The sequence below is a fragment of the Physcomitrium patens genome, chromosome 5 (assembly GCF_059467195.1).
Source record: "Physcomitrium patens ecotype Gransden chromosome 5, ASM5946719v1, whole genome shotgun sequence".
NCBI classification, from domain to species: domain Eukaryota; kingdom Viridiplantae; phylum Streptophyta; class Bryopsida; order Funariales; family Funariaceae; genus Physcomitrium; species Physcomitrium patens.
The window spans coordinates 16,416,234-16,488,322 of NC_143414.1; the positions used below are offsets into that span (position 1 = coordinate 16,416,234).

At 34.4% G+C, this 72,089-nt stretch overlaps 5 protein-coding genes and 1 long non-coding RNA gene across 8 annotated transcripts; 2 read left to right on the top strand and 4 right to left on the bottom strand.

The window, feature by feature from the left end:
• Positions 1–5,300: 5,300 nt before the first annotated feature.
• LOC112282376 (ATP-dependent Clp protease ATP-binding subunit ClpA homolog CD4B, chloroplastic) lies at positions 5,301–9,714 on the bottom strand. The gene is made up of 7 exons (XM_024519900.3): positions 8,768–9,714; positions 8,538–8,653; positions 8,299–8,421; positions 7,687–8,088; positions 7,251–7,468; positions 6,877–7,042; positions 5,301–6,738 (listed from the first exon to the last, which is right to left on the bottom strand). The coding sequence occupies exons 1-7, from the start codon at positions 9,360–9,362 to the stop codon at positions 5,548–5,550; spliced, it is 2,811 nt and encodes a 936-aa protein (XP_024375668.1). The 5' UTR covers positions 9,363–9,714; the 3' UTR covers positions 5,301–5,547.
• Positions 9,715–15,820: 6,106 nt separating this feature from the next.
• Positions 15,821–17,338, top strand: LOC141045451 (uncharacterized). Its single transcript, XR_012217598.1, has 2 exons — positions 15,821–16,151; positions 16,311–17,338. It is a non-coding gene; the product is annotated as an uncharacterized LOC141045451 (long non-coding RNA).
• Positions 17,339–19,006: 1,668 nt separating this feature from the next.
• On the top strand, positions 19,007–22,414 carry LOC112282732 (putative glucose-6-phosphate 1-epimerase). Of its 2 annotated transcripts, XM_024520750.3 has the most exons (3): positions 19,007–19,315; positions 20,092–21,380; positions 22,282–22,414. In XM_024520750.3, the coding sequence occupies exons 2-3, from the start codon at positions 20,471–20,473 to the stop codon at positions 22,284–22,286; spliced, it is 915 nt and encodes a 304-aa protein (XP_024376518.1). In that variant the 5' UTR covers positions 19,007–19,315; positions 20,092–20,470; the 3' UTR covers positions 22,287–22,414. The 2 variants fall into 2 exon arrangements, with proteins under 2 accessions (XP_024376518.1, XP_024376517.1); XM_024520749.3 differs by lacking the exon at positions 22,282–22,414 and having other exon boundaries at positions 19,017–19,315; positions 20,092–22,235.
• Positions 22,415–30,061: 7,647 nt separating this feature from the next.
• Positions 30,062–32,045, bottom strand: LOC112282701 (uncharacterized). Of its 2 annotated transcripts, none has more exons than XM_024520678.3 (2): positions 31,701–32,045; positions 30,062–30,694 (listed from the first exon to the last, which is right to left on the bottom strand). In XM_024520678.3, exons 1-2 carry the CDS (start codon positions 31,942–31,944, stop codon positions 30,372–30,374), a joined length of 567 nt encoding a protein of 188 aa, XP_024376446.1. In that variant the 5' UTR covers positions 31,945–32,045; the 3' UTR covers positions 30,062–30,371. The 2 variants fall into 2 exon arrangements, with proteins under 2 accessions (XP_024376446.1, XP_024376445.1); XM_024520677.3 differs by having other exon boundaries at positions 31,698–32,045.
• A 2,705-nt stretch (positions 32,046–34,750) lies between these two features.
• On the bottom strand, positions 34,751–40,861 carry LOC112282634 (protein TOC75, chloroplastic). The gene is made up of 10 exons (XM_024520513.3): positions 40,298–40,861; positions 39,310–39,485; positions 38,388–39,121; positions 37,978–38,247; positions 37,536–37,757; positions 36,914–37,021; positions 36,570–36,761; positions 36,094–36,342; positions 35,662–35,916; positions 34,751–35,444 (listed from the first exon to the last, which is right to left on the bottom strand). The coding sequence occupies exons 1-10, from the start codon at positions 40,372–40,374 to the stop codon at positions 35,205–35,207; spliced, it is 2,523 nt and encodes an 840-aa protein (XP_024376281.1). The 5' UTR covers positions 40,375–40,861; the 3' UTR covers positions 34,751–35,204.
• A 603-nt stretch (positions 40,862–41,464) lies between these two features.
• Positions 41,465–42,343, bottom strand: LOC149989312 (protein STRICTOSIDINE SYNTHASE-LIKE 6-like). Its single transcript, XM_090250710.1, has 2 exons — positions 42,122–42,343; positions 41,465–42,013 (listed from the first exon to the last, which is right to left on the bottom strand). The coding sequence occupies exon 2, from the start codon at positions 41,990–41,992 to the stop codon at positions 41,591–41,593; it is 402 nt and encodes a 133-aa protein (XP_090106836.1). The 5' UTR covers positions 41,993–42,013; positions 42,122–42,343; the 3' UTR covers positions 41,465–41,590.
• Between the last annotated feature and the right edge of the window lie 29,746 nt (positions 42,344–72,089).

Sequence of the window (72,089 nt, forward strand, 5' to 3'; positions counted from 1 at the left end):
TTGTCCAACTCCAACACCCGCCCAGACCACGCCATCACACTTCCAAGCCACACTATAAGGACAAGGACAATCGGGAGCAATTTTTAGGCAACCTCATGTTTTTTTCATCGGAGGATCATCTTGAAATAGACAACCCCAAGGATTAAGTTCAAATTACAGTGCCAACACACTTGAAGTTACCAATACTTATTACATTTTTCTTTAATAGAACTCCTTGAGGGTGCACTTGATGTACTCAGTTTAAAATCCATTTCTAGAAGAAGGGATTGAATTTTTGATTCCGGTGCCTCAACACATTTTTCAAGGGATAACTCTGCTCCATCTCTTGCAGTTGTGGCACTACCAATTGGGACACACCAATTTTCCAAACCTTAGCTTATTAAATAGACCAAGTATATCTAGGAGTACTCCTAGATATACTTTATGTAAAGTAACAAAGCAAGGATGAGGCCCTGTACAAGTTCAACAGTTTTGAGTTATATTTGAAAAATAAACATGGCACAAGATTCTCACCCTTCATTCAAACAAGGAAGAAGAATTTCTCTCCTGAGAATTTGACCAGTACCTTCACAACCATTGCATAATTTGAAAATTACCTACTGCCTGGACCATCGAGTATAACGGTGTCTCTAAACAAAAAAATTAATTCATTCTAAACAATGGAAGAGCCATGCTAATTGGGGGTTGAATACCAAAAACACTTTCGACCAAGGCTGCACAAACCATTGTGCACCTCTTCAACTACATCCCTACCAAATCCAACATGGGAATCACTCCAGCCAAAACAATTTTGGAGTCATTAGCCCAATTTAACAATCATCTTGGTGTTTGGCTGCATAGCATCTCTTCACTTAGATAAATCCAAAAAAAACAAGCTCAACAAAAGTTCTATTTGAAGTATTCATCTCGGTCTTGATACTGAATCCAAGGCGTATCAGATATACATCCCTTCACAAAGAAAAATCCTCATCACCCAAGACGTTGTCTTTGACAAAAATAGCTTTTTCAATACATCACCTATTAACACAACCTTTACAATTGACACCTTATTCTTGCTCGCTCTAATTCTTCCGCATCACAATAATTACACAAAAATAAAAAAAATAAAAAAAACTACTTATTATAGAAACCAGCATGTCGCATTCAGTGCCAAATTCTTTAAAACTCAAGGAATGCATGGCTTTCTTTTACCAAAGCTGGTAGTATTGCTATATTTGAATCTTAATAATATACCATCAACAATATTGCCTATCCCTAATTAAGCCCCATATCACTCTATTTTTAATAATTTAGAAGCTTTGCTATCTAATAACAACCATAATGATATTGCTTTGTATTTAGAGATACCACCCAAGCCACAATAGGAGTCTTATATCAGCACAAACTTTGCCGTGACATTGGCGAAATTTCTTCCATCTGTTTGTGCAAATAAACAAACAAAAATTCAACCATGTTGATTCAACAATGACAATGTTGAACTTTCTGAGCTTCCTTTAGAATCTACTACCTTCCATAAAGTTGTTTGAGATCTTGCCTAGTGTGATACCATGAAAGAAGAAATCACGTCTATTCACAAAAAACGGCACTTGGACACTCACATCACTACTGCAAGGAAAAGTTCTTATCTCAACCAAATGGATTTATAAAGCAAAAATTAAGACAGATGGAACCTTATATAAATGCAAAGTGCAATTAGTAGTATGGAATTTTGAACAATGTATTGGAATTGATTATGAAGATATATATATATATATATATATATATGTTTTCATGATTAAATATGACACAATTTATCTATTATGAGCATTAGCTATAAAACAAAATTGATAGCTCTCTTTCACAAGGATCTCAAAACCTCGTTTTTGCATAAATTCTAGAGAAAGAATTTTAAATCTCACAAATACAAGGTTTCAAAGTATTACACAAAGAACATCTTGTTTGTAAAGTTCATAAAGCACCAAAGCTTGGTTATACGAACAATGATATTTTTTTACAAAAACAAGGATTTATCAAAAGAAAAGATGACTATGATCTATGAGATCTAGTTTGAAGATAAAACTTTATTGCTAGTTTTGTATGTTGATGATCTATGAATAACAAGTAACTACCTAAGATAGATTGCCTAAGTAAAATCACAATTCAAAATCTACTTTTAAATATTTGACTTTAGTAAAGATGACATGACATTTTTTTTGAAAGCCAAATGTATTTGAGTAAAACGAGGTATATGCATCATTATCAAGGACATAAATGTCCAAAAGAAATATCAATGTACTCTTATGTCACTTGAAAAGACTAGAAACTCACTCAAAGATGGTAATATATTGAATTAGAATGGCTATTGCCAAAGATAAGAAGTTTAGAAAGTCTTGAAAAAAGACTATGGACTAGAAAGGCATTGATAAGAGTGAAGAAGGTTTCACTCTTGCTTCCATATATATATTATCCAACTAGTAGCTATGTGGCGACATACTATATGACCTCTAACATGTGTCTTAACTTACAAGACAAGTTTCTTATATGTACCACAAGCTATCTACACATACAACACATGGCTAACTTGTTGGCTAAGTTTCTAACTTATCAGTCAACTATAAACATGTATAAAGTCAAATATGCATCTAGGAAGCTTCTAAAAAGCTTTGTCACATAAGGTTCTAAAAAGCTTTGCCAAGATAATATCAAATCTACCTACATTTACCTTCTACCTTCTTAAGGTATCTACTTTCCAACACAAATAATGCCTCACCAAATCTTCTAATCCTGAACCAATTTTCCACTGCTATTTGGCAATTTGTATCAATTTGGCAACATCATCTTTTAAACAAAAAGCTTTTCAAGAGTTTTTTCCTTCTTAATAGACCTAAAAATGGAGCTTTAATTAATCTTTGGTTTGATCAAAGAAGTCCACTTTGGTTACAATAACCAAAACCAGGACACTTACACACACAATCAGCAAAACAATTATAACCAATGGAGACCAAGTTAAGAGCCTGCAAAGTTCAATACCAATAGCAATCTAGGGCCAAATTAGGGTTCATTAAGTCTTCCATTCGTATTCTATTTTAAAAATATTACAGCAATCCATTCAGAGTTTTTAAGACAAAAGATTAACAATTAAGATTGCTCAACATTTCCAAAGTTAACTCATACAAATACTCATGTTTCCAAAGTTAACTCACTTCCAATGGGCCTATATTATCAAACAGGTGCACAACTTAAGCTACAACTCATGATGCTGTCAACAAACCTTGACTCATACACTGTAAAACAAGAGGTGGCAGGAACATCAAAAAACAGATATTCACTCAAATGTGGGATCACAAATTGTAGATAGAATGATAACCAAGCTGTTGGCTTATAAATTTTTATCAATAAAATATTTTTTTAAAAATCATTTGGATAATATATAAATTTCTTACAAAGCTCAAAAAAATGCCTTTTTTTTTTTTTTTTTTTTTTTTTTTATCTGCCATGTATGTCCTAGGATTAGGGCTGTACCAGTTTTCTTTTATCAAATTTACAATGTAATACAAACATAGATCCATACAAACAATTTCTATATTTTTTTTCAAAAACATTTAACAATCTTAAGGTACTACTACTTTTGATTCTTGTTATTTTTTTAAACAGTAATAATAAAATATAAATTAGACCACCTCAAAAATTAACTTTGGTGCACATAACATCTTCACAAACTTCTTTCAAATAACACAAGCTATATTATGTCATATACAAAACTTCTTATCATACTTTGATTTTCTATTTTTTTTATTTTTTTTATTTTTTTCAAACGATACAAATATTATAATATTAATTAATAAAATTAATTATTTATTCATTTATTTATTGTTCTTTTACTATTGAATCAGTTTTTTAAAAAACATTTCCACAATAAATCAACTTATCAACAAAGGAAGTACACCCAGAAAATTGGTATTTCTTATAATTGATAATAAAAAATGTACTAAAAAGACCTTACAAATCCAAATGTCTATGTTACATTTTTAGATCTAACAAAGAAACTTTTATTAAAAAATTAATTAAACTACGGAATAAAAACACATACTGGCTAGGAATAAATAAATAAATAAAAGCACATAAAAACATAGTTGCAATACTTTTGAATAAGTTGGAAAGAATGAAAATATGAGTAGTTTTCCTTTGATAAATAGTCTTAATTATAGTTGCCTTGTATAGCAAGGCCAATTTTTCTTTCTTACAAATACACCAAGATACACTGACCAACAAATAAACCTTAAATGGACAAAATTAAATATAAATTATGATACAATATTATAAGATCTGTATGGTGGAAATCTTTGAAATAATATATATATATATATATATATATAAATATATATTTTAACTAGATACTTTCATATGGAAATAGAATTTTCTTTTTTTAAAATCTAAAAACTTACCAGCTCAATTGAAATTCAAAAATATCATGATTAACCAACCCTTTGATTTATAAATTGGTTTTGCTTATTGAATAAGACAGGTGGTTTTCACACAACATTTGTCTTCTAATGAATTCTTATAGTAGAAGAATTGATCAAATAGCCTTTGAAGTAATAGAATACAGTTTTTCTTAACTTTGAGTAATTACTAAGATGCACAAGAAATTGATTGCTTTTTTTACTTGGTGGATTTGTGAAATATTATTACACCAATCACAATGTAGAAAACATCCATGGAAATATGAAATTCCTTAGTCACATCTACCACTGTTAGAATGGTTGCATCCAATTACTTCCAATTGATGATTCAAAATTTTCATATGAACTTGTATCCATAAAAAAAAAAATCTAAGTTAAAACTTTTTCTACTTCTTGAAACTAGAAGCTGCAAATACTTGTTGTGACCTACAAAAAATTCGTTCTGAACAACCCTAAAATACTAAAACATTGTCAATTGCCTAATCTAAAAGTGGAAATCAACATAGTATCATATGATTTTCTCATCCACCTTCACATTAGTAAACTTTAGCATTTTGTTAGCATTTAGATAGTATTGATTATTATTAAGCACAATTGTGATTTCTTATTGTGACTCATGATATTAAAGTAACACCAGATGATTTTACAATGAGTGATAACAAAAACCGAGTGCATTGGAGGACGTCGGAGTCCATTTTGGAGTAGGTTGCAACATTGATACAACACTAAATGAGGGCATCCAACCAACCATCACGCTACCAACCATAAAGCACATGCTTCAGACCAGTTGGTTAAGGTCGAATCTTTCAACAGAAAGGTCCAGGACCTTGAAAACAATTCGCAAGAATATACAAGATGTAGAAACTGTGGATGGCAAATGCAAAACCTCCTTAATAGATTCTAAATAGCGCCAAAAATGTGGACATTTAAGAACTAACGTTAATGGAGGTAGCAATTAGCGAAGGTGGACGTCGCTCTTTCGTCAATATTCAGAAACACTAATGGGTACAATTGAAGGGACTAGAACTAAGTTTCTGAATCCGCTAGGCCCACCAGACAACTACCTCCCTACCTGTGAAGAAAAAACCTCAATGTTTCGCGAGGTTTAGGCAATACCGGCAGGGGCCTGGTCTACAGCTGTGTTTGTGGAAGTACCTGTGGTACCATTCAAAACCGTGACATTACCATCACCATCCACATCAATAATAGCAGAGTCTCCCTCCTTAATTTCTCCAGAAAGCATGCGCTCAGCCATGCTATCTTCCAGAAGCCTCATAATCGCTCGCCTCAATGGCCGAGCACCATAGCTAGGACTGTAGCCTTCGTCAACAACACGATCCCTAAATCTCTCAGTGACCTGTAAGTCAATTTCCTTCTTCTTCAGGCGCTCGAAGACCTCCTTCAACATGATATCAGCAATTTCCTTCACTTCCAACTTGGTGAGTTGCCTGAAGACAATAATCTCATCAAGTCTATTCAAAAACTCGGGCCTGAAATATTGCTTTAACTCCTCATTAACAAGGCTCTTGATGCGGTTGTAACTTGAATCCTTCTCACCGTAATCCAACTGGAAACCAATGCCGCCTCCTCCTTTCTCAATGACACTGCTTCCTACATTTGAAGTCATGATGAGGAGAGTATTCTTAAAATCTACAGTTCGACCCTTGCTGTCGGTCAAGCGCCCATCTTCTAAAATCTGAAGCATCATGTTGAAAACGTCAGGATGAGCTTTCTCAATCTCATCAAAAAGAACCACAGTGTAAGGCCTCCTGCGCACAGCTTCGGTCAACTGGCCTCCTTCACTATAACCAACGTAACCGGGTGGAGAACCGATAAGCTTGGATACGGTGTGCCTCTCCATAAACTCGGACATGTCGAGCCTAACCATAGCTTCCTCAGAACCGAAGTAGTACGAAGCAAGAGCTTTAGCAAGCTCTGACTTTCCAACCCCAGTAGGACCAGAGAAAATGAAACTCGCAATAGGGCGGTTGGGATTCTTCAGTCCAACACGTGCCCTACGGATAGCACGACTGATGGCCTTCACAGCTTCGTCCTGACCAATGACTCGGGTGTGGAGAGTATCTTCCATCTTCAAAAGACGGTCAGACTCGTCACTCGAAACCTTCTCCATGGGAATACCAGTCCAGGCAGCCACTATCTGCTGGATATCAGACTCTTCTACGGTTGGACCAACGTCGCCAGTTTCACTTTCTGCCTTCATTTGCTCCTTACCCTTCTCAATGAAGGCCGAAATTTGGGCCTTCAACTCCATCTCCTTGTCCCTCAACTCTCCAGCCTACATAGAGTGAAAATCATGTTAAGGGAGAAACCACTTCTCAACAAAAACACAAACTCAAAAGACGAAGTCAAGGTTGTGAAATAAAAGCTTAGAACACGAAATTGTATGACTGGAGGTTTGGTATACAAAACAGACCTTCTCGAAATCTTGCCCACGAACAGCTTCATTTTTCTCTTTGGTAACAGCACGCAGTTGCTTATCAAGCTCCCTTGCCTCTTCGGGTAGCTGAGCGTGTTTCAGCCTCACTTTAGAACCCGCCTCGTCAATTAAGTCAATTGCCTTGTCAGGCAAGAAACGATCGCTGCATAGAGATATAAAAAGGATAAGAAAAACACATCATAAAGCAGCTGCATTCCAAACAAATATTAACCTGGACTCCATACCACCTGCCATGACACAGAAGGATATGGCATAACTCTCGCATACTTTAACTCCTGATGCCGACGTTCAAGGCTGTGCAGATTTAACGTTATCTAATGAAGCAAATCGTCGCAAGTATAAACATCAACCTGATGTATTGATAGGAAAGCTGCGCTGCTGCAACCAGGGCCTCGTCTGTGTATCGCAATTTGTGATGGATCTCATATCTCTCTCTCAATCCCTTAAGAATATCGATGGTTTCCTCAACGGTAGGCTCTGGAACCAGCACGGGCTGGAAGCGACGCTCCAATGCAGGATCCTTCTCAATATGCTTCCTGTACTCATCCAGAGTGGTTGCTCCAATGCACTGCAGACAGTGGCAGGTCAGGAAAACCAAGCAGACGATATGAATTTAAACACAAAAAAGGTGATTTCAACTACAGAGACAGTTACCATTATCTACAATAAAACCCTAATATTAATGGAACAATCTATTAGTAAAAAAAAATCAAGTGCACCAGAAATTAAGACTCTCGTTGAATTGTAAAATGGCAAAACCCCGCAACTGATGTAATCGAGAAATACCTGCAATTCACCACGGGCGAGAGCAGGCTTCAAGATGTTCGCAGCGTCGATAGCACCCTCGGCTGCACCAGCACCAATGAGCGTGTGAACCTCATCAATAACAAGGATAATATCATCTGCTTGTTTGATCTCCTCCATCAACTTCTTTAGCCTCTCCTCGAATTCTCCTCTGTACTTGGTTCCAGCAACCAACAATCCCATGTCGAGAGTAATAACCTTCTTGCCTTCGATAGTTTCCGGCACATCCCCGGATGCAATTCTCTGAGCCAACCCCTCGGCAACAGCAGTTTTCCCAACACCAGGTTCTCCGATCAGACATGGGTTGTTCTTAGTTCTACGTCCAAGGATCTGAGTCACTCGCTCGATTTGTGCAACTCTTCCTACGACTGGGTCGAGCTTTCCCTGTGCCAAGAAAAAAAATTATTAAACGAAGTCTCACACAAAGAAAGCTGGTCTACAGTGAATAACTTCCGAAACCAATCAATGTACTACTCCTACAACCTGAACATTGTAATAAACAGTTCACAAAAAAATTGAGCAGGCTATGGTTTTGAACCTAGCTCCATGAAAAGCTTTTAAGTCAAAAGCGGCAGCCCATGGATAAGAAAGTACCTCTTCAGCAAGTTTAGTCAAATTTGTTCCATATTCTTCTAAGGTGGGCATCTTGTTGCCACTGCTGCCGCTACCACCTCCCACACCAACAGCTTCAGTGTTCTCACCAACCATGCGAATGACCTGCCGCAAGCACACAATGTCTCAGTTGGCAAACAGACAAATGTAACGAGTACAGATTTATTGTCGTTCAATCACCAGAAAGGAGTGTCCCACTTCGTAAAAGGTGGAAGTTGTACTTGAGTACGAATGTTGCTAGGATCAGCCCCGAGATTCTCTAGAACTCGAGCAGCTACACCCTCGCCCTCTCGCAGCAACCCCAAAAGAAGATGCTCCGTACCGATGTAATTGTGACCTGAGTGCAAGAACCCAGTGTTATGGACACATAGCAAATTTTAAACTGTTTCAATGATACAGGGGTTATAATCCAACACGAAATTGGCAGATGCCAGAAATTCGAAACACTTACCAAGCTGCCGGGCTTCCTCCAATGACAGCTCGAGGACTCGCTTGGCCCTGGGCGTGAAAGGGATCTCGACAGCAACAAAACCACTTCCACGACCGATGATCTTCTCAACCTCCACACGAGCTTCCTTGAGGTTCACTCCCATGGATTTCAACACTTTGGCCGCAATACCAGTGCCCTCACCGATGAGCCCCAACAGAATTTGCTCAGTGCCAACAAAATTATGCCCAAGCCGCCTAGCTTCTTCCTGCGCCAACATGATAACCTTGATAGCCTTCTCAGTGAAACGCTCAAACATGGCAGTCGTGACACCTCTGGATGGGCGAGAATGGCCAGTCACAGCGGTAGAGTTCGCCACCACAGATTTGAAATCCTTCCCTTGCTTCACAACCAAGGCATCCACAACAGAACCCTTGCGCATTCCAGAAAACGATTGAAACCTAGCCACAGACATGCTTGCAGACTTATCCACATTCCGTCTCCCCATGGACGCCGCCCGCGCAGCACCCTGTTTCTTACTTTTCCTACTGCCATTAAACTGGCCAACAGGCGAGGCTCCCACCGAGGGTATCGTCAGAGAGTGCGCCATCGACGTCATTTCGCTACCCTCACAAACGACCAACAAGCAGCTCCCAATGCTCCAATCTCCACTTCCGACTGACCCCTAAGCCTCGTAAAAATCCTTAAACCCTACTTCCTATTCTAACCCCACACTCGGCCGAAAACGTTCCCGTAAGTGCCCAGCTATAACAAGCGGTGGAAGAAGAAGCCGCGAGAAATGAATTCACAAACCTCGCAAGAGCTTCTGCAAGAGCTTCTTCTTCTTCCTCCTCCTCCTCTCCCGTCTTGATCAGGAGGGAAAGCACCGAAGGTAAGCTATCCCGAAGCGCCTCGAGGAGGAGAAGAAGAGGGTTCAAGTCTGCAATTCGCTTGAGGAAGCAAGCAAAGCAAGCCCTCGATACAGCGGGCCTAGCAGGGAAAGAAAGGGATAAGGGCCTCTTGGCCACGAGCTTGGGACCCGGTCCACGGGATTCGAATCCCGCGTTCACGGTGGTTGGGGGAGACCGCGGATCCATCTGGGTCGGTGACCCGTCTCCGTTTGATTTTTTCACCTTTCTATTGCTAGTGAGCCTGACTTTTTGTTGAGGATATATCTATTCTTATTTTTTTATGAATGCTAAAATGGGTCACATGCTTAATTATTTAGTTGTTGTATGTTTTCTTCACATAACTTCCTACTTACATGTTTGTTTTGAAACATAATGTTAAAATGAAATATTTAACTCCCTTCTAGATTTCAATTAGAATCGGGCTCAGAGAAATATATATATATATATATATATATATATAAGCAATATTCTGGTTATTTCTAATTTTATTGAATAAATGTTGTATTATTGTTATGATTGTGAATTAGCGTTTATATGTACGTACATGCATGTGTACATGTAACTACTTTGTGGTCATAATATATTTGTTTTTTTTTTAATGCTTGTTACACTTTGTTTTCTCAAATTCTGCATGTGTTCTAACTATTATAGCTCACAGTCCCAAAAACCCGTCTTGGTAATGTCATTCTTTGGCATTGGATTCTAATATTTATATATATATATATATATATATATATTTATTTATTTATTTGTAAAAATTCAATATAAACAACCATTGCGAACAGAATATGTGCCTAGGTATCCATTTTTGCTTGTCATTTGCCCTTTATCAAGAGCACTCAAAGTGATATCTCTATCTTAACAATGTGGGATTGGCTTCAATCAACTTGTGGATAACGGCAGTCTTAGCACTTTAAAGTTCTCGTTACCAAAAAGAAAAAAGGAGTAGGATAGCATATGACATGTGTCACTAATTTTTTAAGAATTCCCTACAAAGTTTAAAGTTGAAATGTGTAACACTTGCCACCAATTCATTAGGCATCTTCAAAAAGTAAATAAATAAATGAATAAGTAAAGAAGAAGAAGAAGTCAGAGGTAAAATAGGAGTATGTGTGATGAGATAAAATTATTTCATGTTGCTTCAAAGCTTCATTCATAAAAATGAAAAAGTTATTGTCCAAAATTTTGTGTGGATGAGATTATATGGATGGATGTCGTTTGGAGGATGGAATTTGATGAATGTTGTTTGAAACGTCGAGTGGATGAATGGTGTTCAGAGGTTCGAGTTCATATGCAATGCTCCAATTATTAATTAATAGTATCAAAAATCTGGCTGAGTTCAATTTTGTTTATATTCTGATTTTAAATAAGTAATCTGACTAATTCGAATATGGAGAAATAGGCCGTTGATTGATCTAACAACATGGCTGGGAGCCTCAACAGGTTTTCTTTGTAAAAGCAAAATGAAGCAAAATGTAAATCTTAATTCCTGATATCAAATAGAATAAATCACCACATCTGCATGACTTTTTCAAGTTATTACAATCTTATTTTCTCAAAGAGAAATTTTAAAATATGTGTTGTCAAAGAAAAGTTCAAAGATGCTTGATAATAAACTTGGTTTTAGAATATGCTTTTACAAAGTAAGTTTTGTTTTTATGTTTTAAGAAGTAGCTGTGTAATTATTCTGGTACTATTAACATTTCAAATGCAATTACCATGAGTTTAGATTGCTTGATGCAAACATAGAATACAAAATTTATTTTTATCTATAATATAAAAGAAAAGAAAAGAAAAGAAAAGAAAAACATAAATTAAAAATGCACTGTACTCAAGTGTTTGGTTATCCAATATCCTTTAACATTCATCCTTGAATAGTTTGTCGGTGTTGCTCGTTTTGAACTTGATAAATCGATACTCAAATACAGATGACTAATTTAACATTAAACAGGTTTTTGGGTTTGTGTGTGTATACAGATTTCTTTCATGCATTGATTATAAAAAAACATACATACTCGTAATTATACATCGTAAAAAACATGAATTGTTATATATGTATAGATAGATAGATTATTATTATTAGTAGTAGTAGTAGTAGTTGTATTTTCTTATTTATCAAAACATGTTTGAATCTTGTACTCTACAAATGAAATTGGAGAATAAGTGTTCGTATCTAAGAAATAGGAGCTGAAGGGATAATGGAGGTCGAGTGCAAGAAGGCTAGAAGAAGTACAACAAATCAGTAAACAACGTCTCAACAACTTTGTTTTTATAAATATGTATACACAAAGCTGCATTTTTACAAAGACTATTTACACAGCAGCTTGAATCAAGCAAACTAACTTCCAACCATCAGGTTGAGGTTTGTACAAAAACAAGCAATCGGGAGTTCACGCACAATTCTTGAGTAATTAACATGATAATTTTCAAGGATCCCTCAAGTTTTTTCGTCGAGTGATGTTGCTGAGAACATCGCCTACTTGAACAGCTCCAGTTACAAAGCCACCAAAACTTCTGAGCGCATAGTAAAGACCCCATCTGATATCCCCGTGTTGCAGCATCATGAAACATCTCCTTGCATTTGGAACATGAAACAGGAGTGTAAGCAGTTAAATCCTAGCCGATATGACACGATGGGTTGGAGCATTGAAGACCATGAGAATCGTGAAGTGACTGAGCGCAGCATCTAATCCGATGCTACGTCCTCACAATGTCCACACAAGTTCTGAGTCCAGTACAATTCTACTAAGTTTCGGATTACAATGTAAATGTTTAGTATAATAAAACGAGAGTACTGCCTGGTCGGTGAAATTCCGTTCAGCACGGGCTTAATCAACACGGATTCAGTGAGTCGAATGCTTGCGTAAACAACAAGGAGGGATTGGCATTCGCAGCATGTTGACGATGCCTGGATCACCCTCGTGCACTGAAATCAGAGCAGTCTATCACTGTGAAATGCTCTTGTCGGTGACGCTTGTCGGTGCAGATATCCGCACAGCGCAAGTCACGACGTCGCTCTATTCGCGAACACCATAACACCGAAGAAAAATTCACGGAAAAAATCGCGCTCCTATCCGTTTCACAACGTTTCCGGCAATGTATCCTACGGGCAACCGCGATATCACAGCTCACCGCAAGTTCATCCTCCAACGTGGGTCCGTCAACTGATCCCAGCCACTGCACAAACACAAGATCCATCAACTTGGAGGTCCCTAACTGCAAGAGAAATACAGCACAGCACATCATCTGAATCAAGTAAGGAAACGCAACACTGCAGGCTTTGTTGTGAAATGACGCACCTCGTGGACTAGACCAATTTCCTCAACATAACTGTGGATTTGATCTCCTGAGACTTGCAACCTAGCTCGTGGAACAAGCCGAGTAGGATAATAATTTTGTCGGTATTGAAATCCATGCAACAGGTCTGGACTCCGATGGAAGCAATGCAGGATCTCACAAGCTAGGTAATTAGCTCAGATGCATAACAATCAGATCAAAATTCTCGTAATCTGAGTTCATTATCTCGTGACCTACACCATCGTGAAGAATCAAAGTGTTGAATGGTACAAAAGAGTGAAGTTTCCTCTCTATCTTTTCTTTTTTCTTTTCTCTTTTTGTCATTTAAAAATATTGATAAGTAGATAAAAATGAAAATGAAAATAAATAAAAATAAAAATAAAGTGTATAATGAAAGGAAGTAAGTGGCACAGTAGAAAACACAATGTTGGATTTGAATGATTTTATGATTCAATAAATCTCATAAATTTTCTGGTACTTGATGCATTGATGAAAACCTTACAATTTATTCTCTGTTATTTGAAACTAGAGAATACCTACTCAGAGATTTTAAATAGATTCTTATTCTTCGTGTTTGCATGGACATACATTGTTTTACTAGTTCATATTTCATTGCTTTAATAATTGGCAGGTGCATTAGAAGCTACAACATAAAACATGTACCAAACTTCATGTAACTACAGTGTAGAAATTTTGGTCAAGGTCAGGGGTGTAATATATGATGCAACATATATAATAAAATAGAATATGTAGCATATTTAAAATAATGAAGTTACTGAATAACAAGCTTTAAAAATAAAATAAAATAAAATAAAAACCAATGTGACAATTCAGAACTGTAAATCAGAATTATGTTACCCATCAAAATTTAAAATTACTAGCCATGTAATGCTTTCTCTAGGGTTGAAACACCATATAATTGTTATTGTAAAAAATTACCGTATTTTGTAACATTAACAAGGTATATATTATAACTAAAGAGTATTAGTTCTTTACATACCACTGCTTATACAAATCAATAATATATACATACTTGTAAAAAGTAAACGTGTCAATTGCTGTTGAGTGCCAACAAGGATCAACCACAACTCAAAAAAAACATACATATTTTCATAAATATGCCATCAAAAATCGTAAAATGCCTGTTTTTAATCATAAATCATACTGTAATTAACACTCAGAACCACTTAGTTATTCAGTTTTCTAAATATTTGTTTGTGACATGTAACAAAACATTTAAGGAACAACAAAAAATAAAGTTTTAAAAATAACTAAACCCTTGTTATGATCCTCAGATCTTCATGGTCATTAACTATTTAAGAGACATAACAACAATAATAATAATAATAATAATAATGATAAACCTACAACTTTTCTATTCAATGTAGTTTTATGAGTAACATGGAAAGAAATCCTTCTACACCAATGCTTTGATTGACTGATTCATTGAGTCTTCAAAATGAGAAAGGATTTTAATACAAATAATGGGGTTATTTAATACATCAAACACGATCCAGAAAGCTTTTTTTTGTGTAAAACCGTGTTACTGAATCTATATATATATATATATATAAATGTATGATTCTAAAAAGAGGTCCATCCATCCTTTTCTGATAAATTTTCGTTACCAGAAAATGCAACAAAATGGAAAACATGGAGATGATGACGTGTAAGGCTGTCATGTCCACGAACGCCACGTAGGATTCAAAGGAAGATGGCTGCTGACATGCCAAAAGCCACGCGTCATGTCCATGCAGCACACGTGGGCATCCCTGCTGCTGACCGGGTCTGCTATTATGCTGACGTGGTAGTCTACGTGGCAGGGTAAACACATGCCTAGTTGGACTTGTAAGCACAAACACACAACATACATATATATATATATATATATATACATACATTAGTAACCTTCAAATTCTCGTCCCTTTCTTGTATCTCGTTCCTTCCCAACTTTTTTTATTTCAAGTTTTCCTTAGTTTAATATGAATTGGTTTACTTAACTTTCTAAATCAGTAGCTTATTAATTGGTATAAAATAGATGATACATGAGACTTCATTGCTATTATTTATTAACTTAATAATTGATACACTCGATAAAATTTTGAAGCATGTAGCATGAAATGATTCTATAATCTTCTATTTCTTTATTGTGTTATCTTTTTTTTAATCATAGAATGTACTAAGCAAGTTTTTATTGATGTTTTAACTTGTATTCAGTAATTTTGAGCTCCATTCTTCTATTGTTTCAAGAAGTAGAATAAAATAGTGATTATTTTAAAAATAGGCTCCATAACATTATTTGTTATTGTTATATTTTCTATTTTATTTTAAAATAATAATAAGAATTAATTGAAGATAAAAATTAAAGATGTTGTAAAAGCATGGATATTGTAAAGATCATTCTACAAGCAAAAATATGTCAAATTATGATTTGGTAAAGCCAACTTCATTTGGAGCCATCATGGGTTTGGCTTGAATATACATTCTGATTTTCAGGTTAGTTTTTAAGACTCCCACGCTGCACTAATAATAGGGTGGCAATAATACCATGAATTATTCCTCAAACCATTGAGCATTTCAAGCCAAAGTGATATTTGAAACTGATACACTGAAACAATTAGTTCATAGGCTGTATACACTGCATCTAAATTAAGTGATTCAGCACGCTTTGTAACTGTTTTAAAATACATATATTTTACAATATTTTAAATGTATATATATATATATATATATATATATATTGTTACATAGATTTTGATTTTATTTTTAAAAGAATGAATATAATTATCTACCACTCTCATAATCATGCAATGTGTTGTTTTGGTTTGCTTGTTTCTTTTATTCTAAATTCTACTCTAAGATTTACACTTTATTTGCATGTTTTGTATATATATATATATATATATATATGACATCAAGTTATTAATTGATGATTTATGGTTATGCTGTCAGTGAATTTTTTAATTTTCTTAATTTTTAATTTTGTAAAGAGGTAAATAATGTTTTGACAAATTATTCTAGAATTTCATGTCCAAATTCAAGTTTACTGATTAGGTTAGTTTGGATTACTCACAACTAATGACTTCAAAAATCACCCTGATAGTGTAAACATCCATACTAATTCATCATGAGGTTTATAAGACTGCACACCCTGATATGTACCCTTAAGACACTACAACTTCAAAATGTCTGATAATGAGGTATGAAATTATTGTAAATTAAAATATTAAGCATTTAACACTCTATAAAAGACAACACAAAAAAATAAAAATTATTAATGAAACTAAGTTACATTTCTTCATTTCAATTCAAGCTTTCAAACTTACACTATGGTGCTTTGAAATATCTGTTTGATTCAGCATTCACAAATATCCAAAGTTTAGCAAAGTGCAGAAGATTTAAATATCTGCACAAGCACAGATGTAAACTCTTCAAATACACATTACCATACAATTTCAAATTATATATACATTTATTTATTTATATGTGTATATATATACACACATGTACACATGTTATTAAAGATATTAATCCACTATATATATATATATATATAATTTTCCAAAAAAAATCTAATTTTGATTAGATCTGAAGAGAGTGAAATTTTTATCAATTTTGAAAAATTCTTCCATTATTTTTTTTCTAATGTAAAACATTATGATAATAAGTGCAGAATGTATGTATATGTAAAAATTTAACTAGACTAATCACACGAGTATGTCGGAATTGAATTATAAAATGAACTTTTTAAATTTAATTATAAAGTAGTGTTAAGTATTTCATTATCTTAATAAATGTGACTTGTCAGAAAATTATTATATAAGATCTAAAGTAAAAACACCTTGCCAATTTCAAATTTATTGTTTAGTAAAAATTGAACTCTTTATTTATTTATTTATTTATTTTTTTGTGTAATCAAGAAAAAAATGCACAATCTTGTGAAATTGAAAATTTAATTGTCTTGTATTACTGTTGAGGTTTCACTGTAAAAAATTCGCATGACGTGGAACTGTTACCATTATTATGTATGAATTCATTAATATTGCGGTGAAGGTGTTTACATGGTCATTTAACAACGTCTCATTAATTTTCAACTTAAAGCCACCATACTTGTTAATGAAGTTTAATACAAAATCTTGGGTGGTAGTGGGTCAATTTTTTCTTGGATTTTAAATGTAATGCATTCATGTTATAAAATGATTTTGATAAGAAAACAATATAGGAAACCCATCATCTTTCATTTAGTTAGTAAATTAATTGAAGAAATCTGTGAACTAATCATAAAATATTTATTGTTCATACCACTTGAATTTAAATTGTAACTATGTGATTTGTTTTGAATTGAAACAAACACATTGAACTTATCAATACAACAAACTTACGAGCATTTATTCAGCTTCATTTCAGAGTTTGCAACTTATATTAATACATATGAAGTATATTATAAACTGATTTGTTAGAAAACACATAATTTAATAGAAACACATAATATTTATGGTAGAATATGTCATTCCTTATTATAATTTTGGTAATTATTATAAAAAAAGTGTGGGTATTTGTGAATTTTTAAATACAGTTGTAGTCCGTGAAGTAAATTGATTAATCTTAAATTTAAGTTTTTCTTTAACATTAATTTGATGTTCTACAGAACAAAATGAAACCAAGCATACGTTTTAGATTAGATACAAAAAGGCCATATTACAATGTTCTTTTTAAATAAATGTATCTTTTTAAATAAATATATCTTGATTTAATTCAATGATATCATATATATTTGCAATTATTTTTCTTAAAATCTGTAAGAAATAATATTTATGCCCTTAAAATATGAGTTTTACTGATTATGAGTAAGAATTAAATGTGAGTTAGAGCTTTCTTGTCATTGTTCTTGTTTGTTTATTCATTGCCTGTCAGGTTTTTTTTATTTCATTTTTATTTTATTTTTCTCTTCTCTTCAATAAAGGTTTGGTGTTGGATCCAGTTAACATTCAGGTTGTTACAAAACACATGACCTTTCGAAATACAGAACAATAATCAGGATACATTTTTTGAGATTCCAGAATTTTATTGATAATTTAATTAGAAAATAAGATAAATATGTATTCACGATACTAACATAAAATAATAAACTTCAAAACACATTATATGGCATATGTATTTATATTTATTAAATTATATTTAACTCGATTCATTGTGAAATTTGTAATTTTTTATTAATAATAACTGATGAGTTATTTATAGACTCTATAACTATTGGTACTTGAAAAAAATGTATATTAGTGCTCTTCAAGTTACATTCTTGTGATGTAAACAGAAAGAAGTTGTTGCAGCAAAAGGTTAGAAGTTAGTTTTTTGTAATAATAATAAATTTGATTATATTATGTAATTTTGAATTTGGATGTAGCATGGCGTGCACTTGACATTTGAATATTTGTTTAGCAAGCCAATTTTCAGCTTTAGGAATAACTCAATTTTTTTTTTTTTTTTAAACATTTCGTTCAAAATATGTTATCAATTATATTTAGAGCAACTTCCTTGTGCCAAGTTAATTTCTAACTAATAGCTGGTCTATTTCTTAATATTTGAAACAAGTAAATGAAACCCATGCTTAAAAACAATAACCCAACTCAATGTCTATCAAATACAACGTCAGACCAGGCCAGATCAGACCAGACCCAACTCTAATCCTAATTAGTACTAATTAATCTAACTAGTTTGACAAACAGCGGTTAAGATTGTAATTAAAAGATAATACCACCAACGAGTGAGGAGCACGTGTGTCAGTCAGTGCCAGGGTGGTCGTAGGAGTGGCTGCATTCGGAGATGAGCAATAGATGAAACGAGGATGGGAGAGGACGGATGAATGCGGGGCTCCGCACGTGAAGGAGGCTGCACGGGTGACGGCGTCGGTCTGCCCCGGCCTGGCCAATAGCGACCCGACCCGGCCCGGTTAGACCTGCAGAGGAGATGGAGGAGAAGAAGCAAGAAAGAGCGAGAGAGAGAGAGAGAAAGAGTAGTAGTAGTAGTAGAGTTGTTGGTCTTCGTTCCACTGCTGCTGCTGCTGATGAAGGAGGAGGAGGAGGAAGGAGGAAGGAGGGGGCTGGTGGAGGCAGGGAGGGAGGGAGGGAGGAGTAGAGGAATAGTAGAGGAACAGAGCAATAGCAGCAACAGCAGCAGCAGCAACGCTTCTCTTTCAGGAGGAGGAGGGAGGCGGACAAGAGAGAGCGGAAGGCGCGGCACAAGCCAGCAGCCAGCCTCTCTCTCTCGCTCAGATCTTCCGTCGCCGGCTTTCGCTCGCTTGCTCGCTGTGTTGTTTTGCTTCCAGTCGTTTTCACACGTGCCCTGCGCTTGTTGTGGCGAACAGGTAAATCCGAAACCGGATTCGGCTTCATTCCAGCCACTATTTAGCAGCTCTCGCGTGCGGTCGGTTTGCTCGGTCTAGAAATTTGTGCGGGTCCTCTGTTTCTGTTTCGTGTCTTGTTTTTGCTTCTTGGCTCGTGCGGCCCTTCGTCAGAGTGGCGGGCTGGTTGTGCTGCGATGGCTTACGATGTGTGGTGTGGAGGACCTCATTCTCATGCGTTTGAGGCTCGCTGCGAGTTTTTTTCTTTTTCTTTTATTGGAGTGTGTTTTTTATTTGGAGTTTTGCAGTTTTTCGGTATTTTATAAAAAAATCTTTGTAGTCACTTAGTGGAGTTAGAAACATTTGGGAGCAGTTGCGGCTGCACCATGCGGTTGCGCGGAGTTTGCAGCTGTATGGTGATAGCTGCAGGGTGTTCGATCCTATGCGCTGCATCGAACTACATCCATTGGTAGTTTCTAGTTGCATTGTTTGGAATCTGTCTTCAGTTCTTAGTTATCGATGGAGCTCTTCTCTTCGCTATAAGACGCTTTTTGTATCAGTGAATGAGCGCGGATGTACAGAAACAACGAATTCTGTGTCGTCATTTTTTTGGCATTGTGCACATGATTCACGCTGATTCGAGGTGTTTAGGCCGCCTCTCTTTTCTATGGTAATTAATGTTTTCGCAACCTTCATATGCTGGTGGTGGATTGACATGCTCATACTTCAGGTAGGGAATTAGTTTTTCTTTGTAGCTTCCTGTTGCAGGCCTGACATTCACATTCTTGTTCATTTGGCAGATCTGGCTATGGTTCAATTAAAGATCCTAAGCTATATTCTTCTGTAGGATTTACGGTTTCGCTGGTTTGGGGAATTTTCAGCTCAATGTATGCCGATTGACGGCTTCGACTGCGTTGATACTTCTATTTCCCTCGCGCAGCCATTCCTCGAATATTTTAAGTATATTGTGCCTTTCTACTTCTGCCTGAATTTCGGTTGCCACTACCATTCTAGTGTTGTCAACTCAAGAGATGTTACTCACTTTCGTCCACCTCGCATAACACATACATCAAAATTATTTGGGATTGGGATTTGCAGTTGATACTTCGCTAGTGACGATCTGATCAAGAGAGGCCTGGTTACCAGGTTTGTTGAGGTGCTTACTTATCTGACTTGAGGATGGTAGAGTTTGTCAAGGATGGAGCCACGGGCATGGAGAAAGTCCTGCTGCGTGAGCCCGGGGGTGCAACCGCACAAATTCATCTTTACGGAGGGCACGTGACGTCATGGAAAAATGAGAAAGGGGAGGAGATGCTTTTCTTGAGCTCCAAGGCTATATTTAGACCTCCAAAGGCAATTCGCGGTGGTATCCCAGTTTGTTTTCCTCAGTTTGGTGGATTTGGTGCTCTGGAACAGCATGGATTTGCCAGAAATCGGATGTGGACTGTTGACCCGAATCCGCCTCCTCCACCTCCTTTCGCAGGCACTGGCCCCAACAAGCCCTATATTGATCTAGTTCTGAAGCCGGCGGACGATGAGTTAAAGATCTGGCCTCACAACTTCGAGCTCTACCAGAGAGTGATGCTGGGGTTCCACGGTGAGCTCACCTCAATTATTCGAGTTCGAAATACGGATAACAAGCCTTTCACTTTCACCTTCGCGCTGCACACATACCTGTCCGTCTCAGACATCAGCGAGGTCCGTATAGAGGGGCTCGAGACGTTAGATTTCCTCGATAATTTGCGGGATAAGGAAAGATTAACAGAACAGGGAGATGCGATCACTTTTGATTCTGAAGTAGATCGCATTTACATGGGGACTCCTACGAAGATAGCCGTTATAGACCATGAGAAGAAACGGACTTTTGTACTTAAGAAGGAGGGTCTTCCAGATGCAGTGGTGTGGAATCCCTGGGAGAAGAAAGCCAAAGCTATGGCAGACTTTGGTGACGATGAGTACAAGCACATGTTGTGTTTAGAGGCAGCGGCTGTGGAGAAGCCGATCACATTGAAACCAGGGGAGGAATGGAAAGCTCGTCAAGAAATTTCGGCTGTGCCATCGAGTTACTTCAGTGGCCAACTAGATCCGTGTAAGGTCCTTAACGGGTGATTTTTTTCCTTTTTCTTTTATTTCCTTTTTCTTTTGTAGGTGTCTCGATTGTTTGGTAGTGGTAGTGTTCATCTGTTATTGAATATAATTTACATTGGTTTTCATCGAAGTAGAACCCTCATACTAATAGGTAGTATGCCCCATGTTTTTTGTACTTGCCGCACGAGAAACTCAAAAAAAACGTTCGACTTGAATACGCACGAGGACATAGTCAATGTTGGCAACTTGCTACTGTCTTATATACACGACATTTTTGATCACTGGTCGGGAGCAGGAAGATAGATTCACGTTCATAACCGTGGGAGTAATGTACTTAACCTCTGTCCTAGTTGTCTACTTTCTTCGAGTCTGCTCTTAGCAATTTGATGTTGTGATACCTTAATGAAGGTTTCAACCTCAATTATTAGCCTCTAGATAGGCATCATAGGTGGCGGGATATATGGTGTAGGTGAAACTTTCAGACATTTATATGTCTGAAAGTTGAGACAGACATATCTTTACAAGTTTCTCAACAAGTGATCACTTCAATTCTTTGTGGGTACTTCTGTGCCAACTGTAACGTCTGCTTTCAGGCGTGAAGTTGAGAAATGTTAGCATCACACTGAGATTCATATTAGAGAAACAACAATCGTCTAGATAACCTCCCTTTTTGTCTATGGGTACATATTTGCTCTGTTGAAGTAGCTTGTACAGTGTTGGAGAAAGGTTATATCCAGTTGCTAGATTTTAAGGCTGTTATGCTACAGCTTAACCCACTTTTTGTTGGCTTTAATTTTGCGGCAACAATCCGTGTATCTATTTTGATGTTTTTACTTGAAGTCTCAAGTGCAAATTACTTAGGTTTCCAGGTCTTGAACTACTGTATGGCTGGTACTTTGCAGGTTAGCGTTGGGGTCCTCTCACTGCCTCATGTTTCACTTCTTTCCCACATTTTTTGAGAGCTACACAACACATTTGATCATTGTTGTACATTTTCGAAATATCATTTACAACATATGTCGATTTTTCTCGTCATGTTTTGACCATCCGTTGAGGGTTTGATTTTAATCATAGAGTCTTCTACTGTCAGAATTTTTAAGTAATTGCTTGTGTTTATAATTTTTGGATGGTGTTTTCGTGTATCTTTGTGTTTTGTATTTATAGACTGTAGTTTATTGTTGATTTATTTAAAGTTGGACCTGTGGTTTTGTTTCTCATTTTTGGTTTTTAGAAGTGATGGAGTTAGCGATTATACTTATCAGACTTTTCCGATCAGATGGGATTCAGGTTTTTGTTTGCAATGTAAAATCTTTAATAGATGTGTTTATTGGGTTTCTAATGTTTTTAAAACAAAAAAACAATAAATACAACATTATTATGATAAATAATATTTAAACTTATGCCGAATCATTTAATGTTATAAATAAAGTAGTTCCCTAGGATAAAATATGAAGTTGGTATATTTTAAGAAGTATTTTTCTTTTAGAAAGGAATTCTACAAACTTATTTTTTGTTATACTATCTTAGTTGTGTTATCATTCATTCTTATATATTGTAGTTTATTGTTATAATTCTAAATAAAATTGATATTATGATATCTTTGATGAAGTCACTTAATTTTAAAAAATATGTATAGAGGAATGTTAAATTGACCCCATTAGTTGTTAATTTTTCTTACCCATTGTCAAAAATACCAAAAAGTAGATCATCATCAAATTATATCAATACATTTGAATGAAAATATGGAAATAGATTGTCAAGGTGTACTTTGTTACTATAAACATCATTTTAAGATCAATTGGAATAATTTTAGGCACTCATCTTTGGATGTTTTACTAAAGTTACTACCAACTTTGCAACCATATTTAGGGTAAGCATGCTTCTTCTTAGGATAAGGTGGAGGACTATCTATCACTCCAAACTATGTATGATTCTTCTTCACTAAATAATTTTGAGATAAGAAATAACTACAAAAGAATTAGTATATAAATATATTTGTGCATCTTGTACTACTAGTTGTACAAATGATTGTTAACCAATGAATCAAATCACTCCTTCAATGTTATGACTATGTACTCTGATGCATTGTGTATTGCGAGTAGGTATATTTTCCATAGGTTGTGGTAGACTTGCTAACATGGTAGGAGGCTAGTGCATGCCACAACAAAGCTTAGTTGCTACAATTTTTTTTTTTTTTTTTTTTTTTTTTTTTTGTGGTACCCAAGATTTGTTGCAAGTTCTAAATTAGATCAAATTTGAGCTTAGGTTGAGCTTTGTGTGATCGACCATTGATCTACAATCCAACCATTGGATATAGATGAATCTAAAAACATGCTTCATATGTCTAATGTCTATACAAAACATCACAACAAATCACATGTTCTTGCAATCTCTAACCCCAATCAACCACATCTATTGACTCTTAAATTCTAATAAATTCAATATAGATTACAAATCAAAACTAACAATTTAATATTAACTCTACAAATTGTTGGATATATACATTATAAGATTCAATCCAAACACTAAATTCTATGTTCAAGAATTATATCCATAAGACTAAGCATGGGAGGTGGAGGAAGAATAATGGTGCAAAAAAGTTCAAATTTAATAATAACAAGACAATCAAAAGCTTCAACATAAGCCATGCAAGAGAAAGAAGAATACAAATTCACTAATAAAACCTAATACATGTCAAGAAAGACTTAAGTCTCAAAACTAACATTGAGCCAAGTTGCACATGATATCAATTCAAGAATATATATAAAAGTGTATGAAGAATTTTATATGAATTCGAAGAGTATTAGAACATCATTGCAGGCATTGATGTCAATGACTCACTTTAAGTAATTTTACTATGATGTCAAGAATATAGCCAAAATAATTTCATCTTGATTTCTACAACTCAATTTATATCCATAATTTCCACAACTTAGTCAATTCAACGTGACTGCAAAGTTTGAGGTTTAGTTGGATGAAAAGATAGAAGAGAAGTGGTGAGGATTTCAGAGCCCTAATTTTTTTCCTGTTTTTCTTGCATTCTTCATCCTAAATCCTAATTTTAAGTATATAGAAGAATAAAAAAAATCATTTCTAATATAATTGAGTGAGAATAACATAGTTAATGTGAGATGCAAGATTTCAAGATCTTCTCTAAGATTCTAGTTGCTCTCACTATCTACCATATCATAATGTAAGTTTATTTGAAAGTATGTCTTTGCAGAGTCTTGAGTTCACTTTTCTTCTATACTCACAATATTCATAATTTTTAATGGCCAAGTAGTATTGGAACTTTGGCCATATACAATGTTGTGGTAGGTGATATATATGTCAATGCTAATACAATTGATAAGTTTGAGGACAATATTTTGCAAGGTGTCTAAACAAAGAAAATTGTGTCAATAAAAAGACTTGTGAAAATTAACTAAATAGACAATGCTATAAGTGCATGCATCTATGTGGGAGGAACCAAACATGCCCTTATAAAGCATAGTCTATATGGCTTTGTAAGTAGAAACAATCCTTCACCATGTGAAAAGTTCACCTATAAAGACCAAATTTGTGAGTTTGAAAGACTTCTTTTTAATCATTTTCAATTTTTTTTAAATACATCTTATTTTATTTTATTATTTAAAAAATATTAAATAAATAATATAAAATATGTCATCTATACTTATGTAGGTGTTCTTTCTTTCTAAAATTTATTTGGCAGGTGTTACAATTTACTTGTAAATTGAGCAATATGAGGTTGATCTTGCTAAGACATCTAAACCTTCTATTAAAATGTTGACACTTTCTGTGAATTTTTATGTTCTTATCATTTTTTGAAGTATATATTTTAAAAATATTATGATAATAATAAATTAAAGAAAGTGAAGCAAAAATGGTTTATATAGGTTACAAAAGTATATTGCTAGGTATTGCTAATAATATTGATTAAGCATTATGTTGATTCTTTTTGCATACTACATAAAAGCCCTAGTAGATTTTATAGATGGTAGAGTGCACATACTTTTGGCATTGGATGCCATGACTATAGACATGGATGTAGAGAATATTTTAAATGTAATTGTTGGTGTTTTTATTTATGCTAAGACGTTTTTGTCAATGATTACACATATCAAGTAATGTGGTGTTAAGTTGAGGAAGTCAAGATAATTTCTATAGGCACAAATCATATTAATTTGCTTAAATATATGAGCTTCTATTAGTACAAAAGTAAAAATCACATTATATTATTTTGTTAGAATAATATTCTATATTTATCTTATATTTAAATTACTTAGCTAAAAAATCATTAGAAATTTAAAATATAATCAATTTGAAGTAATATCTCTACTATTAACTTAAGTCAATTGGTAATAAATTTAAGTAAGTTGGTAATATAGCAATGATAGATTATAAAGTATAAATACAACAAGAAAGGCCAATGCAAAATTTATGCTCAATGTAATTGAAATTTTTGCAATAGCATACTTTTGCACTTGTGCCTATGAAATTTTCAAATTGTGAAGAAAAACATTATATAGAGTGTAGATTTGACCTATTTTTTGAGCCATGCTAATAACTTTTTGGGTGGCTTATTGTTGGATATTTTAAATCCATGGTAATTATTCCTAACTCCAAGAGCATCTTATGTACCTTCTTGTATTGGTAGGATACAAAAACTTATGTGTCTGACCAATTTCTTTAAAAAAAGACTAATTTAATGGCAACAACAATTCTTTTTGGACTAGACTAAGCCATTAAAAGTGGCAAATTCACAAAGTGGTATTGAGTATAGAAATGATTAACCATTAAGACTTTACCATGGAAAATTATTAATATCTAAAAGAGTTATAACAAACTAAAATTGCTTGAATATACAACATTTAGAGCATGCATTGTCATCATCATAACAACACTCTAAAACAAATAATGTTATGATAGTAGCACACACATATATGCTCAAAGCTTTCTTATGTCTTAATTACTTTGATTATATTTTAAAAAATTAAGATAAAAAAATATTTATATCTCAGAGATCTTTAGTAGAGACTTTCACGTACAACTTCAAGGTAAAATATTGCCCCTCTACATATAATGTGGTTATGCAACTAATGTAGAAAGTACCATTTGTCCACAATTTTACAAATCATTCTTTGGAAGGAATCTAAATTTTTTGAAGATATGCAATAGCTTCATTAATAAGTGCAAAAAAAAACTTAGTGTAATATTTCATCCATTTCATGTCAAAAACCTCTTTTAAAGAAGAACTCATCACCTCTATTCATTTTGCTAGAAAGTTAGATCAACCACCATCTTCTTTAAATAAAAAAAAATTCTTGCAATTATCAAATATATTTTTTTGAATGTACAAAGTACAAAGTAAAACCTTGGATGTAAAAAAAATCTTCAATGGCATTTATTAGTGCCAAGTCTTTATCAGTACCAATGTTGATGAGTTGTAGTGCTCTATATAGTAAAACAAGTTGCATTAATATCTAATATAAGAATGATTGTATTTCTTCTTTGAGAAATGCAATTACAATTGTGAAGGGTGTGTTGAATTTGTAACACCTACAATATCTAACATGGACATTCTAAAGCTATTTGTTTCATATGTGCAATCTATAACTATGTTGTATAAATACCTTTTTGCAAGTTGTATACATCTAAGATGAGAAAAAAATAAATACCTTGTTTGTCCTATTATATTTTTATGCATATTAATATGCAATGTCACAAAGATTTTTTTTAATGAAAATAAAAATAAACAAATGACCATGAAGATCAATTTGATGAAGACATTGCTATTTATTATAGATAGAGCATGCAACTACATAACTTATAAGATCTTTTTAGTATAATGCAATGATAACACTTGTTTGAGCTATCTCTACATCTGAGTAATTAATGTCTTTTGTATAAATTGGAGGTGACAAGCAATAGAATGTTCCGCCAAGAACACAAATAGACTATGATTATAACTTGTATTTTGAATCAATAAGTATCAACATTTATTTACATATAAATAATGTGCATACAAATTAAATAAGGAGCTTGTTAGTCTCGTGGCTAAACTATAATGACAAAGTAAGTTTGCATCAAATCCACTATAAGTGCAACCTCTGTGACACTTAAAGAAAATGTGACCATTTTCAAAGTGATGTCAACAAACTATATAATCTTAGGCATGTATAAATTGATTTATGCTTCTTTGATAGAAGGTCCATATTAAGTGAATTTTTTACTTTGAAATGGACTAATTTCAAAGTGGTCATTGTCCTTCCCTTCCTCTCTAGATAAAATATATTGTAGTAGAGAATTGCAAAATCAATATTTTTAAAGTGAACAAGATGGAAGAAGATTGCACAAATTTAGAGCAACAATGAATTAGGTAACATGAACATTATTAACACATAACAATATATTATTATTGTTATTGTAGCCATCAATTTTGAAGTGTTTTATTGGTCATGTTTTTATAATTGTACTATTTTTATACCCATATCAACCATAATTGTTCCAATCAATTACTAATGATATTTATAATAACAAAGTGTACTTTAACAACATATTTTTTAATTTTTGATTTATATCCATATTAGTTTAATTTGGTAATGATCTATTTTTTAGTGATTTTAATTAAAGATAGATCAAATTAATAACTAGTGGTGTCAATTTAACATTCTTATATTTATATGTAAATGTATATATATATATATATATATATAAAATATTGCATATTTTATTTTTTCTAAAAAATAAATTATTTAATAAAATAAAATTTTATTATAATATATATAGATTATATATAATTAAAATTAGAATTATATATAATTATAATAAAATTATTTTAAATATAAATTATTATAAAAAAGTTCAATAATATGATTAATTTAATATAAATAATATTTTTACTTTTTCTTATTGAATATTTTAAAATAATATATATATATATATATTTGAAGTTTTTAAATTTATTAACATTATTACAACATTAAAGACCAACTTTATACCAATATTATATTATTTTTCATAAGTTTCAAAGATATTAATTTAACTATTGATTTCTAAAAGGATAATATTTTAAACGCATACACATATACACACACACACACACACACACACACACATATATATATATATATATATATATATATATATATATATATATATGATACAAGGTAAATTAGATTTTTTTATTTTTTTATTATTATATATATATATATATATATATATATATATATATAATTTGATGCTCATAATAATAATATTTGCATTATTATATCTTTTCAATATTAAAAAATATCAAATTTTACTTTAAAAACCAAATCCTCCAATCTAAATATATACAAAATTGATTTGTAATTCTATTTAATATGACACTTAAGTTTTCTTACTTTAATTTATATTCCTAAAATTAATTTTTATCCATACTTTTTATTAATTGTTTTAGTTGCAAATTAATATACTTTAAGACCACCAATAAAGTAAATCATGTATAATAAAGGCCGTAGGTTTCCAAAAAGCAAGACATATCATAAGCAATAAAAATAATCAGTCAAAGACTATTTAACTTACTTCTATATTAATCTAAGATTAGAAGGCCAAAGAATTCTTGCAAAACATTGTAATAAATAAATGATTTATTTACCAAATTTTAATATATTACATTTTAAACTAAAATTCTTGGACAATTGATATAAGTTATAGCAAATATTATGATTGAAATATAATTAAGAAAGATGGTGTTTCAAATTTATTTATTTATCTATTTAACTATAAATTAAAATTAAGTTAAACATAACATTCTTTACTTAATCAAAGCTCTAATGCTTCTAGCCATAGTATTTTCTATATTCTTTTCATTGTTGTATACAACAAGGATTTTACAATAGATATAAAACGAATTTTAGTCCACTATTATTTAAAACTATAATAACATTTATAACTCTTAATAAATAATAAATAATAAATAAAAGATAAAAGACTAGATAATACAAACAATAAAATACCCACTTATATATATATATATATATATATATATAGTCTTAATGAATATTTAGTGTCTATATTCATTGCTAATTTTGACATAGAATAGTTTGTAAATCTTCCAAGTCTCTATGACTTAGATTCTATTACGAATTTCTAAATTTCAGAAAAAATCTAATTCAAATTATTTTTTAGTATACTATATTTTTAGTGAATTTAGAATGTATATATTCAAAGTGATTTTGGAATATATAGTTTTTCGTAAATGAAAATCTAATCTAAAGAATAACTAAATTCACTATTCCAATTGTGTTTTTCATTTATGAATGCTCCTCTATTATGAATACAAAGACCCTATTTCAAAAGTGCAGCTAACCTAGGTGACCAGTTACCAATTAATTTCTCACAATTAACCAAAAAAATACAATCTAAAATTGTGTTTGTTGTAATCGACAATTCAATGATTACACATGCAAACAGTGAAACATTCACAAATATCACGAATTCCCATCCTGAATTGTTGTACAGTGTAAGAGAATTAGTTAAGTTCAACCAATAAATAAAAAACCAATGTGCTGAATAAAAACAAAACCTACGATAATTGGCTAAGACATGGAGGACATTGGAGAATAATCACCCACAAACAGCAAATTTGGAAAAAAATCTGGTGCACATGTGGGTTAGTAGCACGACATTTGCATAGGATTGAGAGGAATCGCTGCTCTTTACATCGCAAAATCTGAACATAATACAAGAAAAGCACCTAGTAGAGTCTCAGCCATCGTCGATCACACAATCGGCAGCGAAGGCATGGAGCAGACGTTGATGCAATGCCGCAATGTACCGATTCAAGTGGTGACCATAAGTAGAGGATTCCAGAGGTGTGTTGAAGAGTCGACTGATTCTATGACAACAAGAATATACCACAAGTTTCTATATCGACAAAACGCCACAGTTCTTAAACCAGTCTCTATCCCCCAGATCCATCCCGAACTTCCCCCAAACTGGAGCTTGTCTAAAGTGTAATGTACTTCTCTACGGTTGTGGCCAATGTCGACTTGGGCACAGCACCGATGACGGTGTCCTTCTTCTCTCCGTTTTTGAACAGCATCACTGTAGGGATGGAGCGGATCCCATACTCAGTGGCGATCCCTGGGCTCTCATCTGTGTTGAGTTTCAAGCACTTGATCTTGCCAGCGTACTGCTTCGCTAGCTCATCGATCAGAGGGGCGATCATGCGGCAAGGTCCACACCAAGGTGCCCAGAAGTCTACCAGTACGGGGATTGTGCTTTCTAGAACAAGTTCCTTCCAGGTTTCTTCGTTCACAACACCTGCGACTGATAGATGGACAAATACGAGCAGAGTGAGATACAGATTTAAATCAGCGAGTCGAAGAACAAGCAATTCACTGGGGATACAAGGCACAGGAGGGATAGGGTTATAATGGTAAGAACAGTGAAAAGGACACAGGGAGCAGGAATGCGGCACCATCAAGTTTCTTATAGGAAGTTCGCAACGATTTTAGGATCTTAGCAGTAGGTCCGGGAGAAAACAAGACTATCTCTAGAACACTAGATACGCAGATAAAGATGTATTTAGCCAGCTGACCATTCTTTATTTTGTTAGGTAAGCGTAAAGGTGCTTCTAAAATAGGGCTCTAACATTGAGAGTTACGTGTGATGCGTGAAAAACACTTGATAAAGCATACCAAGAAACCTTACGGACGACTCCTAACACCTGAACAATGACAAATTATCAACCCACACAAGAAAAGATCTTGGAAATAAAAAGAAATTCTAAAAACGTGAGTTACAGCGAGGCATCTTTGCGAGCTTCTCCTCTGGAAATACTACACCTAACTAATGATTTTAACAAAGTATTAAAATTTGTATCGCTCAAACAGACAAGCCGATGGCTACGTAAAACCAAGAGCACAAAATCGATCACAACTCGCCTTACAGATTCTTCAGAAGCGTATTAAAAGATGTTAAGACAGAATCATCCATTAATTACGCATGAAAAAACCTATGGGAGAGATATCTCAGATACCAACCTCTTACAAAGAACTAAATGTGACATGTAGAAGCACGTCAGTGCGCCGAGAACGATCTAGTGTCACAAGAGTGAACAAACAAGCACCAAGCAGGAAGACCTCTACAATCGACCCACAATGCAAAATGCGCTACCAAGAAAATGCCCTACTCCAGAGCTGCACAAACCAAATTGTTTGATGCAAAGGAATTGAACGTAAACGAATTTCCACGGGCACGAAGTTCGCATACGGAGCGATGCGCGAAACATAAGCGAAATTCAAGCTGGGTTAAAGCAGATTGAAGATACCACCAGTGACAGTTTCCTGGGCTTCGCAGACTATTCCTCTCCTCTGCGACCGAGAAGCGCCGTGCGATGGGGCGGATAACGACAATTTCGTCCTAGATGCACCGATTCTGAGGCCACGCGCGACGGGAAGACACCGCACAGCCATGCCCACCACGCAGGGTGAGCTCGAGCTCGACGCCGTGGCCGACGAGGTGACAGTAGCGGGCAGCTGTGCCGCGCACCCGACCTCTCTCAACGCCATCGCCATTCCCGCACTCGTGAAAACTCAACCCCTGTACAAAATCGCGAGCTATACAGAACCCAACTCTCAAATCCAGCAACTATGGTGTGGAGAGCGTAGAACTGGTGGAACCAGGGAAATGAAGAATAGCAATTGCGAGGTGGGTAGTGGCGAAGGGCCTGGGCACTCTGTGGCCATGGATCGGAGACGCTAAACTTTCAATGGAATCCATCCGACGGTGGAGCCAACTTCAGTGGGATGGATAAGTGTCCCCATTGCTGCGAAGTTGGGATGGATGTGGCAATGGGGCATTCATTCAAGGGCTTGGATGGGAGGAGGACAGTACGACCAGATTCCAACTTCCGCGTGCTAATTAAACAGCTTGATATTGGTCTGTTGATTGCTTGAGATCCCGAAGAAACTGCGGCGTTGTGGTGAGTGGTTACCCTGGAAGGATCACAACTTTGTGTCCATTGGACGTTTCCTGCTCAGGATATCAATGGCGCTGGCGGCGTTCACTTAAAAGCTTCGATGATCGGCTTCATTCGTTTATCACTTGCTTGCACATTCCGAGAGCTGAATTGCGGTTTCCATCTGCTGCTTCACTTTCTCGTTGCAGCCGCACTTTGGAAGTCCTGATTGTAGTGCATCAATTGCCACATTGACGTGGTGGAATTCGGCTTTTTTTTATTATGTTTTAGTGATTTACAGAATTTTATTGCCTCTTGCTTCTGATGATCTCAGATTGTGATGAAGCATGGTTACTTCGGCGTCGTTTGATAGAGGTATTGATACCATTCATTCAGAACCATTTTAGTCTTAGAAGTCTGTCCTCTTTTCTGTTCTAGCTTACTGCAGGTGGAAGAGCTCCACGGATGAGAATTTGTGTTAGGAAACGCTCAACGCACGTGAGAATGTTTTGAAAGGATTGAGCTTAGAAACACTTCTTAAGAGTGGTTTGATGTTCATATCAAATGTCAAACGCATGTTTTGCTGACCACAGAGTGGCTACGTCACAGAGAGCGCAATCTTCTTTCCTTTTTCACCCATCCTGGCTTCAGTTTGCAGATTCTCTGTTGAATTCTCAACCATGGTGATGCTCAACACTATGGAGCCGGTATGCGAAAACATTAATCCTTAGGTTAAGACAATGGTTACGTGAGTCCTATCCCCACAGGAATGAGAACTGATTGCTTTGTTTCTAAAAGCAAATCGCATTCGGAGCCAATCGTTACATTAATATGGATCCTTGGCGGCAGTAGTAGTTGAGCTATGAAGAAACATTTCGACTGTTCAGCCACGCTTTTTCTGTGATGCGTGTACAACGAAGTCTTCGAAGTCTTCGAAGATTCGAAGTCACACATCATATCTAATGAAATTGAGGCTTATTTACCAGGCACCTAAATCTGTAAAGAATGAACTAAACAATTTACATGAAATACACAAAAAAGAAGTTTTCTTTGAGAGATAGGCAGTATCTTTAAATGTGAGAATGCGCAAGGAAACAGGTGCCGCACGTCTGGTGAGACTTAGTGTGGCTCACTGTGTGTTTCATTCAATCACTTGACCTTAGCACTATTTGCATGATAAGATGTTCTGGGCGTTAGACTCCTCCCTTGCAACTGTGCAGCAAATCTGCTACTCAAACAACTGAAGCGAAGATCACAGCAGAAAGTCCACTTCGAAAGGCTGCATGGTGGTTATCCATTGATCAAGTATTCATAAAGACCAAGATCCTTCTCAGTTGTGTATTCACAGGAAACCTGACAAACTAAGCCGTACATCTCCTGAGAGCACATTGCAGTTTGAAGCAGCCAATGACTATCGGGATCCCTCCGAGTGTAATGTTTGTTCTTCTTTCTCTTTCTGGCGATCATTTGACAGTGTTCCACTTTCTAAGCCCCTCGTATGTAATCAAGGTGACCATACTGCTCAAGTTGCTCTCATGGTCATTCCTATACCCTCGTAATTTTTTCGCATGCAGTGGTTGTTCTATTTCTCCAGAAACTAAATGCAGTGTGCAAGTGTGGAGTTCGTTTCCTGGCCACTCTGCACCGCACAATTAGCAAATCAGATGCAACCTATTAATTGGCACACACAGCATCCATTTTCATCATTAAAAAGAAATTCAGAATAAGGTATCCTGGTGATACTGATAGCAGATGGAACTTCAATGCTGGTGGACCTATGCTAGAGCAAGGGAGATAAATCCAGGAACTTACTGGCAATGCAATAACACGATTGAGTATGAGCTTAAAGCTTCAAGTTTTGGTGTACTTGGACACGAGTTAAGGTGGGGGATTGACCTCTAATACACCCAATTGTCCTTACAGATTTTTTTTTTTTTTTTTTTTTTTTTTCAATAAATTTAAAATAAAATAAAAAAATCAGTACATTGAGTTGGTAATTTTGAATCTATCAAATTGATCTTTTGTTCAATATATGATGTAAGGGAAATAAACATGTTATTTTGTTCTAATATTATGGTAGAGATGGTTGTTTAATATATATATATATATATATATATATATATATATCTGTACATTGTTTCAATATCTAAGATGACCAATTATGTTATGATCTACTACATATGTACATTAACTTTGCTATTTTAGATACACAATGTTCTATTATATATATATATATATATATATATATAGAGTGTTGTTAATGTCACCATAATATTTGCTACTCTACTTCAATCAAAAGAATCAAATAATTCTAATTGAATCATTTTAGGTCATGTCTGGAATATGATATCCAAAAGTTATGTCACATTTCCTATGTACTTTAACATCATTTCTTACAGCATGGAATTGAAGAACATGCAATGTGAAATAAAAAGTTGCCAAACTCTGTATTGTGTAGATGTTTCCAACTAGTGTAATGATCAAACGATTTCTTCTGAAATGGAGCTTCATCTTTAGCTTCGACACTTTCCCACAAGTCCTATTTTGCTACATTATCTCAAGATTGAATATCTAAATTAGTGAAATGGACACTATGCAACTAATGTGAGCTCCAGCGAGAAAGGAACATTGACGGGAAAAATTAGATGCCTCTCCATGCTAACAAAAGGCTACAAAGCTCTGGGCTAAATGAGCCGAAACCACCGTCAGATTATGCACTCTAAACCATTGTAAAGGTGCATATGTCCAAATGGCTAAAACTTGAATGAACATCTTGTCCAACTCCAGATGAAGTTCCTTATATCTTACATGATCATCAAATCATGAATGCAGGATAAAATATGACCTATATAAGTTCAACAGTGTCAACCCCTGAACTTAAAACCGCTCCCCAAATCGAACAAAGATTGCACCTGTGTCAGTGTTACAATCCCTGGCATACTCAGTCCTGATAGATCCCAGTTTCACACCCACACCATACGATGCCCCCTTTCCTGCACGTCTGAAAAATTCAGTTGGGTTGCCACGAACATCCTTCGAGCTCCCAAGATCAGTTCCATACTCAGCAAAACAATAGGCATGAGTCTTCTTCACGGGTACTCGCAATTCCAGAGCCATCTGGAGGAAAGTAGAGTCAGTAACCGTCGAAAAAAAGCACTGAAAGATCAGGTACACTTGACAGCACATTACGCATAAAGTGAATATGAAGTATTCCTGCTTATTTTTCCAGGTTAAGCAGGAAGTGGAAATAAGAGATACCCCCACGGATGCTTAGACACAATGGTTCCTACAAAATGTCTGAGGATAACAAGTTGCAAGTTGTACAACACTTTACCTCGAGGAAGTTTCGGGCGGCACCAAGTTCACCCATGGTGTATCCACGCACAGAATAAGGACCACCAAGAGTAAAAGCATCATAGCTTGCCAAGTCCCCCAAACAACCTCCATATCTGCCATGAATAACTCCGACTAGAGGGGGCTTCTCAGGGTCTAACTTATCTTCTGGTTGCAGTTGAATGAACTTGGTCACTGTCAATTGATGCCGGTTGAAAATGGGGTTCTTACTGCCAATCCCAAGGCCTTGATCCACCTGGAGTGAGAAGCAAAATGAATGAGTACAAGGGCTTAAGTAGGCCAGCATCTGTGAGCTTGTACACCTTTCTAGGAGTGTTGTTTATGACTCCATTTGCATTACACTAACTACTCATCTTAGAGCTCAATTTCCAACATATATTGAGTTGAGTTGAAATAAAATAGAAATACGTGCCTGAAAAATATGCCGATCACCGATAGGTGTTCCGTTCACAAATTGAGTATTATCATGAGTTAAATTAGCTTGCAAAAATGCCACCCTGTCAATGCCTGTGTCGCTATGTGTAGTTGGGGGACCATCACTGGTAAGAGCCCCACTTGGTAAGGTACGAGCGCCATGAACACATATAGAACTGGTCTCGTCTCTTGTTGTTACTTCTTCCAACACTAGGCCATAGGTGAACTTACTCTGCCGGGTGAAACACTGCAAGAGACCCGGCGCAAAAAGATTGATCTAAGTAAATGCTCGACTTTCAAAATACTTCTCAAAAATTTAGAATGCACGCGTATTTTAGATTAAATGCGCTGGAAAAAAGTTGTCATCCCTACAAATAAGTGTTCCCTTAAAAAAAGATCCCATTAAAATGTCCTTCGACAATACAAAGTGAGAAGACTGTAGATGAAATGAATATAACAAAAATCGGAACTGACCTCAGTCAGATTTGCTTTGAAGCCGGCACGGTCTACCCACACTGATGGAACATCCTCCACCCCAGGGCCTCCCGTAAAAACAGCACTAAGTTTCCGGCTATTAAAGCAGCTGGCCCGAAATGTGCGGTTACGAGGATTATTGACCCCATCAACACATGGATGAACATACTCTGCTTTAAATCCAAGGTCGTCCTGAAATAAGAAAGCCAGAAGATAAAAGTCAATGTCCTGTTTTGTATTCAACCAACAGGAGAGGAAGCAAGCCAAAACCTAACTGCTGACTCACACGTATCTGAGAAGGATATTAGTAATTAGCATTACCATAACATAAATTCTCAAAGCACCTGAGGATTGAAGAGGTTGTTGGAAGTCACAACACCAAGAATGGAGCGGTTCAACCCTTGTAGATTACGATGTTCAAATGTCACACTCCCAGCAGGCTGAATAGTGGACTGCAAAAAATTTCAACACCAAAACACTTTAAGTCATATTGTGAGCTGGACAAATCCAAATAGATAGATCATCACCTAGACAGTCAATGTTACGACTAGAGAGCTCATTTCCAACTTCAGATAGAACTCGACTCAGGCAGAGGTTACAACCTCAAATCAAAAGGGAATCAGGAACCGGAACTCAAACAGACAGAATTCTGCAACTACTACATTCATGAACCTTTACTGTTGTTGAACAAAACACGACTTTGCCTGGATATATGCCATTGAGATATAGGAGTGTAAAAATGTGATGTCAATGGGTAATTATATTCTAAATAGGTGGATGGAAGATGATTGGTCCAATAAAAATAATCGCTTCCGACAGTTTAAACAACATAAAATGAATTTATGAGTAGTGTATTAAGCACTGGAATAAGATAAAAATAGTCAAAGGTCCACAAGCTTTGTTACTATGAAATGAAATCCATATTTACTCAACCAAAACTCGAGAAATGCAGAAAAGTTTCTGTACCAGAACAGGTCGTCCGTTATTGCCAGGCACAATACTCCACTCGGTGCTGACTTCAGCCGTCTTCTGCTCTAATTCCTTCAACTTTACCTCAACCACGATACCGCCGTCGTTATCTTCATCAGGGCGTGGGTTGACTTCAATGTTTGAAAACAAAGCTAGAGCATTGACATTTCTCAGTGCCTTCTTACCAGCTTCGATATTGAAAATATTACCTGCTTTCAACTGCACATCAATGCTCCCCACTTAAAGAACCCGCAGATGTTCATGTCTGGCTTGCAAAAACTTCAACACAAATATCAACTCGCCAGGACGAACTAAGATAGGAAAGTAAATGCAATTTCTGAAAACAGGTGATGACGATTTTAAAAGTCAAGTGCGTACCGACTGCTGAAGTAGAAGTTTGTGGACTTCATTCGAGCGACTAGAAAGTTTGTGCACTTACTTGATCAGGCAATTCTCGCTTAATAATGACTTCTTGTGTTCGACCTACAGAGGGGAAGCCCATTTTGTCCTGAAATTGTATTTGTAGCTTGGTAATATCACCTTCCACTACTTCACAAACAACCTCATTTGTGTTCAAGTTTCCAAAGTTGACCACCTGAGCACAAGCGTACCCTTCATCATGGTACCACTTCTGCACACGGTCTCGAATGCGCTGCAGCATGCGGGCAGTCACGCGGGTCTCTCCACGTAGCCAGCTAGAAATCTCACGCTGAAAGCACAGCATGAGTTAGAAAGAGACAAAAAGCTCATAATTGAAGTCTTTGATGATTTCAAATAAAGAGGTGAGGTCCAATTAATTGGAACAGTGGACACGTGTTAACCGCAACATCTTTGAGACAAGTATCTTACCTCCACACTCTTAGGGAGCATGCAAGGGCGAGCTTGTCTAAGTCTGTTCTTGTACTCCTCTTCCTGCGACTTTGCAAGTTCTTCTCGTTGTTGATCCGTCATTTTCTCATCACCCTCAGGACCCTTGCTTTGGGATAACAATCCTACATTCACACATCTAAACGAGTCTGCAGGTTGCCATTGGCTCTCAGTAAAAGAAATTTGCATTTTCAGGCTTCCATCAAGGTTGGTCACCCCATCCATCTCCACACTTTGAAACATCCCACAATTCATCAGATTCTCCACTTCTGCCTCCAATTGAGCTTTCGTAGCAACTCCACCAGCTCGCAAGGTAACAAGCTCGTAAAACGCATCTTTGACATTAACAGGCTGATTCGTGCGCTTGTCAATAAGCACCACCTCTGCAACCTTGTATCTCTTAGAAGGGTTAAGCTTACTAACGGGCACTGTACGGCCAACTTGTAGCCCGTGGGAATCAAAAGCATCAGCACCTTCTTCATCCTTTCTTGCATCTGCCCAAGCGATATTCTCCAGCCAGAACCTCCAACCTCCTCCACCTCCGCCTCCGCCACCTCCGCCAGAGATGAATCCACCGAAACCCCCTCCATCTCCAGCAGAAAGTGCCGGGATAGTCCCAGTGCTAAGACCCGCTACTGCACCAGCTACCACAAGCGCAGCTTGTCTCCAGTCCAAAGATTCTCCATCTTCCCCAAGGTTTCCTTGAGAGTCTCCCGCTGTGAAAGATTTGAGGCCCTCAGAACCACAGTAGAACATGGATAATTTCGTAACAATATGACAACACAACAATATGATATCCAAGTTCTACGACAGGGAAGACCCAGATTGAGATGACACAAGTGGAACGAGGAATCGCAACCAAAGCCGGCATAGGAACGATCCACATCCTAAAAGAAATACTTACGTGATGGTTCAAACGCAGAGACTGCTGTAGAAGATATTGGAGTGTGACGGCTTCGAGAAAGTTTTTCGGCCTGCTGAGGGGCAAACGCGGAAAAGACGTCATTATGAGATTGAAGAGAGGCTCCAGCTGAACCCCTCCTGCTTACCAAGCAAGCTGTTGATGACGATGGTACCAACCTGGACGAGAACCAATTTCATCAACAACAAGTGCTTCGTTCCACTGCTGAAACCTCATTGAGAGAGAACTAATAAATTTATGCACCCAGATTAGCACTTGAGATAACGAGCCATGACCACGCGTAACGACTCAGGAATCCGACCTGCGACTCAAACAAAAAAATGAGGTTTCCAAATGAAAACTTGGCCAATCCCAAACACCACGCATGTAATCTCAACCTCAGACGCTAGGCAACCCTGATATCTCCAAAATCCAGAAATAATGTGTTGCGACTGTCCTTTATCTTGAGAGGATGTAATGCGGTAAGGATAAGTTCAAGATTACATGACGAAAATGCGAGTTCCTTAAACCCTCACTAACCGAAAGAAGAGTACTCATCCGGGACTATGTGAAAGGCACAAGCGACGGTTGAGGAGTTCAGGCCTCGGAGCTTGAAGGAAATCCGACAGGACCGGCCCGATACCTGGAACGGTCTATGAAGACAAGGGGAAGACATAAAAATAAGCTACTCTCAATATTTTTCTTAAGAGCAATTCGAGTGTCAAGCAAGAAGCTTGTACGCTTAACTGTCACAATGGTCCCAAAGTACATCTACAGAATGGTTAAAACGGAGTTCTAGAAATTCTCAGAAAAACAGAAACAAAAAAGATTTCAGCTCAACCAAGTTCACCAAGCCCGAAACCAGTAGGCAGTGTAGCGGCCAAAAGACTCCACAAGACTCAAATTAGAGCACAAACGATAGCTTCTGTGTCAAACTCAGCAGTTCAAGATAAGAGACCGATAATGAGAAAAATGGGAGAAAGAATTGGACCTCTTCGCGGAGCTGTGGCGATGAGCTGCAATGGTAGAGTAAGGCGATGACACGGACACATGTAGCACGGTGTCCATGACTGCAAAAACGGACTCTGAGCAATCGAAAATCAGAGGAAAAAAACGTGGGGTTTGGGGTTTTGGCTGTGGTTCAATCGCACACCCAGCCCAGACGAAAGCCGCAGAATTACAACGCGCTCCGAGAATGGGATCAGTTGCAATCCTGCTGCCAAGTGTGGATGAAATAGTTGATCACAACGTCACTTGACGAAGCACACAACGCCTAGAAAACGAATGATTTCCCATAAAGCTGCAAGCTACTCGCAGAGTTTGGATGGAACCTTCCGTGCTCTCAGATGAGCACCAATGTGGATAGGATGTAGACACTCAAATGAATGCGAGCTGGATTGAGGATGTGAAAGATGGGTTCAACAGATATGGATTTCGCCGTGTCGCGGACAGGGCAAGCTTGGTTTCGAGGTTTAAGGCCATGAGCGCTTGCTGTTTCTGATTAGGGTTGTGGCTTCGACTACATACCTGCGTTGAGTTAGTTGGGTGGATGTTCGTGAAGGAGAGGAGCTGTGATAATCGGAGTTTGTGAATTAAGATGATGACGATTGTGGTGTAGCGCAGGTTCTTTATGACTATTGAAGTGTAGCTTTCACTTGGACAGATTGTAAGGCGTATGAGGTAAAATTACTGCAGCAGTGACTGATGGTACATTTCTTCTGCGGAATTTTGGATTTTGTGCAATTGGTTCGTGCTTTCCCTCCCTTTTCGTTTTGGTAAGTTGTACTTATCTAATAGCGGAGATTACGCGGTAATCTTTGCATGGACAACAATTAGCTCGATCAGTGATTCTTTGTATCTGGAGAGATTCTGCTTTCCTTGACCGTTGATGTACACTTTCCACTGTGGAGAATTGTCTGGGTACGGATTCTAAGCTGTTGCCCTAGCAAGGTCTTCGAGTCACTTGCTACAATGCAGCAGTAAAATTTTGCAGCTGAAAGTCACGGCCGTTCTTCATCGTAACTTGATGAGGCCAACGAAATCATCTGCAAGCCATCAACGTAGACGTATCCATCATGTGGCACCGCGGTTGATGCGAAGCCAACAACCTTTCCAGAAGGGTCTTCGTACACCTGAAGAGACTTGCCGGACTCATCAACCTCCAAGAACCTAGCCATGTATGGATAGTGAGTAAGCACGTAGAAATGGTTGGCGTTGCAAGCCAAGATCTGTTTCAAGATGGGAACCGTCAAGATAAAGTCAATGAGCGCATCACAGTTCCCAATTATGGCGGTTCAGTATCTATTGCATTGTTGCTGTCGATGTTGTCCGGTGAGCCAGGCAGATTGTCGATGAGGATTGTCGTCGTTCCCTTCTTGAATCCTCTGAGAAAGTATTTCGAGCACCTCTCGATGATCGACTCGCAGAAGTTGAGATTGTCTTCGGATTTGGAGAGAGCCATGCCATTGGCGAAGTACAAGTCTCTTAACAAAACCTTGGTAGACTTCGTGTTGGGATCGACTACCCTCATTCGCCCATAAGCCGTCCCCTCAATGTTTTGCCAGTAAATGTTGAGGTTATACTTGGACGTAGAATCTGTGAAGTAAATTAGCCCATCTTTGGCGACAATCACTTCGTTGATCATGCCGAATTCAACCCCTTCTGCTTCAGTGGCCAGAATCTCCATGACACCCGTATTTTTGCTAATCTGCAGATTTCAAACACGCACAGAACGTCAAGAAGCAAATCGAGTATTCATCAAAGAATCTGTGAACTTGGTATCAAAACCACACGTCGGAGTGGTCATTATGCTCACCTCCAACAATTGGCCTTGAATCGGCTCACAGACAAGGACATCACGGGCATTATCTAGAGCAAGTCTCAGCGGCCTCCCCCTGACAAACACCCAATTCCTCACTTGAGCCGTGGAAAGGTAGTATTTCTTAATCCAACCATCACGATTGCTCACGTACAGAAACTTTCCAGTTGGGTCTATCACCAAGTCTTCCGGTTGCAGCAGCAGTGCATCTCCATGGTAAGGTTTTGGAGGATAGCATTGTGCTCATAGACACCTGTGGCTGCAGGATATTGAGGAAGGTAGAGAGGCACGGAATTCCACACAGGAGATTTGTTGACGACCACTCATTACTCTTGCATTCTCGCCCACTCTTGTGCCCCCAATAGCTCTTCAAACAATGTGAAGATCATTTTGACCAAGGCATATACTATGGACTTGGAAGACATCTGAGCTAAAATAAACCAATATTAATTGGAAGTTTATTTTAATTCATAAGTGAATTACTATGTAAGTTAAGAAGTTGTAGCTATTATTCTTAAATCCTAATCAAACCACTCCTTATTCTTCTTAAAACACCCAATTAAAACACCCAAGTTATTAATCAAATCCTTTATCATTATTCACACTCACAATAATAATTCACTCAAAAACTTTATGCCATAAAAAAAAACTTTTTTTTATATTTATAATTAGATAGTTTAGTTTTTTTTATTTAATTTTTTATTTTAATTTAATAATAATTAATAATATTTTAATCAAAATTCATCCATTAATAAAAAAATCATCTTTGAATAATATTTCATTCTTGAATAACTTTTCATCTATTTAATTTATCTTTGATTAAACTTCATCTACCTTTTATTCATCCAAAATCCTAAATTGCATCTTATCATAATTTAATCCTAAATTAGTCCTAATATAAGATTATTTCTATTTATAAGAATCTTAAAGATATTTTTTGGAGATGCTTTTTAGAGACACCATTTCAAGTCAAAGATCTTAATTCTGTGAGTTTAGTGCTAGCAAGCAACAAATTGTTATTCTCAATATTCTTTTGCTATATCTGTTTGGAATTGCTATCAAAATTGTTAATTTCAAACTAGACTCATTGCCTTATGATCCTTCAATTAGTCAATTCTATAAGCCTTGTTGGTTCACTGGATCTTTCAAAACTTCTTAGAGAACCATAGCCATCGGGAACAACTTGAAGAGGCATAGAATCCAAATGCTCATGCTACTTATCAAATCCTTATTCAAAGTTAATCACTCTAGTTTTGAAGTTCTATCAAGATTAGAAGTAATAGTGATAAAGAACCAAAATAAAATATTCATAAGAAGATCATGATTAGTATTAATTTCACTCCTATCATGGTAATTTTAATTCCCTTGAGATAAAAGAATTGTTGAAGAAAATAATCTATTTAGTATAACAAGGTGAAATAATTCTATTAGAGAAGGAAAAAAAAAAAAAAAAAAAAAACTAAAAGAATAGAAAAATAGAGAAGGAAAGAGAATAAATTACTAAGATATAAAAAAAAATCAAAAAGTTAGTAAAATGATATCTTCCACTAAAGAGAAGAAATTAGATTAGAAGCCATAGAGGCCTACATATCTTCTAGATTGTACAGATTAGCCACTTTCTTACTCTAACACTAGTTCATAGAAATAGTTCACCATGTGAACTGGATTTGAATGTAGATCATCTCATATATAACCACTTTTGTAGCCAACTGTACAACAACCTTAGAATGCTAAACTACTTCAAGTTATCTCTAATTCTATAAAATAATATATATATATATTTAAATTTAAATCTTCTTCTTTGCATAAGATTTATTATCTCCTAGTAAATACAATGACATCCAAAAGTAATGCAACACCCTTTGCAAACATATAAAATTCAAAATTTCTTGGAAACAAAAATCTTACATCACATAATACCAATATAGTTTAAATAAAGTATGTAGCTATCTTCATATTAATTTTTATAGTGATTCAACCTATAAGCCAATAGTAAATGGTAAAAATGTGAATTTGGGGTGTTGCATTACTTTTGGGACTTTTGGTATTATTATATTATGAGACACATGAATTGTCTTGAATGACATTGAAAACATTGCAAAAAATATGAAAAAATATAGTTTAATTATTATTCATTTTGTATCAATGCTATGCTATTCAACTAATATTTGGTATATCCTTCTTTTGCCTTCAATAATATCTATACTCTCTTGGATATTGATTTTACTAGTTCTAAATGACTTCTACCTCAATGTTATTCCATTCTTCTTATAGCTTCTTCCAAAAATCATCCTTGCTAATGGAGAGGACTTAATGGAATTGTAGGCACTATCCACTTCATTCTACAAGTGTTTTATAGGATTCATGTTAGATGATTGTGAATTCCATGGTAGTACTATGATTGTATGATTATTAAACTATTTAACTACTAACTTATTTATATATTTTGAGCCATTATCTTGTTGGAACATCCAATTCTTTGCATCTTTTCCAAACTTCAGAATTGATATGCTCAAGCTATGTTATAGAATGTTCTAATAACATTCACTATTCATATTTCTTTCAATTTTGGTCAATTTTCTAATGCCTTTCTAACTCATGCAATCTTAAACCATAATGTTCTTTCTTCCATGCTTCATAGTCTTATTAATAATACAATTGCTTAAGGATTCTCAAGGCCTCTTTTAACACCACTCTTAACCATCAGACCTCACAATATTGAATTTACTTTCATGTGAATTTTTTTTTTCTTCCACTACTCTTTTGTCCAATCTTTATGTTCTTTTGTCCATTCATATCTTAATTATTTGTAATGTTCCAAAAAGAGAGACTTCTTCTTTCTCATTGTAAAATATAGTCTTTGGCACTTTAGTACTCTTCTTATTATATTAGAAAAAGCTATGATATTTACAACCTCTTGAGAATTTTTTTGATATTTTATTACAATATTCTACTATTCTATTTGTACGAATCATGCCAAGTAAAAACCACCTCTCTCATTAAAAATGCATAGATGTCTTGACCTTTTCTTATTTTCTAACTTCTTTATAGCTTTGTAACATTTAATAATGCAATTAATTATTGATGGTTTTGTTCTTAGTATTCTAACTATTATATGACAACTCTATTATTCAATGTGTAAAGCAATCACTTATGCAAGAATTGTAGGGAAGTTTTGAACATGGTGGAAGGAAAGATTCAACCAAGAACTTCATGAATGCAAAGCAAGAATGTTAATGAGTAAGTAATTTGGTACTAAATTATTCTTAATCAAAAATTAAGGTTAATTATTCTTATAATTCAACCAATTTAAAGAGTTACAAAAATAATGCAACATTCCTAATTTATTTTTCTACCATTTACTACTGGCTTATAGATCCAATCATTATAAAAATTGACGTGAAGTTAGCTACATATAATATTTAGATTTTATTGGCACCATATAATATAAGGTTTTTTTATTCTAAAAAAATATTAATTTTGTATGTTTTTAAAGAATATTGCATTACTTCTAAAAGTCACTACAGAAGAGATAATATTTAGGTAAAACCAAAAACCATTTGTAAAATTATTTTTACCTCTTTAATGAATTAAGATTCAATTTTTCTTAATAAAAATAAAATTTAACTAGGTTATATGGCTAGAGCTTCTCTCAATGGAGATAATAAGAGTAAAAATTATTTTTTCCACTATATGATGATTTTTTTACATTCTATATTTTTTAAATCTATTCTTAGATGTTCTAATTGAAAATAATTCTCCATTTATTGTCTCTAATAGCAAGAAGTTGTTGTCAAAGACTTTCCTAATAAGAAAAGAACCTAACTAAAGAACATCAAATTTGCTAGAGAAATTCATTCTTTGAGCATCTTATAATAATAATTATATTTCAAATTGTAGAGCTCTCTTCTTGTATTTTTTTATCAAAAAAAACTTTCTTTCTTCTTTGAATTTTTTTTATGTATTAATTGTCTTCAAGTAGTATATCCTTCAACTCTTTGTATGATTAGATTAGAAAATCTAAATATTTCATGATCAAATCATAATATCTAGAAATCTCTTCTTGATTTAAATGAGCTCTAATTTTAAAGTTTTTGGATTCTTCTCCTTTGTACGATACATCTATGAGTTTCCATTTAGATTCTTGTACTCAAAATGTATTAGAAGAGTTTTTATATGAATTATAAGATACGGGAGGATAGTTAATAATTCCATTGCCAATTGTTATTTTTGATGAAGTGTTTTAAAATTGAAGAGGTAACTTTTAAGGTCCCATTTATATAAATGCTAAGAACTTGGATTTTCTTGACTTGTTAAATCCTTCTAATGATAAAGGTTGGAACCTAGGTTTTTTATTTTTTTAAAATCTTTGCCAATCAAATTGACCACATTTTTTACTTTGCCTTGTATTTTAGGTTGATGTTTATCTTCTAAAACATTGATGGAATTATTTTTTTTCATGATCTAAGATATATTGTATAGAGATTTTGGTTTTGTTCTCCTAAGGACCAAAAGTGATGTAGGACTTTTCTCCTCCCTGATTAATTAAGACTTTAGAATCCTTTAACCATAGCCTATCTAATAGCAAAGAAAAAAAAAATCCTTTGACATATCCATTCAAATGATATGATATTATGAATTAAAATAAACCTCTATTAGTTAGAAGTTTATTCCAAATCACAACAAGTGAGTTAACTATACAAGTTTCATAGGTTGTAGCTTTTAATTAAATCCTAATTAAATCATTCTTTAATCTTCTCTTACATCTAAGTAATCATGCCCAATTTCTATTATTAATTCATCCAAAATTCTTAGCCATCTTTGCTCTGTTCTTGGTAATTAAATGAATGTAAGGCATTTTAAGAATTGATAGCTGAAATGCTAGCTAGCTTGAGGAACACAAGAAACAAGTTGATTTGATCAAACTTATCTCTTTTGGAGAATTCTAGATATGATAATAAAATAACAAAAGAATTTATGTGAATAAGGGGCTGATGAATGGAAGAGGATGGAAGAATATGCTGTGCAATAGCTTGGTCGTAATAAGCGACAACGACGGCAAGATGACTTCCTTTTCCAGCAATTGCAGAGACTAAACCATCTCTACATGTGCATCCGCTTTTGCAATTGAACAACAGTAACAAGTAGTGCCACCTCGACTAGTAAGCATGGAGCTTCAGATCCCAGCCTTCTAATAGAATCACCAAAGGAAGAAAAAAATTATGCACTAATACTGGAAAAATACAAGGCCGTTACTTGAACTAAAGTGCAGACAAAACAGAAACTAGTAGCCATCGACACTACTAGAGAACTACCACTGTAGAGAACAAAATAGGAACATTAGCCTGTGACACCGTCACACGCTACAAAAAAGAACCTCAACAAGAAACTCGGAGCACAGAGAATCGTCGCTAGCACGAGCAACAACATTGCATGTCCACGCATACAACTGGAGAGCCTTGTAATACGTCTGGATCCCCTCCGCACACCTAGTGATGCAGCGGTAGAATAATACTGCAACCTTCTAGTCATCAAGGAATTAAAACAAAAGATTAAAAGGCTGTTGTCACTCCATACAACAACAGCGTGGAGCCATCACAACCACCAGATCACTTCCCACCAAGTTGAGCCGCCAACAAAAAACTAAAGAACTACTCCGTTGTCAAATCCATGATCTTTTGCTTGAGCTTATAGTCGCTTCAATCGGAGGGAAAAAATTACAAAGCAAAATGCGGTATCAACCACAACCACTGCACACACAATGTGTAAAAACAGAGATTCGCATTGTGTAGAGTTCTCTTGTAGCACAAACCACATGAAAAAACAAAAGAAGAGAGAGAACACAAAAAACCAACCACACTAGTATCATAGACAACTAACGGAAGCTTGCTCTATTCCAAAAATCCAGTAGCCTTAATCTTGAGTTGGAAGTACCAACGGCAATTTTGCCTTCAGTGACAACAAAGAAGGTCCTTGTTACAGCCGGTGTCCTCAATGAAGGAGTATGTGCAACCACAAGAAAAAAAACGCGTAGACTCTATTGCAGTCGGATCCCAAAACACACAAAGAATTTGAAAACCAAAAAAAGAAAAGAAAAAGAGGCATGGATCCGGGAGGCAAGACCCCTATTGACAAAGAGGCTGCTGTTATTTTTGGGCAGCCTTTCACCTTCCTAATCGCCTTCCTGTTTTTTTTATTTTTTGTTATTTTTTTTTCTTCTCCTCTATTTTATTTTTTTGGTTTTTCTTTCTCTTCTTACTCCTTTTTTCTTTTCTTTTCTCTCCCTACTTTCAATCTTTTCTTCTATTCTCTTGTTTTTTTTTTTTTTTTTTTTTTTTTAAATTGTGTGTCTAAAACTACTAAGGTTTTTTTAATTTTTTTTTAATAATAATAGGAATATTCTAAAAAAATCATAAATCTATATTAGCTTAATTAAGAAGAAACTATTTATTTTAAAATTCCTTATTAAAGAGAATTTATAAGAGATCTTTTTTTGCACTTGTATCCTATTTTTTTGCTATTTATCTCAAAATTCCTATATTAACTCCCTAAATTATTGACTTTAAGCATCATAAGTGTACTTTTTGTACTAAATACATGAGTGAATCAATTCCATGATTTACATATAGTGATCATTTACGACAATTCAAAAAAGTAGAGAATCCAAAGATCTTATTCTTCAAACAAGTCTTTGTCTAAGTTAGTTATACTAGATTTAATATTCAATCAGATTACCAAGAATATCAATAAGAACTTAAAAATTATTACTTTTGTAAAAGATTGTGATTATTAGTAATTTCACTCCTATTATTTTGATGTTGATTGTTTTAAGATAAAAAAGTCTATTAAAGATAATAGTTTACTTTCTAAAAGAAGGTGAAATAATTCTATGAAATATAAAAAGAAACTAAAGAAGAGAGGTAGAATAATAGGAAAAAAAAAAAAAAAAAAAAAAATTAGAAGTAAAAAATCCAAAAGTTAATACTATGTAATTCTTCTCAAAGCAGAAGAATTTAGATTAGTAGCCATAGAGGCCTACATATCTTCTAAGTTGTACAAGTTGGCTACTTTCCTACTCTAACACTAACTCATATAGATAGATATCTATGTAAACTGGATTTGAATCTAAATCACTTCTTACTGTCACGGACACAAAATACAGACTTGAAATCTAACAAGAAGTTCAAGAAGGAGTGGTAGAACTAGATTAAACAGATGAGTACAAGAACAACACCAGAAAGGTGAGCTAGAACTCCAAGAGATGTGTTGTCGAGACTGAAGAACTCTTCAGCCTCGATCCCTATATATACTCCTACTTAGGAAGCTTCTTAAGCTACTTCTATTAACTAGGAAGCTTCTTAAGCTACTTCTATTAACTAGGAAGCTTCTAGAAGGTTCCAGAGGCTTCTTTTTTAGAAGGTTCTAGAAACTTCTCAAGCGACTTCTATTAACTAGGAAGCTTCTAGAAAGTTCCAGAGAATTCCTTTCTAGAAGCTTCTAGAAACTTCTCTCTAAAAGGTTCCAGAGGCTTCTCTTCTAGAAGGTTCCAGAGGCTTGTTTTCTAGAAGGTTCTAGAAACTTCTCTCTAGAAAGTTCTAAGGAATATGTCCCTAACATCACCCCCTCCTTTAGCTTCGAGGTCTCTGAGAAGTAATGTTGTTGATCAGTACCAACGCAAGAAAATGAAGATCTGTCGCATAACTTCTGCTATGAATTCCAACTGTTGTTCACGAGGCAAGTGGTTCATCGACCCTTGAAGCCAACGATAGTGGCCCACGCCTTCGACTTCTGACCAAGCATGAACTTCCGTGTCCTCATTGTGAAATTATCCTACAAACACGCCTTCTAGTTGACCATCGTAAGCAGGCTCGATCTCAAATACGATCACCAGTGATCGGTTACTCGGTATCCTCCGTCGTCATCGTGGTACATGTAGTTCTTCATCTCGGGGTCGCCTTCGTGAGCTACTCGGTTGGGATACTCTGACTGGCACAGTATCTATCTCTTGGCTATCCATATCAAAAGACCAAACTATGATCTATCTTGGAGAAAATAACTACATCAACTATGAATTTTGCTGGTGCTCTCCCCTTTTCTTATATTGTTGGGAGAACAAGCTTCAGAAAGAAGCTATCATCGAATTGATTTAGATTTATCGGGATGTCGTTGATGAAACTCCTGTACCTTTTGTGGCGCATTCGCAAGATTTTCAGCTGGTTCCCACGTTCGCTCATTAATGTCATAGCCGCAGCAATGAACAAGATATTCTAACTTTTCCCACCTTCGCTGTGAATCCAATACCTTTTCAACCTCGTATTCTTCGTGGTTCTCAATTTCAATATTAGGTGGCGGACATTGCACTCTTCTAGGAAAAGATGACTCTCGATAAGGTTCCAACAGAAAAACATGAAAGACTAGATGTACTTTCATAGAAGTCGGTAACTCCAACCAGTATGCCACTTGATTAATTTGCTTCTGGATGATAAATGGTCCCAATCTTCGATAGTCCAACTTATCACATGGTTGCTTGGTCTTGATATTTCGTCGAAGAAGCCAGACTTTGTCTCCAACTTTGAAAGTAGGTGCTGGATTCCAAAATCTATCTGCAGACGTCTTATAGGATTCTTGAGCGGATTGTAATTGAAGCTTCAACATAGTTTGAAGCTCTGATACTTGCTTCGCAAATCCTTCAGCTGCTGGATTGTTATTTGTTGACGGACTCAACAAATCAAGCTTTGGATGATACCCATAGTTGGAAAAGAATGGTGTTTGTTGAGTCGATGCATGGAGGGTGTTGTTATATGCAAACTCGACTAGCGGTAGATATGCAGTCCAATCGTCTTGCTGATAGTTGATGCTGCATCGTAAGTACTGCTCCAAGACTTGGTTCACCCATTCCGTTTGGCCATCAGTTTGAGGATGAAAAGCTGAAGAAAGCTTGATATCCACCTTCAATATCCCAAAGAGAGATCTCCAAAACTTTGACACGAACTGGGTACCTCGATCTGATATGATATCATCTGGTAGTCCATGATATCGATACACATTATCGAGAAAGAGTCTTGCTGTGACTTCACTGGACGATGTCTTCTTACAAGGAACAAAGTGTACCATCTTCGTAAGCCGATCTACCACGAAAAAGATGATGTCAAATGAGTTTGATGATGGCAAGTCCGTGATGAAGTCCATAGAAATTGAAGACCATGGTCGATGTGGAATTGGCAATGGCTGTAGAAGTCCATAAGGGCGATGCCGAGGATTCTTGGATCTTGAACAGATGTCACAGGAGAGGACAAAATCTTTCACATCCTTCTACATTTGGGGCCACCAAAAATCTCGGAAAATAAGCTCCAAGGTCTTGTTGAATCCAAAATGTCCCGCAGCTGAAAAATCATGGCAAGATTGAAGAACTCGGAGTCGTGCTAGTCCTTTTGGAATGTACAATCGCTCTTCAAAGTATAAAAGATCTCCCTCCACCTTGAACTTGTCGTCATTGGTACGTTGCTTGATATCAATGGCTATTGAATCTTTAATGGTCATAGCACGTACCTGATTTAGGAAGTCAGCATCAAATGATACAATAATAGCACAAAGTTGAAATCTCTCTGGCTTCAATAACGTTGTATATTGTTGATCAAATGCTGCTTCTCCAGCCTTTGGTGCAAGATACGATCTCCTTGATAAAGCATCGGATAGTCCTTGCTGCCTTCCAGGTCGATAAGTGATAACAAAATCGAATCTAGATAGCGACATATTCCACCAAGCTTGACGTCGATTTAAAACTCGAGCCATCATGAAATACTCCAAATTCTTGTGATCCGTATATACGGTTATTGGATGTGCAGCTCCTTCAAGAAAGTGACGCCATTCTTCGAAAGAATCCACTATAGCAAGAAGTTCCTTATCGTGGATCTTATAATTGATTTCAGCACCAGAGAACTTCCGAGAATAGAATGCAACTGGATAGAGCTTCTTATCTTTACTCATTTGTGAAAGCACAACTCCCAAAGCAAAATCTGAAGCATCAGTTTCTAAATAGAAGGCCTTTGTAAAGTCTGGATGTACCAAAATTGGAGCTGTAGTAAATGCTGTCTTCAAATCTTGAAATGCCTTCTCCGCCAAAGGTCCCCATTCTAACTTATCTTTGCATGTTAATCGAGTGAGAGGAGCAGCAACTTGAGAATAATTCTTGATGAAGATCCGATAGAAGTTAGCAAAACTAAGAAAGCATTGTACGTCTCTAACCGTCTTCGGAACCTCCCAAGACATGATTGCTTCTACTTTCTTGGGATCCATCTTCAAACCTTCTGTAGTCGCAATGAACCTCAAAAATTCCATCTCCGTCTGGTGAAATAAACACTTTTCTAATTTGGCATATAGTCCTTGCTTGCGTAGTTTCTCCAAGACCAAACGAACATGCTCTTCATGCTCTTCCTCGTTTTTAGAGAATATTAGAATATCGTCCAAGTAGATGACAACAGAATCATCGAGGTGTTCTCGAAAGATATTATTCATCATATGTTGGAAAATCGCCGGAGCATTGGTAAGACCAAATGGCATGACATTATATTGGAAATGACCATACCTTGTACGGAATGCTGTCTTCCACTCATCTCCTTCCTTGATTCGTACGAGATTATAAGCTCTCCTTAGATCAATTTTTGTAAAGATCTTCCACATCGAAGTTGTTCTAAGAGACTAAAAATCAAGGGTAATGGATAACGATTTTTCTTTGTTACCTTGTTGAGGCTTCGATAGTCCACACACATCTGTAATGATCCATCTTTCTTCTTCACAAATAAGATGGATGCTCCAGCTGATGATTTTGAATGACGAATGAAGTTCTTGGCTAGATTCTTGTCGATGTACTTTCGTAACTCTGCCAACTCCGTTTGCAATAGATTGTAGATTGGGCCAAAAGGTGGTTGTGATCCTTCTTGCAAGTCTATGGCACAATCATATGGTCGGTGTTCCGGTAGTATGTTAGCGTTCTTCTTTTGAAACACGTCTTCAAAATCTTTATATTGCTCCGGTATACTTGCTATTGAGATCTTCTCCTCGGTAGTTGGAGCCGCATAAATGACAAATGGAGTACCTTCTTTAGATGATCTTATAAACGCTCTTGCTCCAATGAATAAGGATTTCTTTTTTCGAGGTTTTTTACTAGGTTTTTTCTTGGGTGGTTTTGTGGGAAAAGTCATCTTCCGCAACCTCCAATCTATCAATGGATTATGTTTTTTTAACCAAGAAAGACCAAGAATAATAGGATTTGATGGGGTTCTAATAATATTAAAAATAATATGACTACTATGGTCTTTAAACATTACTTCTATAGGTTTTGATTCATGGGTGATGCTACCAGACAATAAAGCTCGTCCATCTTTGACCTCAACATGAACAGGTTTTGATTTTTGTACTAAAGGGATCTTATGACGCTTTGCAAATTCTTCGTCCAAAAAACAAGCAGATGCTCCTGAGTCTAGTAGTGCTAAGGTTCTCAGTTTTTGAGGGCCGATAAACAGAGGGATTGTAAAACAAAGTGCAGGTTGGACAGATAGAAAGGAACCTGATTGTTGTTGGGATATTTCATTGTCCAGCCGCACGGTTCCTACTGTGGCTGGGCATCCTCGTTTTCCTAAACAAATACTCCCCTAGTCTTGACTATGCCTCGATTTTGCTTTTTGAGGCAGTTTCCGACTTTGTCGCCTTTTCTACCGCAATACAAGTATAAATTTTCCTCCATACGTCGCTTTTTTTCTTCTATAGTAAGAGATTTGATACGTACCACATCAATTTGCATATCTTCCACCTCTGAATGCGAATTCATACCGCTTGCCGACATAGTTGGAGCATGGCAAATTGTATGTTGTCTTGAGCGTTGGTCTTGGCGACTTTGGAATAGGCGATTATCGCACTTCACAACTTGGCTAATGGCTTCATTGAGCGTTCGTGGATCAGGAAGAGTTAACAGCAAATCCTTCACATCATCTCTTAAACCCTAATAGAATTGACTCATCAACGCTTCTTCATCCCAATTGATGTCGCATACCAATTGCTTGAAATCTGAAGCATAGATTGATGTAGAATGCATCCCTTGTCGTAGCGACCGGATCTTTATTGTAGCCCATCGAACCTTATCGTTTTCACCAAATGCTTCCGCAAATTCTTCCAAAAAGGTTTCAAAGTTGTTTAATATGGATGATCGTTTCTCAAACAAAGGAGCAAACCATGATAGAGCTTGTCACATAAGTAAGGTTCCAACAAGCCCAACATGTGACTCCTCCGTTGGATATCGTTCGGGCTGTAAAACTGTTATCAACCTGATTTGATTGACGAATCCTCGAAACTTGGAACGTGTTCCATCAAACTTATCTGGAAGGCTAACTTGAGGCTCCTTATGTTGTAGAACTAGTGGTTCTTGTCGAACCTGAGGTAAAGTTGTTTCTCCAAGTGCCGAAATTTGAGGCTGGTTTAGTTTAGATTGTGCTATCCCAGATATTCCATCATTATGAAGCCTTGCCACCACTCCTTCAATCTCTGCAGTTCTTTGTGATAACGTAGCAAGGGCATTCATAATAGCATCTAACTTAGATTCCGAACTTTCTATCATACTAATGTCTTGACCTCCGGCCATTCTAAAAGAAGGACAAAAATGACCCTATAAGAGGCAATATTGGTTTATAGGAGGGTAATCCACAACCTATAAAACGCCTTAAGAATTTCAAGAAGAGGGGTAATCCACTCTCTCCAAGAAGAATAAGACTCCAATATTGTAACAGAAGAAGTATCAGTTTAGAGGAGGGTAATCCGCAATCTCTAAAAAATGCTAGTATACCTTCAAGTAGAGGGGTAATCCACACTCTACTAAGAAAGAACTAGCTCTGATATCTCAAGTTAATGTAGTCTCGACAAATTGTCTCGGACACAAAATACAGACTTGAAATCTAACAAGAAGTTCAAGAAGAAGCGACAGAACTAGATTAAACAGATGAGTACAAGAACAATACCAGAAAGGTGAGCTAGAACTCCAAGAGATGTGTTGTCGAGACTGAAGAACTCTTCAGCCTCGATCCCTATATATACTCCTACTTAGGAAGCTTCTCGAGCTACTTCTATTAACTAGGAAGCTTCTAGAAGGTTTTAGGGGATTCCTTTCTTGAAGCTTCTAGAAACTTCTCTTCTAGATGGTTCCAGAGACTTCCTTTCTAGAAGCTTCTAGAAACTTCTCTCTAAAAGGTTCCAGAGGCTTCTCTTCTAGAAGGTTCCAGAGGCTTGTTTTCTAGAAGGTTCTAGAAACTTCTCTCTAGAAAGTTCTAAGGAATATGTGCCTAACACTTACATAATTATTTTTTTAGGCCACTCTCTAATTATTTGAAGATGTTAATCTATTTCAAGTTATCTTTAATTTTTGTATATATATATATATATATATATATATATATATATATATATATTTTAAAATAATTTTATGTCATATTAAATAGAAGATTCTTCTACTTATTTCTAATTAGAGTATTTGAGAATAGATATAAGGAGTATAAAACAAAAAATTTACTTTTAATAAAAGAATACAAGAAAAGAGTCTTTATATTGTAATAGAATCAAGAACCATATAATTATTTTTGCCTTTCTAATGAGGTAAGATCCCTATTTACTTAATAAAAATTAAGTTTGACTGAGTTGTTTAAGTAGATTCCTACTTCATTCAAGTAACAAGAAATTACAATATTTTTTAACTATGAATTGATTGTTTTATATTTTATACTTCTTACATCTATTCTCCAATTTTCTAATTGAAAATACTTCATTATTTAATGTCTCTAATTGTTAGAAATTATTGTCAAAGACTTTTTAATGTCATAAGGATTTAATCAAAGAGCATCAAATTTGCTCACAAAATCCATTCTCTTAGCATTTTATAACAATACTGATATTTTAGGTTATGAGACTCTCTTCTTGTGTTTTTTAATTTATTTTTATTTTTAACAAAAAACGTTTTTTTTTTCTTCTTTGAATTCTTTCTATATCTTGAGCTCTAATCCTTTGAATTCCATCAAGGTCCTTTAATTTTTCTAATCTATTTCTTAAAGAATTTGGATAGTTAATCTATTATATATTACTATTTTAAGTAAATTGACTTCAAATTCTATTGATATTATAGCTTCTACTTCATATATTAAAGAAAATAGAATGGTCTTAATTGTGACCTTATAGGTTGTACAATAAGCTGAGATAATTGCTCATAATTTTGTATCTCAATTCTTCTTAGAATCTTGTATTTTTTTCTTAGAATATTAAAAAAAAATTGGTTTATTCTCTCTATATGACCATTAGTTTGTAGATGATAAGGAATAGTCATGAAATAGTTTATTTTAAATTTATTAGTCATGTCCTCAATTATACTTCTTAAAAAGTATATACATCAATTATTAATCAAGATTTTGAGATAATTAAATTAATTAATTATTTATTTATATTTAAAATTAGCCACATAGATAGCATCATTAATTTTAAAAACTCTTGTTTTAGCCCATTTTGTTAGATATTTTATAGCTACTACAATATGTTTCATTTCTCTTAAAGAATTAGGATAAACTTTTCATGTATAATTAATTGCTTATTTAAAAAAATAAACTAAGACAAGAATATATGAAAAAGAAGTGCCATATGTAAATTATTTCTTATATAATGTTAGCAAGCATCACATTGTCTGATATAATCATGTGTATCTTGATACATGGTAGGCTAATAATATCTTATTTTCATTACCTTTTGAGCCAACAAACTACTTGAGAAGTATTCCCATGTATACTATTATTGCCATTAATATGATTGGTACTTCATCAACTACGTCACATCATTTGAATAGACCATCTATTCTTCAATAATATGATTATTTCATTATAATTATAAAATAAATATTATTAATTCTAATCTTATATTATTTATATTTAAATAGCCCTTCAAAAAGTTGTTAAGAATTTTCTTTTTTTGTAATGTAGTCGTACCAAGTAAAATAGATGGAGATAATAAAAAGTGATTCATCTACTAAATTGTCATCAATAAGAATAGGGCTTAATTTTCCTTCTAACTTTAAAAAATGATTAGTTTAGTTATATAGTTTTTTGGGTTTGTATTCCACCTTATAGTCAAATTCTTTCAATAATAATATCCATCAAGCTACAAGACCATTCAAATTTGCCTTATTGATAAGATATTTGATGGTCACATGATCAACAAAAAATACCATGGAATTTAATAGAAGATAACATTAAAATTTCTTTATAGAAAAAACCATGGCCAATCATTTATTTCCTATGGTAATATATATATTTTTTTTAATATTTAACTTTTCTCTAGCATATACTATAGGATAATCTTTATGCCCACCTTTTGTTGGTTGACATAATGTACTACCTATTGCTACAAATGAAGCATCATAATAAATATGGAAGTATTTAAAAATTTAAGAACTAGAACTAGGGCACCATCTCTTTTAAGGACTTCAATTTCTTTTTTTAATGTCTCATCTATGTAAATTCTAAGGACTTAGATTTTTTAAACTTCTACAATTTCAAACATTATTTTTTAAAAATTAATTGATTTAAAATAATCACAATTAATAAATGAAGCTAAATTCTTTTAAAGATCTAAAATCCTATTAGTTTATAACAACATAAATTCTATCACAAAGTAAAATAAAATGTACCTAAACAAAACTCAATAGAATTAAAAAAAATAGAATATAAAAGAAAAAATAGAAAAAAAAGAAATAGAATAAAACATAACAAAAAATACAAACTAAATTTCATTGAGAAGAAGAGATTAAAGCCATACTTGACCAAATGTCCCAAATGGCCTCGATTAATCTTGTGTATATTTTGTCCAACCATCTTGAAACTTTCTAGAATTTTTTTAATAGTGAAATCTATGAAGATAATTTCTCTTTTAAAAGATTCTAGAAATAGAGTCCACTTAGATAATTGCCTTTAATTCTTCTAGGATGTTTTATGGTAGATTCTACATGAACTACCAATTTAATCCCAATTCTAAAAAAATTTAAGAACTTTCCAAAAATGACTCCAATTACATATTTCTACATGTCAATAATACAATTACCTTATCCATGCTTCATTATAACTAATTTTCTTCTACTAATGCAAAACATCGTCATTTTTCTCTTGATTATTTCTTGACAAGAGATGAGATTTTGTACAAGTTCTCACATTGCATTGTGGATGGAATAGCCTTTCTAGAGGACCTTGTATAAAAGTTGCAAACATCCATTAACACAATAAAGGTAAGAATGTTTTAAAATACTATCTACTTCATACTCTTATTAATCATCAATCACAATTGATAAGTATTAGTTTGAAAAGTACCTTGGTTCAATATAAAATTCTTTAAGCTACAAAATATGGAAGACCAAGTGGTTCCAAATATGTGGTAGAAGTTCAAGGTAATATGTAATATTAGAAATCATTGCAAAAATACAAAAAGATTCAAGCCACCAAGGTGCCAGTTTACTAACTTGGATTGATGTAGTAAGTAGATAGTTGGCATTAGAAAGTAATACTTGGTTCCCTTTTAAAAGATATTATACTGCCGGTGTCGAGATAGAAAGAATTTGCCTCAAGAAAGCAATAGCCTCCTAGCTGTCACTAATTGCTCAATCAAGTCTTGAAATAAGAAAGACTAAATTAATATATATATATATATATATGTCTCTTTTAGGAGCAATTACACCAAACATATAAGTCTTGAGTTTCCAAAAACATCCAAAATATGATTAAAAACTCTAAATTCTTATATATCTTCATAGGATATTATTTCCAAACTTCAACAACTCATATCTTCCAATCAAACCATTCAAACACACTCAAATTTTACGTGAAGTATTGATGTACTTTTAAAAACTATTAAAAAAAATTTCAACTACAAATTTATTGTGAATCTAAAGACATTGCCAAAACCCTAACAGTAGCTTCAAACTCTAATTTTTATACACTCACATGTAATTTTCTTCATATCTCACAAATTAAGCACTTAAATACCACAAACTTTATATTTATAGCTTTTTAATACAATAATCTATCTTTTCTAAAAGATTTGAGCTAAAAATTCGTCTAAAAACTCAAGATATGGCTCCAACCATTATTATATATAAAATCACTCTCTTATTGCATTTGATTTGGATGTAGTGACTTTAACTCTCTATAACTTCTTCATTTGAACTTCAAATTCATCAAATAATATATGAAAAGTATAGCCAAAAAAGTGCTTTCTCCAATCTCAATTATTGATCCTTTATTGCTCTCTATAAGCGTATGTTATGCCCCAAAGAGTGATAGTAGTTATGAAATTAATACCTTAACTTTGAGCACCAATAATTCCTTAAAAATTCTAAATCATACAAAATTTGCATTCAATCTATATCCAAAAATCCAAACTTGCTGATTATAGCTTCCAAAGCTCAATAGTCCTTCAAAGAGAAATCCTAATCCCTAATAAGGCCTCGATTTGCCTCCTTGAAGTCCATTGGGCATAACATTTGATCAATAGGAATGAAGATCTTCATCCCTTATCTTCATCCAACCATATCTTGATTTCATCTTTTTCAATAAGCCTCTTACTAATAAAGATTTTCATCCTTAGGCTTTAATATCCTTTCAAATCTTCATACTAAATATTTAGGTTCTATAATTTTTTAAATATTATAATAAAAATAGATAAAATTTAAAATAAAGTTTCTTATATCCATTCTCTTTGAATTAATCTATTAACCATTCTAATACATACCAAGTCTTATAAACATATTATATTTTCTAATTATTTTTTACATATTATAAGAAATTACAATACGATATCGATGGTTATTTACATATTGCCTCTGTCAATTCTATATGGTAACGAAGTGATGGCGTGCTTTTTACAAGGTAATTTTAAGCTATCATTTAAACTCTTCTATTTTCACGTTATTAGTGTTGATGGGATAGTGGAAAGTTGCTAGCTTAATTAGATGCTTATTGGTGTTAAAGAAAAATGATGAATAATTAGTATTTACTTGAATACTATCATTGTAAGTAAACTCCAAAGACATCAAATATTCATCCTAGTCATTATGGTGAACCACCACAAATACGTATAGCATATCTGCCAAGGTCCAATTTTCATGCTTTGTTTGTACATTTGTTTGAGGATAGAAGACTATGGACATGGTTGTGTGTCCAATAGCTTGAACAAGGCATGCTAAAAATTCCTTGTAAAGCATGGATCTTAATTTGAAATGTGGTAATCCATGGTGATGAAAGACAATATTAAAGAAGAGCCATGCAAGTATTTAGGCATCAATATCAGATCGCACTATAGTAAAGTGAAGTTGCTTCAAGAGTTGGTCCACATAGATAGCAATTGTAGTGTGATTATGAGATATCTGTAGCAAATATTATATTATCCTAAAAACAAAATACCCTCAAGCTTGAATAATTTATTCAATATAATAATTTAATATTCTAAATTCTATTCAAATTTGTAAATATATTAAAATTAAATATTTCCTAATATTAGTGATTCAAGCTTGATATTGAGAGAGAGTTAGAGATAGGAAATTTTGGCATCAAAGATTTTAATTATTTTTTGGAGGGAAGAGGAAGAGGAGGAGAAAGAGGAGGAAAAAGAAGAGAGAGGAGGTTGAAGATAAAAAGAAGGACAAAGGGGGGTTGCAAGAATTTTTGGAGAAGGATAAGATTTAAGCATGGTTTGGAATTTTAAAGACGACTTTTGAAATTTTCATCTTTTTATTCTAAAATTTTGATAAAATTTAGATTGTATTTTTAGTTTTTCAATAAGCTATAGCATTTAAGAAAAAGAGCTATGAAGAGGGAAAACCACATGAATTTGTGAAAGTAGTGGTTGCTAGAGTTTTTTAGGTGGAAAAATTCAAAACGGGTTCTAAATTTTCTATTGTATTTTCTAAATTTTTATCTTTTTGTTTTGAAATTTTACAAGAAGGTGGATATTTTTATTATCTTTTCAATAAGCTATTTTATAAAAAATGAAGAGCTATGATGAGAAAAATTCATATGAATTTATTGGAAGGAATTTACTAGAGTTTTTGGATTGTAGAATTTTAGACTGATTTAAAACTTTCTATGCCATTTATTAGATTTTCTTCTTTTTAATTTGAGAATTTTGAAGAAGCTAGAGCTCATTATTAGCTTTTCAATAAGCCTTAGCATATAAAAAGAAGAACTGTAACAAGAGAAATCCAAGCTTATTTGTAGATGGAGATTTTGAGGCAGCCACTACAATAAGTGGCAATTTTTTTTCTTCCTTGGTTTAGCTTTCATTCCCTCAAAATTTTGTTTATGGACTTCATCAATTTAAAATTTATAGCTTAAGTTAACCTCAAAAAGCTAAACTTTGTCTAGATTGGATTAGTTATAAATGAATTATAGATATTTTAATAAGATGAAATTTGGATTTAAGATTTGAATTAAGAATTGAATATATCTTAATAAAAAAAATATATATACATATATATATATATATCTATATATATATATATATATATATATAATATTTAATATTTGGTTATCATTTTATATTTGACTTCATTTGGATAACATTATGCTTCTTACAATCTACTTGCAATCTAGGACCTTATGTTTTCATGAGGTGGCTTGTCCTCTTGACCACATATCCTAGGTAGTAGTATTGGCTACAATAGCCTAGGAGATGTTCTATTGCATGCTTTGTTATATTGACATGACTTATAAGAGTGTATAAAAGCTCAAATATCATGGTCCATACCTACTCAAAATCATGTCCTTGAGATTCATTCTAGAGTCTTGTCATGACCTAGATGCTCAGATATTAGAATGTTGTGTCTTTCTTTGTAATTGTAAAATTCACTCTTCAACTGAAATTATAAAATAGCCTCAATTAAGAATTATTTGTAATTGGTGGTATAAATTGGAAGTAGCAAGAATAAGAACAAAAGAAGAAAAATACAAAAATAAGTGAAACAAATGCAATCAAGCAATTGTATATTACAAAACTAATCATAGTCTGTTTATTTAATTTTTACCTAGTAAAAAAATAAAAAATAAAAGTAAAAAATATATTTTTAAAAAGATATATATTTTTTTCTTTCCAATGGTGTAAAAAACAAATAAATCCGAGTTACTATAAGTAAATTATGAAGGTTTAAAAATAATAAGTAATTAAATGAAAGTTAATTAAATAATTTTACCTCAAGTATAATTTGCTTAAGAGATCAAGACTTCGAGTCTCACCAAGGCTCATAAATAGTGTATATGGGTGTCTAAAAGAGGCTACGAGGCTTTAGTCTTATCCTCCTAACTACCTTCAAGGTGCTACAATCTATATGGAACTCGTGCACCTCCCTTTTTATAAAGACTACACTAGCTACTGGTCCTCCTATTTTTTGTTAGTAGAACTAATATTTTTACATTTTTGACTTCACCATAGTTTTAAAAAACATCCAATTAACCTAAGAATTTTGTCTAACCTTCAATACTTGCTCTATTTCTTCATAATGGCTCCCAAAGTGGCAAAACTTATTTGTATCAAAGTCTTAGAAATTGCTCTAATTGAATTATTTGAGAAGATAATTTTAACTAGATATAATTCTAATTATATGGCGTCAAATTTGCCTAAAAAATCTAGTCTCTTAGCATCTTGTAAAAGGACCAGCATGCCAAGCCTAAGGATTCTAACCTTATGTCATTTTCAAAGGTAATTTTCTTTCTTTCTTATATAACCTCAATTAATTAGAATTCTACCTTAATGAATTTTGAATTCTCATTTTTCAAAGTCATATCCTAAAATTTTTAATCAAAGTCGTGTACATGAAATTTTTCTATTGATTTTTTATACCAATCATTTGATATTTGTGGATAGAGAGCCATGTCATTTTTAATTGTAAGACCACTAAAAGTTTGTTTGAATTGTAAGGGTGGAATAAGATTATGTTTTTCTATTAAGTTTTTTAATTCATGAACTTTAATATCATCAAAGTTCATCCCAACAACATCTTCTAATTTGATGTTGTCTACCAATATAGCTAAGTTAATATTTATTTATTTATTTTTTTTCCAAGTAAAAAAAACCATCTATGAAGTTAACATACATTATTTCATCTGTACTAGATGTAGGATGACTTGTCAATCATTGGGTGAATTCTCCATCATCCTCCCAATCATATAAACTTGGGCCTTTACTACTTAATGGAGTAGTTTAGACCATACTAGAGTGAATCAATTCATTTCTTCCTAAATTAACAAACCTTATTTTTTTTTGAACTCCTTGTTAGGTTGATGAATATGAGTTTCATAATCATCAAAACTAGTAGAAATTCTTCCTAGTCATAATCCTTGGAGTTGAATAAAGATCCTTGTAAGATTTTATGGAAGGCCAAAAATGATACAAGATTTTTTACCACCTCAATCAATTTTTTCTTTAGCCACCCTCAACCAAAGTCTATTTAATAGTAGTGGATAAGAATTCCTACTTGGATGCATATGAATAACATAGAAAATAAGAAAATACTCCTCACCACTTATTATCATTCTATAGCCATTAATCTGGCATAAAGAGATGTCTTGGTTTTGATTTGCCATGTTAATTATATAGAGAGAAGGTGTCACGGCCATAATCATGTAAGCTAATAATTACATATAGAAATAGGTAGAAGTAAGTAAAAGTAGATAAAAATAAGTTAATTGTATAATATTTAATATAGAGGCTTCCTAGAAACTTCCTAGACGCTGCTTTGACTTCATAGGTGTCTTTAATTGACTTTTTGGATTAGAAACGTGGTCAACAAGTTGGCCATGTGCCACACATGTTGTTAGCTTGAAGATCAAGCTAACTATGTGGCCCACACGTAGAAAAACTTGCCTTGTAAGTCAAGGCATGTGTCCTAGAAAGTCAACACATATTGGAGGTCCTATAGAACATCGCCACGTAGCCCCTAGTTAGATAGTATATATAGAGACAAGAATGAAGGCTTCTTCACTCTTGTCAACTCCTTTCTTGCTTCTAGTCTAGTTTCAAGGGTCTCTAGTTTTCTTGTATTTTGGCAATAGCCATTCCAGTTTCTTTCTTAATATACATATTTCTATTTTGTCCTATTTCTTTTTGAGAAAAGTCTCACTAACTCTTTAGCTTTCATCGAGTTCTTGTCCTTGACAGATTGACAAGAGTACACTTATAATATCAGAGCTTTGTTTTTTCTTGAGTAAGAGTGGATTACCCCTTTCTCTTGACAAGACATAAGCGTATTAGAAGTTTGCGGATTACCCACTTCTAAACTGATATTGTTCTTAGTATCTTCTTTGTTATCAAGTCTTTCTTTTCTTTTGTCTTGAGCAATATCAAACAAATTTTTCTTCTTAGTGTCATTATGGCAGAGCTTGTTGAAATGAAGAGTGTAATGGCACAAATGCAAGAGCAAATGAGGGAGTTAATGCTTGCGATGCATCAACTCAATTCACCAACACAGGAAAGAACAAGAATAGTAGAAAGTGGAGATATAGAGATGATCGGAGCTGCTTCAACATCTACAACAAATCACGTTCCTTCTCCAATTGTACAATACCCTATAAGCACTAGAGAACCAAGAATTGCCTTACCTGAGAAATTTGATGGTACGAGATCAAAGTTTCGGGGGTTCATCAATCAAGTACAATTGGCAATTGAACTTCAACCGCAAAGCTATCCAACTCCAGGATCACAAGTAAGGTTTATTGGCACTCTACTTTCTGGTTCTGCATTATCGTGGTTTTCGTCTTTTCTTGAACAACGAAATCCAATATTGGACAATTTGGAAGCTTTTTTGGCGGAGTTTCGATCTATGTATGGTGAACACGATGCAACTCGTGTTGCAACAAATAAGATCCGAATTCTGCGACAAGGAAATCGCTCAGTAACAGTATATGCTTCACAATTTCGACAACTTGCAATTGACATCAAGTGGGATGATGCTGCACTCATCAGTCAATTTCTTTATGGATTGCAATACGAAGTAAAGAAATTGATGCTCAACTTACCTGATCCTCAAACTTTGAGTCAAGCAATCGATTTTGCGGTAAAATGTGATAATCGACTTTTTGAATTTCGATCTGAGAATCATTCACGGGAACCTCAACGTTATTACTCAATGGCAACATCAACATCTTTGCCAAACGTACATTCGGAAGTAGAAGACATGCAAATTGACGTGGTACGTTTTAAACCTCTAACTGAGCAAGAAAAGATTCGTCGTCGTCAAGAAGGATTATGTTTATATTGCGGAGAACCTAAGCACACTGCTCAACATTGTCCAAAGAAACGACGCAACTATAAAATGAGGGGTACGACGGTCAAAGAAGACAACATGTCGGAAAACGGATTCGTCCAGCTACAATAGGGACCGTGCAGCTGGAACCTTGTACAATTCCTAATGAAGGTCCTATCCTCTCCTCAAAACCCTCTCCTTGTTTTATAATAGACTTATATTTAGGACCTAAGAATTACAAAGCCTCTGCTTTATTAGATTCGGGAGCCTCAGCATGTTTTTTAGATGAACAATTTGTTAAAAGTCGTAAAATACCCTTTGTACAGAAACCTAAACCAGTACATGTAGAAGTCATAGATGGTCGTCCCTTGTCTTCTGGAGATGTCACTCATGAAACTCATCCTATAAAAGTAACAATAGACGGTCATGATAGCTACATAGCTTTTAACATAATTAAATCCCCGTCCAATCCAGTTATTTTAGGTTTATCCTGGCTAGAAAAATATAACCCTCGAATAGATTGGAATTCGCGTAAACTTGACTTTTCCAAAAGCGTTATTAATAGTTCTACGAACCAAGTAAAAAATTATAAGTCTAGTACAGTAAAATCCGTACTGATAGGTGCAAAAGCATTTATACACGCAGCAAAAGAAGGATCAACTTTTGCTATTTATGCTGCACCTATTTCTGAAAACGTAAAGACTTCAAATGGCATTCCAAGTCAATATCAGGAGTATCAAGACGTTTTTGAGAAAAAGAATGCAGATATTCTTCCTGAGCATCGTCCATATGATTGTTCAATCGACCTCAAGGAAGGAACTCAGCCACCATTTGGACCAATTTACAGTTTATCGCAAGATGAGATGGCTGAACTCAAGACATATATTGACGAGAATTTAGCGAAGAATTTCATACGCCATTCAAAATCTCCAGCAGGAGCTCCAATTCTATTCGTAAAGAAAAAAGATGGATCTTTACGAATGTGTGTTGATTATCGAGGACTCAACAAGATCACAATCAAGAACAGGTATCCATTACCTTTGATATCAGGACTCCTTGACCAGTTGAATCAAGCTAAGATCTATACAAAAATAGATCTAAGAGGAGCATATAATCTAGTACGGATCAAAGAAGGAGATGAATGGAAGACTGCGTTTCGAACCAGGTATGGACATTTCGAATATAATGTCATGCCCTTTGGACTCACGAATGCACCAGCTGCTTTTCAACATCTCATGAATGATGTATTTCGTGAATTCTTAGACAATTTTGTCGTCTGCTATCTAGACGATATCCTGATCTATTCCAAGAACGTCGAAGAACATGAAATACATGTTCGTCAAGTATTACAAAAACTTAGAGATGCAGGATTGTACGCCAAGATGGAAAAGTGTGTATTTCACACTACTCAAGTTGACTTTTTAGGATACATCATTTCAAATGATGGTCTCATGATGGATTCTAAGAAAGTCCAAACAATCGTGGATTGGAAGATTCCAAGGACGGTAAGAGATGTCCAATGTTTCTTGGGATTTGCCAATTACTATCGGATCTTCATCAAAGATTTCTCACGAGTTGCAGCTCCACTTACACGCTTGACTAGTAAAGATAAATTCCAATGGAATCAAGAAGCGGAAGCAGCATTTGAAGCCTTGAAGACATCGTTTGTCTCTGCACCAGTCTTATATCGTGTTGACTTTTCCAAGGCATTTTTTATGGAAACAGATGCATCAGATTTTGCCTTGGGTGCAGTTTTATCACAAATGGGAACAGATGACAAACTCCATCCGATAGCTTTTCATTCAAGAAAATTCTCAGCAGCCGAGATCAATTATGAGATCCACGATAAAGAACTTCTTGCGATCGTGGATTCCTTTCAAGAATGGCGTCATTATCTAGAAGGCGCTTCTAGTCCAGTCACTGTGTATACAGATCACAAGAACCTCGAGTATTTCATGTCAGCACGCATGTTGAATCGTCGTCAAGCTCGTTGGAGTATGTCTTTGTCAAGATTCGAGTTCATTATCACTTATCGGCCAGGAAAACAACAAGGTTTATCCGATGCCCTATCTAGACGTTCTTATTTTGCACCAAAAGAAGGAGATGCAGCTTTTGAGCAACAAAGAACGGTCCTCTTGAAACCGGAGCAATTTCATCTCCGAGCAATGAAATCAACATTGACTGTTGATTCAACTTTTCTCAAGCAAATCCAGTCCAGTATGTCCTCAGACCCTCTTGTTTATGATATCGAGAATAATTCTTCCAAGTCTCATGATCCTTCTAAGTTTGAGTTCAAGAATAATCTATTATATTTTGAAGGACGCCTATATGTTCCAGAAGGAGAAGCACGTTTACGTGTTCTTCAAGCACGTCATGACTTTCCAACAGCAGGGCACTTTGGATATAATAAGACTTTGGAACTCATATCAAGAGATTTTTGGTGGCCAAAAATGTGGAAGTCAGTCAAAGACTTTGTACAATCATGTGATATTTGTTCAAGATCAAAAATTCCTCGTCATCGACCTTACGGACTTCTTCAGCCATTACCTATACCAGAACAACCATGGTCTTCTGTTTCTATGGATTTCATCACAGATCTTCCAAGCTCAAGATCTTATGATTCTATATTTGTGATAGTAGATCGTTTCACCAAGATGGCACATTTTGTGCCATGTACAAAATCTATCACAGGTGAAGAAACAGCTAAGCTTTTCATTGATAGTATCTATCGCTATCATGGATTACCTAAAGATATCATATCGGATAGGAGAACTCAATTTGTGTCAAGATTTTGGAGGACCCTTTTCAAGATTTTAAAAGTGGACATAAAGCTATCTTCGGCTTTCCATCCTCAATTTATATAATATAATTTTTTATGAAAGATGTAATATATGTGAGAAGACTACAATTGGTCTTGAATGAATTGAGAACCTTGTTTCTTAGTTGGTATTTTCAAATACCTTACATCTTGTGAATTTTGTCCTTCACTTTGTTGGCCATATTGACAGCCTATTGGACATGGCTTTTAATCAATAGGTATGAAGATTTTCATCTCTTACCTTCATCTATCCATACCTTACTTTCAACCTTCTAAATAAGATTTTTAGAGGTTTAAATCTTCATCTTTGAGATCCAATCTTCTCTTTAAATTTTATACTAAATATCTAAATTCTAAATAATTTAAATACTATAATTAAAATAAGTAAATTTCAAAATTAATTTTTTATATTAATTCTTTTTAAATTAATTATTATCTTCTTTATTATACATCAATATTTATAAATATATTATATATTTTAACTAATTTTTATATATTACAAATAATTATAGTACAATAGTATACTTTCTATTGATGGATCAAAATTAATTCCTAAGTTCAGTATGAAACTCCTCTTAGATATAAGATCCACCTTAAGCTCTATAATTTTGAGGTCAATATTACTATAAAATATTTTCCGCATCTTTTAAATAGCTAACTACATGCATAATTTCTTAAGTGGTGCTTATTCTAGATAGTTGGAAATATTGTTACATACTGAAGTGCCATTGGCATACTGCTTCTTGTCTTGAAGTTCTAGAATATGTTTTGGACTTGCTTAATTTCAGCCTAACAAATATCAACTCCCTTACTTTAGAAGCTACTACTTTTCCTTGCAAAATAGCTACTTGGTCTAAGAGGTGTTGCACCTAAGCTTCTATCTGGGATAGCTCTGCCATATCTTCCAAGTTATTTCTTTATCAAACTTTGCTACCATAATGCCTTCTATCCTTTCAATTGATTTCTTGAAAGTAGCTTATGATAACTTCAAAATAATAATGAGTGTGACCACAACAACTGATCTATAATTAAATGGTGGCTATTAATACACTACAAAAGAACAAACCAATACTTGCTCTGATGTTAATGAAACGAGACTAAATTCTTTTAAAGAACTAAAACTCTTTCAATCTATAGCAACATAAATTCATTCATAAAGTAGGACAAAATGGACTTGAATAAAATTTATCAAAGCTAAATAAAATAAAATGTAAATGATAAAATAAAGGAAAAAAAATAGAACATAACAAAACAAAAAATATAAACCAAACTTTATTGAGATGAAAAAACTAAAGCCATACCTAACCAAATGTTTTAAATGGCCTTGATTAGTCTTATTTATATTTTGTCCAACCATCTTAGAACTTTCTAGAATGTCCTTAATGGTAGATCCTATCAAGATAATCGCTCTTTTAGAAGATTTTAGAAGTAGATTCTACCTTGATAATTGCTTTTTTAGAAGATTCTAAAGGTAGGATCCACCTTCATAACTACCCTATAAAGGTAGGATGTTCTATGGTGGATCCTACATGGACCACCAACTTGGCTCCAATTTTAAAAACTTCTAAAAACTTTTCAAAAACAGCTCCAATTAGCTATTTCTACGCATCAATAATAAAATTATCTTATCTATGCCATGTTATAATTGAAGTCTAAATGATTATTTAGTCATTGTTTAAATTCTTTCTCATCTTTTCAATTATAGAGGTTGAAATTTAACTATTCTATTTTCTTTGAATCTTCATGAATTAAATTAATTATTTTCAGAAGTTTGTCTTGTGTTTTAGATTGTCACTTATCTTCTAATAAATCAATGAAATTATATTTTTTAAAATCTAAGATAGATCATATAGAGATTTTAGTTCTATTTTTTCAAAGAACATAGGTAATATGAAGCTTATCTCATCTCTAATTAATTATGGCTTTTAAATCCTTATACCATAGCTTATCTAGCAATAAGAAAAAAGAATCTTTTAGTATATATATCTAAATAACATGATATACTAAAAATACATTCTTTTCTTACAATCCATATCTTATGATTTTTTATTTGATCTATTAAGATAGATGGGCTTTGATTTGGGATCTTAATAACAAAAACAAATGGGCTAGTGATATTCAATCTTAATTCTTGTGGTTTAGAAGGACATAATATTCAAATCACTTCTTCTATCTATAATAACACAAGTAATTATTTTGTCTATAATAGAAACCTCAATTTTTATTACTTTCACCTTAATTTATTTAATATAGATATTTATTTTTGCTACCACCCTAATCTTAGGCCTTCTTTGATATCTTATTAGATTACAATTCTTTAGTACTTTTTTAACTGTTAGTAAAATATCTAATAATTAAAAAAAAAATATTAGCCTTTTATTTGGTAAGATTATTTTATAAGTTATATCTTTATGTATTAGATTCTTTCACATCCTTATATTATTGAAGGATTTCAAATATAGAAATTTTAGAATCTTCTCAATTATACTTGTGTGGATTAACACTTTACTTTTATTCAATAAAAAAACTTTTAAATGATGATTTTTCTATCAAGGATCTATCAGAGACATACATATTTACTATGATATTTATCTATATGATTAAATAGAAGTAGGTAAAAGAAGACTCATTTCATAATATTTCTTAGAGAAGCTTTTTAGAAGCTTTATAGATGTTGCTTTGACTTTACGTGTATTTGTAGTTGATTCATAAGATAGAAACTTGGCCAATAAGTTAATCATATGTTGGTAGCTTGCAAAACAAGAAAATTATGTGGCGTAGATATAGAAAACTTGCATTGCAAGTTAAGATATTTGTTTCACAAAGTCAACACGTTTTGAAGTTTTATAGGATATAGCCATATAGCTCCTAGTTAAGAGTATATATGGAGGCAAGAGTGAAGCCTTCTTCACTCTTGTCAATATCTTTTTAGTCCTTAGTCTAGTTTCAAGGATTTTTAATCTTCTTGTCTTTAGCAATAGCCATTCTAATTTAATATAATATCATCTTTGAGTGATTTTTTAGTCTTTTTGAGTGTCATAAGAGTATATTGATATTTTAATTCTTTGAAGTTCATATCCTTGATAATTTAATAAGAATTCTAATTTTTTGTTCTTTTCTTGTTTTAAAAATGAGTGTATTATTCCACTACTATTGTTGTATTTTTAAGGTTGTAGATTTTCCATCTTTAAATAAAATATTTAATTTTCTAATATTGATATTATTTCTTTAAAAAGAGTAAATTATCCTTCTTTATAGAAATTTTCATTCAATATTAGAAATTTTAGACTACTATCCTTTAATTTGACTTGTGGTCTTGTTAAGTTGTTTGAAATGGAAGGAAAAATCATAGATGCTACACTTCGTAAAAGTAACAATAGATTTGTAAGTATTGTAGATCTTTACCAATTTATCAACATTCTTAGAGTGGAAATTTCATGCATCACCAATGTCAACCATGGAAATACTAATCCTATGCTTATAGAAGAAGTTTAGAACCTACAATAAGAAGTTGTGCAATTGAAAAAAGTAAGTAGATTGACCTCACAACTAAATCTAAGAAGTTTTTCTTCTATAAGTATGAGAGGAATACAAATTAATATATTGGATAAGTTTAATAGAACAAGACCAAAATTTTGAGGATTTTACAATCAATCAAGCTCTATCTAAAATTATATTCCTTCCAATAACCTCATAGATTTATTCAAGTTGAACTCATAGGCATACTTATAATTGGAAGTGATCTCTCTTGGTTTGCCCCTTTAATAGAAAAGAATTTGTAACTCTTTTATAATTTAAATTTAGTTCTAGAAATATTTATAGCTACATTATGGACCTATAAATCA

Bases quoted from the DNA above. Each gene is read 5' to 3' on its own strand.
- LOC112282634 (XM_024520513.3), bottom strand. From the start codon at position 40,374: ATGGACACCGTGCTACATGTGTCCGTGTCATCGCCTTACTCTACCATT. The intron at 36,343-36,569 runs GTCAGTTCCGAT...GGTCTCTTGCAG, and splicing joins TCAAAGCAAATCTGACTGAG to TGTTTCACCCGGCAGAGTAA. The intron at 35,445-35,661 runs GTAAAGTGTTGT...ACTTTCCTCCAG, and splicing joins CCGCCCGAAACTTCCTCGAG to ATGGCTCTGGAATTGCGAGT.
- LOC112282701 (XM_024520677.3), bottom strand. From the start codon at position 31,944: ATGGCGATGGCGTTGAGAGAGGTCGGGTGCGCGGCACAGCTGCCCGCT. The intron at 30,695-31,697 runs GTATCTTCAATC...TCCATCTATCAG, and splicing joins CCAGGAAACTGTCACTGGTG to TCGCAGGTGTTGTGAACGAA.
- LOC112282376 (XM_024519900.3), bottom strand. From the start codon at position 9,362: ATGACGTCGATGGCGCACTCTCTGACGATACCCTCGGTGGGAGCCTCG. The intron at 8,422-8,537 runs GTACAACTTCCA...TGCTTGCGGCAG, and splicing joins CTAGCAACATTCGTACTCAA to GTCATTCGCATGGTTGGTGA. The intron at 8,089-8,298 runs GTACTTTCTTAT...TTCTTGGCACAG, and splicing joins TGACTAAACTTGCTGAAGAG to GGAAAGCTCGACCCAGTCGT.
- LOC112282732 (XM_024520749.3), top strand. From the start codon at position 20,471: ATGGTAGAGTTTGTCAAGGATGGAGCCACGGGCATGGAGAAAGTCCTG.
- LOC149989312 (XM_090250710.1), bottom strand. From the start codon at position 41,992: ATGGAGATTCTGGCCACTGAAGCAGAAGGGGTTGAATTCGGCATGATC.